General features: G+C 36.1%; 1 protein-coding gene across 1 annotated transcript; it reads left to right on the top strand.

The window, feature by feature from the left end:
• The first annotated feature begins 19,435 nt into the window (after positions 1-19,435).
• On the top strand, positions 19,436-51,382 carry LOC131027987 (vesicle-fusing ATPase). Its single transcript, XM_059220094.1, has 21 exons — positions 19,436-19,875; positions 23,221-23,314; positions 23,492-23,576; positions 23,660-23,710; positions 24,628-24,798; positions 24,961-25,115; positions 25,253-25,361; positions 30,105-30,204; positions 30,464-30,519; positions 31,369-31,434; positions 31,598-31,680; positions 31,797-31,930; positions 33,034-33,244; positions 33,471-33,602; positions 49,566-49,626; positions 49,720-49,779; positions 49,895-49,953; positions 50,159-50,246; positions 50,419-50,541; positions 50,784-50,849; positions 51,027-51,382. Exons 1-21 carry the CDS (start codon positions 19,674-19,676, stop codon positions 51,180-51,182), a joined length of 2,262 nt encoding a protein of 753 aa, XP_059076077.1. The 5' UTR covers positions 19,436-19,673; the 3' UTR covers positions 51,183-51,382.
• Positions 51,383-72,089: the final 20,707 nt, after the last annotated feature.

Raw genomic sequence — 72,089 nt, 5'->3', positions numbered from 1 at the left:
AATTTTGATCTATGTGGCCTAATAAATAATTGGTGGTTGATCCACCTCCTAGCTCTAAATATTGGTTATTGATGCCCATGGTGCGAAATTGGTGTTGGGTACACCACTTGTTAAATACTGAGTTATCATAATAACACTCAACTTAAAATATCTCCTACCATGACCTTTACATACTCTCAAGCTAAATCTAACTTCTATATTAGTGGAGAACTATCTTTAAAAAATTCATGTGATATCCTTTGGGTGCAAATTATTAAAATTCCAGTGTCACTCTAGTAGTGTTATATGCTTGTGTCATTAACTAATGTGATTAGTGTTTCATATTAGAACTAATGATCTTCTAGCTTCCAAAACAATAATTTGTAAACCTATATATGCCCATTATTATAAATTTAAGATACCCTAATCTCCATACCTCTAATATCGATAAATACATTGAAATCATCATGTAAGTGAACTATATGCAATAACTTAAAGTAGGTAATATTTGACGCTTCTTGATCCTAATAGCAATATAAAGTAACCCATAGTAGACGGTCAAACCCTTGTCATTTGGTAAGGTCAAAATCCCAATAATGAAAAGCAACCACTCATGTCTACAATACACCTCACTAACCACAATACTTATGTATGGGACATTGTCCCTTCCACAGACTATGCAATTGATACATTTTACATTGTTGTTTCAAATTTTTTTTATCTTTTTATTTTTTACATTTGATTGGGGTATAGATTAAACCTAATTTGTGTTTCATTAGTTTATATTGATTAGGGTTTGAGGTTTCATTATTTCTTATCTCTTTGATCCCTACAAACCCACCCCTTGATTATATGCTCTTGCTAGATCATTTATCATTGACTATTATGAGCCTTTATCTTGAGATTATCTACAAACATATATTGAGAATTATAAAGTTTTTCACACTTCGTTGATTATTATCATTTTATCCTTAATGATATTGATTGAAATAAAAATATATATATAATATTTAGAAGGTGATATTTTGGGATTGATTTAGATGGGGTGAAATTAGAGGAATATGATAATGGAGAAAAAGGTTAGTTGAGAGAATTAGATTTGGATTTGGAAGAGGAATGGAGATTATTATGATGGATTAGAAATATGGGAATTAAGATTGAAGATGGGGCATGGAATTTAATTTATGATTGAAAGTGAAAGAATAGGATGATGGATGAGAGATTGGTTGAGATAATTGGATTTTGATTTTGGAGGAGGGATGGAGATTAAGATTTTAAATTAGAAGTAGATTGAGGATTAGAATAATTGAATTTGAGGATGAATATAAAGGTTGGAATTGGATGTGGATTTGGTTATAGCTTTGATTTTGGGATGAAAGATTGGTTAGAATATATGTAAAGAGGTTTGGATGGATGCATAATTGAATTGGAATGATGAATAAGGTATTTGGACAAAAGATTGGATGATTGGTTGATGGTTTGTTTTCTTGAATTATAGGTGGACTTGACAATGCACAAAACAAATAAATTTGATTGAGGGAGATTTGGATTGATAGGTAGCACTAGGTTTGAACAAGAAGATACACCAAGCACTTGTACAAGTCTAGAATTATTGAAGTAGGAGTGTTATTCCTTGTAGACTCGCAAGGCTGACATTTGTCCCCTCTCAAAGTAAAAGTTTGCATTCATCCCCCTAATGCCATATTACCAAATAAATGGATAGATAGGGAATATAAGGTCATGTACCACATTATACCCTTTACCTTGGAGGACTAGCCTTATCTGAAGTATGCTCTGTCTCATCATACAGAGACATAATGTGAGCACTTTTCCTCCTTAGCAGTGTTGCACCACAAGGAATAATAGCCAAAAGGTCTTAAACTAAGATGAACAAGTTCTTCTAGGGGATTCATCTAAATACATAAGGTAAACAAGGCCCAAATTCATAGATGAAAGAAAATAATGCCAAATAATTAGGAGGAGAGGGTAATGCACTCTTCATCTTCACTTCCCCAAGGTATATAGTTATTGGGGGCTTAGCCAAGATTGACAAAATTTTACTTCCAATTGGGGTGTCTTTTGATTCAACTCCCACTTTTTATACTCCGTCAGAACATGGGAGTTGAGGTCGTCCCTTGGGGTGATGAAATTCCCAAGAAGACCTCCTACTAAATTTTTTTAAAAAAGAATGTTGATATTTCTCTCGCACCCAAGTTCATGCTAACACGTGAGGGAAGAGGATATGCCCCCAAAACACATGGGATATAATCTAAAATAAAAAGTTAAAGTTTTAAAAGGTTTTTGATTACCCAAGTTTGCACTAACACACAAGGGGAGAGTATACACCAATTTCAAAGCTTCCAAAAATGGAAAATAATGATTAATTCCCCTTGAAAATGAAGTGGAAAAAAGAAATTCCTAGACAGTCAAATTTGCAAGAAGGATGTTAGTAGTTTCAAGATTTTATTTGTAACAAGTGATTTTGAGCTGCACAAGAGGGGTTAGATGCCAAAATGATCAAAGAAAGTGTTTTTTTAGCTTCCAGATAAGCATTCATAAAAAATGGAACCTTTTTCATGATGAGGGTTGGAACACTTAGCCCAATGATTGGGAGGGTTCACAACATTTTATTGACTAGCAGAAACATTAAAAGATAGAGCACATGCACTAAACCATGTAGGTACTAAAGTAACCTGTACAATCACTGAACTAAACTATGCATGCACTAAACCAACCCATGCAAGTGCTAAACTACACAAATGAAGAAAAACACAAAAAAAGAAATAGTAAAAAAAATAAAAATATACTTGCCTAATGAAAGTAGTGAAAATTAGGTTGCTAACATTGAAACAAGATTTCTACAATACTAGTGTTAGTTTTTGTGTGAGTAAAAATGTGAGGGAAAACAAAGAGATTTAAATAACAAGCTAACAACCTAAGAAAACACAAATTATTCAAACACTCAAGATTAGGATGCTAAAAAGGAAATTAAAGAAGCATAATTAACAAAACAATAAAGATGAAAACTCCATTTTATTCCTTTGATTTGTTTGTCCTTCAGTTTGATGTGTGCTCGATTTTGTGCTTCCAATAATGCTAGATGTGCTTCATGACGATGAATGTTCAAATTAGGCTAATATGGATGCAAATGATGGATTGATGGGGTTGCAAAAGAAAATGATGTGTAATCAAAATGACATTATGATGATGGTTGCATGAAAGTGGATGATTTGCAAAGAAAATGGAGCGGTTAAATAGGCAAGCATGGGAGATGAAGAGGCTTGAAAAGAAGATACTTGTGGCAATCCTCAAAATTCCATGTGGAAGGAGATTCCTAAACTTGTCCTCAAAGAGGACAAGTGGCTAGACAAGGGTGACAAGTGTCCTTGAGAAGGACAAGTGTCGAGGAGAGGAATGACATGTGTCGTTGAGGACACATATCTATTTGGGAGATAAACACCCAAATAAAAGATCATTTTCCAAATATTAAAGATATTATGAATGTGCACACACATGTGAGGGGGGGTTAGAAAGGATAGGGTTTATTTGAAGGGGTAGGGTTGGTTAGAACCCAAGGGTTAGGTTAGAAAAATGGTTTAGGTTAGGAGACATGTGGGGAAATAGGATTAATTAATTTAATTAATTAATTTTATAATGGAAGAGTAGGAAAAGGATGAAAGTGAATTAAATAATCAAACGATGCATTTGATTTAGGATGAAAGTGAATTAGTTTGCAACCACTGAGGTACATGAATTGATGTAGCTCATGGTACAAATGTGAAAGTACGCATGGCTCCCAAGCAAATCAAGTCTTCTCTGTCAGGAGCATCTCTAATGATCTCCCCCATCCTATAGACAATCTGCAAGTAGCCTTGTCATGACACAAGAACTCGTTGATCACTCCTCCAATTACTATAGCCAATACATGTTTGTTGGTGTACATAAAATCCAAATTCAGATGACCTCCCCTAAGCTCCAACTCCAAGTCTCCAAAGACTCATTGCAATGCATCCACGTCTCCCTCCTGGTCATATATCACTAGCTCCCTAGTGATAGGAATCCTTAGTATCCTATAAACATCCTCTAAAGTGACAGATATCTCACCCATCGACAAATGAAACAAGCATGTATCTAAGTACCATATCTTCGAAAGATCAACCAACAATCTTGTGTTCACCCAAATCTCAGGCATGAACATGATATGTCTCAAACCCATGGCCTCTATTGTCGCATGATCCTCAATAGTCAAGTTCGGTCATAGCCATTAAGTCATAGGAAATCTCTCTTGTGACTCTATCTAAATAAGATACTCCTACAATAAACCAAACCAATCGTGTCAATCTTAGTAGTACTCATGTCTATCACATAGTGCTACTTCTCCTATCCTATCCTAGTGGTACCTATGTCTATCACACGGTGCTACTCATTAGGCTTTATCCCAGTGCTTATGTCTATCACATGGCACTCATCTATCCTAGTGCTTATGTTTATCACATGGCACTGCATCCTATCAGTGTACATGTTTATCGTATTACACTTGATCATATTTTACTAGAGCACTCATCGGATTTTATCAATTCAATGGCTCATTAGCTATCAACTTAGCATCCTACCTGCCTAGGGGCACCTGTTTGAGTGTATCCTCTTAGCAGTTTATCCAATTGGTGATGCATGTTTATGACATGGTTGTTGATTCTAGCCCTAATCCTATCTTGTCCTAGCTAGGGCACCTAGTTGAGTGTATCCTCTCGACAATTAATGCAATTGATAGTCTATGTCTATCACATAACTGTCAATTTTAGCCTTTTTTAATAGACGCGATTTTATTTATCATAAGTGCGTCCTTTCTACACAAATGCAGCTTTATCTTACATAGACACAACGCTATTATGTGCAAACATGACATTATAACCTAGACGCTACAGGAAATCACATACGTGCCTATAATTGATGCAGACATGATTACATTTGCAGATGCAGTTTTCCTAGACCTAGATGTGTTTGCACATTACATACATGCCCTAAATCTACACAGATGCATTTAGAACCCTATCTATCACTTTCGCATTTGTGTTAAACCTATCCATCTAGCCTAATAAATGTGTCATAAATGCAAAATTACTTAGTAAGTTTGAGATACTTACCAACTCACCCATGTCTGCAAGCCACTCGATCCGTCAGACATGATCAAACTGATGCAATCTAACTGCCATTGTCTCCTGACTGTTGATTGTTCCTCTAAGATCTCTGAGTTCTCTCTGCTCTAGTCTATCAAATGTTGAGGATGAAAATGAGGATGTTTTCCCCTGTGGACTCTATATAGAGGTTTTGGAACCCTAATTGGTCATTATCAGCTCCCGTTGTTGTTTTCCTAACTGTTCATCCCATTTGAATCCAATTTTCACCTATGTACCTTGTCATCCTATCCTTATCCGTTTTAGAATTTCTTTCCTTTTGAGAGATTGTTTGCAATTTTTTTGAATTTTTCATCCAATCTCTTGAGGGGGCATATCTCTCTCATCCTGGGGCAAACTTTGTATCAGTTTATCTTATCTTCTTTGAGCCAACATGACAAGCTGCATTGTCTCAAACAGGAGCAAAATATAGACATCTAAAATTGTCCTAGCCTAATTAAATTATTTATTTATTTATTTATTTTATCCTAAGCCTTCTATTAATTAAATAGATTTTTATTTATTTAATTAATTCTCTAAGCCTTTTCTAGCCTTTCCTTATTTAAATAAATATATTTTTTATTTAAATTATCCTTTCCCTAAATTAAATAAATATTTTATTTATTTAATTGGTCCCACTTCCTCTATTAATTAAATAAATTTTTATTTATTTAATTAATTCATTAGCTTTTTCCCTCCATGACACTTGTCATTTATCTCTTAATTTGCCTCCAACTACCCCTTTCATATTTTATTATTTCTTCTACCTACCCTTTAATCCTAGCTGGCCATTTATCCTTTCACCTCTTAATCCTATCCCTTTATTTTCTAAGGTGTTCTCTATATAAGATGACTCTTTCATTCTTATCAATCCTAATCCAACATTCTAAGACTTTTATGCAATCAAGCCTTTAAGCAATCAAGGGACTTCACAACCACAATCCTTTCTTTGTTGAGCTCTTGTGCACACATAAAATATGAGAGCAATCATATCAAACAAGATCAATGGAGATAAGAAAGAATTGAGATCAAACCCTAAGAAGCATGTGAATGGTATAATCTTTCTATTTTGTTATGATTTGTGTGTTTTAGGTTCTTCATTGATGTATGGTGGATTCTTGATTGTAGAACTAGGGTTTATGTGGTTGGATCTTTGTTGGTTTTACAATAGTTTAACATTACATTTTCATCATATACATTTTGGCATGCCCAGTGGGACTCTTGTCTCTTGTTTTTAACATCATCTTTGCATTTTTAGTTCTTTTTGTCAAGTTGTAGGTTGGATCAACGATAATTACAGGCAAAAGCTCATCTATGAATCTTTTTGTTGAGTCAGTGTTTTTGTCTGAATTTTTGTTTTTGCATGTTTATTAGAATCACATTTGTGCATCTTATTTCCACGTATGTGCATTGTCTTATTGTGTTTGTGTATCCTTTTATTGTGTTTCTATCTCTGATCTAATAGTATTTTATTAAATGTAATTTTGTTATCACGTCTACATCTTTAATTATCACATCTATGTGGCATCATATCAAGTTTTTGTTTAGTTTTATAACATTTCTGACATTCATAATCACGTTTATGTTTTGTTTTGTCGTGTTTGTGTTTTTGTGATCTTACAGGTTCTAGGATTTCATATTTTATCTTTTTGCATATGTGAGTCATAAGTGTGCGTCTACACTTAATCTTTTTGCAGCTGCGGCTATCAGAAAAGCATTTGTGCATCATTATATTGCATTTATGCATAATATTTTGACATTTGTGTTAGGTATATCAACATCTGCGTTTCTGCATTTACATTTTTCAATTTTCAATTTTTCCATCTAGGGTTTCATTTTCAGATTTGGTTTTCTTGTGCTAACCCCTTTTTGAGCTAACAAAGTGGTGCAATTGTCTAAATCGTATTGTCGAAGGCCCCCTTCTTCACATTTCAATTTCAATTTTCTATAATTAACCTAACACATGTGTTTGAGGTGGGGGTGATTATTGAGACTACTAATCATTTTGTTGTAGGGGTAATTTAGGTGCGTGTCTTCATTTTTTTAGTTTATTTAGGGTCACATAATTTTCATTAGGGGTAAATTAACTTGTTTGAGTTTCTTGTCCTTTAGGCACGTTTTTGTTTAATCCCTAAGGTGATAACAAAAGTATCCTCTCCCCTCGCCTTCCATTGGACCTTGGGTGTAAGAGAAATTGTTATTATCTTATTTGTTTAGGTAGAAGGGTCTGCCTCCTGAGTAGCCCATAAGGCCAAGTGAGAGGGAATGATCCAAGCATTACTTCTTCAGCTCACTATATAAATTAAAAACTTAGGCGAAAGTCACAACTACTTAGAGAAGTTGGGCTATCTGACATGTTCCCTCAATATCCACACTTGTGTGAGATGCGTAAATATCCTCTTATGAGGACCAGGATAAGCTCTTAAGTGAGTCACCACTGCATGATAGACACCGCGTTTCGTTTAATTTCCCCCACTAAATACCTTTGTTGTAGTGGTCAAAAATCCCTTTTGCTTGTTGGTGCAGGAGGTCAGACCTTTAAAGTCATTCCATGTTCTCGCAGTTCCTAGTAGAGATAACAAATTTCTTGAGATCCTTGGATCTTTGGGAATTCGAAGCTTGGTATGCCCAAGAAGTGAGTGTCGTGGAGGGGAGCCAGTTCTATCAAGATTCTAGGTTATCCGCTTTGAATAAGTGCGACTCAGATTAAATTCCACAGTGGGAACTCAACAAGTAGTATCGTCTTTCTAGCCTAGGTTGTGCTTGCTTACAAGTGTCTTCGATGTGTGCTATACTAGTGGAAATATTTTTAACATACACAATTGCACTCAAATTTGGACAATACACCTTCAGACATTGCGTCTTCTTGTTTGTTGTGTCTTCTTACCATAAAACAATCAACATTAAGATATGTTCACTTTCAACAACTTGCAAAAAAACTTGGACAAAATTTTGAAAACTTGCCAAAAACGCATCTATGTTTGAGAGAGAGAGAATAAAAGAAAAGAGAGACTATTTTTTGATCAATTATTTTGCGATAAGAATCAAAAGATGACACATCTCCATGGGAATTTGTCTCTCTATCGAACTCACTCTATATTTATATATCTCTCCCCCTAATGTTAATTTGTTTGCTAACATTTGCAATTACAATATCGAACATGTCATTCACTTATTAATGAGCACTTCCACCAATTTTAAATGTAAATTTATGATCAAGATAGATAACAAAATATAAAATTATAAGATTACATATTTTATCATCTATAATTTTTTTTTGTTATAAAACTTGGTTATAATCACCACGATTCGAAACAAAACATAAAAGAGGCCACAATTGGTAAGTTAGATAGCATGCTACCACCTGGATACAAAAAAAATAACAAAACTATCACATAATAGAATTGACAACTACATATGAACAATAAACATCCAGAGCCACCCATGACAACAACCCATGAGGAATGATCAAACCATAGCTAAAGAACAATTGTTGCCCAACAAGAAGAGACCATTAGGGTAAGCTCACTGCCTGCTTGGCATCATCAAAAACCCTCTTAGTGGTGATAATGACATCCAGAACCACCGCAAGCCACCAATTCATAAGTTCCTTACCTTGTATTGCCTCAATAAAAAGCTTGGAGTCACCCTCAGCCCATAGCCTTTTCCACCCTTTCCTTATGTCTAGAAATAGTCCCCTCAATAATTCCAATGTCTTTGCCATGCTATTGGTCTCAAAAGCACAAAATACCAACTGGTTGACCCCTCAAGCCCTTGAAAACACCCCCACTTCTTGCCTCCATAGTATTACCTTTAGTTGCACCATCAAACTTAAGTTTGATCCACCCCATTCTCAGAGCCATCCAACTCGCCCTATCCTCCACCTTCCTCCCTATGTGTCTACCATCCCCCAACCATATAAACTTGGGCCACACATCAACATGTTTCACCCTGTCCTCTACCAGATTCTAGAGTTTATCACACAATGTATCCCCTAATTCAGACAAACTGGTTTTAATCATGACTCTCTCCACCACCTTCTCCTCCTCAAAGATCCTTTTTTTATGTTCGAGATAGATATTCTATACAGTAATAGTCGAGGAAACCAACCAAATGAATTTCAAGCCAAAGCTCTTATCTTTAGATATTGGCTATCCAAAAGACAAGGAATACTCTTAAGAATGACCCACAAGACCCCCCACTTGAGCAAAAAGAAAGACCACAACTATCTAGAAAAGGGGCAAAGTAATAAAAATGATCATTACTTTCTTCTTCACACATACAGAAGGAACATCTAGAGGGGCCAACTCTTCCTAATTGCTACAATCTATCCCAACTAAGGGCTCTACATCTCTAAACAATCCACAAAAAGATGTTAGCTTTTGGAAGTCCAAATTTATACAAGATGTGTTTGATTTCCTTAGACTTAGTCTCCTCAATAAAAGAGGAATTGAAAGCATTATTTACAAATAAAAAGTCACTACCTTTAAAGTCCCGCACCATACTATCCTCCTTGTCCACATTTTAAATAGGCTACCTATCTAGTTTACACTGAAGAGAACCATGAGCATCATTAAGCTCATTGATGGGAGCCACAAGAGTCTTCCATCACCATAGACGACCATTGTTTTCCTTAATATAATTAATCACCACACCCTTACCACATCTTCAAAATGACTAACAAGAGGACACAAGAAATGATGTATGTTGATAGAATTATCTTCAATCCAACAATCATTCCAAAATTTGATTTTCTAACCATTACCAAGTCTCCATCTGATATATGGGGATACAATGGTGAAACATTATCTTAATAAATCAAAAACACTAGATCCCTGAGGGAGCTAAATCTTAAACAAAAAGCCCTTACCATTGCCTAAGTATTTGGCTTGCAAAATTCCACTCCACTGCCTATGTCCTTTCACATAGATATGCTAAGGAATATTGGGCCCTTAAGCCTTGTTCACACTAACACATCTTCTAAGACCTATCCCACCTTTCCCAAATGGATTACAAACCTTAGACCACTTAACTAAGTTGTACTTGAAAACATTTTCATCGCCTCTCCAATGGAAGGTACACTGAGTCAAATTGAGAAAATTAGCCACTTTTCTTAGTATCTAGAACACTAACATAGTGTAGGCAAGGATGATAGCCAAAGATGATTTGATGAGTAAAATTCGACTAGCTAGAGAAATGTAGTGCCCCTTCCATGAATAAAGCTTGCCTTAAACTCTTTCTACAACTGTGCTCCAATCAACAACCATAACTTATGGTCAATAAGAGGCATACCAAGAAACCTACTTAGGAAAAAATCAATATCAAAACCAAGGATACTCTGAATTACCAATTTATCCAAAAAATTCTCTTTTAGGAAGAAAACTCTAGATTTAGAACAATTCGCTACCTAACCAATTACCTCATAAATAACCAAGATCTTTTTTTATCCTCCTAGCTTCCCTAGTTATGGTTTCTCCAAAAAGGAGAGTATCATCTATGAACTGAAGATGAGTGATATTATCTACACTGCTAGAAACTTGCAAAGCTTTAAGGAGCCCATTATTGGCTTCCTACTTGAAAGCTCTACCTAAAGCTTCTACAAGAATGATAAATAAAAAGGGAGACAATGAATCACCTTGTCTTAGACCACTTTTAGCTTCAAAAGTCCTGAAAGAAACACCATTAACAAGAACAACAAAAGAAGCCATGGAGATACAACTAAAGACCTAATCGCACTAGTCGTTATTGAAACCAAACTTACTCAACACCTAAATCAGAAATTCCCATGACACTATATCATAAGCCTTATTCATGTCTAGTTTATCATTGTACCTTCCTTTCTCCTAGACTTAACTAAATGGATCATCTCATGAGAAATGATAATCCCATCTAAAAAAATTGTACCTTTTAAGAGTCTGCTTTGCTCTAAATGAATATAATTTTATCCAAAAATACCTTGAGCTGGGTGGCCATAGATTTGGTGATGATTTTATAGATTGTGTTGCATATAGGGTGATTGGCCTATAGTCATCAAAATACTAATGAGACAAATTTTTTGGCACAAGCACAATGAATGTAAGATTCCACACCTTCATTGATTTTCTACTTTTGCATTCTCTAGCTTCCCTCGAAACATCTTCCCCAACAATCTCCCAAAATCTATAGAAAAAATCAGCTTATAACCCATATAGACATAAAGATTTCCCAGCCCGCAAGGAAAAGGTAGCATTTTTTATTTCTTTGTGAGAAAATGGAGCCATAAACACATCATTCTCATAATTGGATATTAGATTAGGAATTTTTCCCAACAAGGCCTCTTGTGCATCACAATCAATCTCAAAAGGAGAGCCCAACAAAAAATGATAGAAATTCCTCCCTTCCTCCTGGATAAAAGCCACATCCTTAATAGTAGCACCAACAAGAGTCAAGATAGAGACAATATCAATATATTGTCTTCTTATCTTAGTCGATAAATGAAAGAAGCTGGTGTTGCAGCCACCCTCCTTGAGCCACTTAATTTTGGACTTTTGCTACCATATAATCTCCTCCATTCTTAGCACTCTTTCCTACTATGCTAGTAAATCCATCTCCTTCTCCTTAAGTCCCAAGAGAAGTCAAACCCAACAATGATTTTTTTATACATCTTTCAATTCCTCACCTATCTTGATCTTCTCCTTGAACATGTTACTAGCAACCTTTTTGTTCCATGGCTTAACCTACCTCCTAAATTCAAAAATCTCTTGTAAGACAATGTAGCACTTATTGCCCTTAAACTCCTTATTCCATCAAGCTTGGTGGACACTTTTAAAATATAGATGCTCACATTATAATGATTCTACCTTAAAGGGGAGCCCTTTAGGTTTTAGATTCTTGCTAAGCTCAAGAGAATTAGGCCATTGATCTAATCCACCAAACTCAAGCATCAAAGAAAGGAAACAATCCAAATCCATCAACCACTTAGAGTTTACAAAGAACCTGTCTAGGTGACATAAGATATTGTCGCAACCAACCTTCCTATTGTTCTTGGTAAACCAACCCATCATAGGCTTAATATTAGCTAAACCCAAGTCCTTGCTGAAAATTTGAAATTAGAAGACTCATTATTTGATATGATCCTACCACCGTTTTTCTCTACCGGGCTAAGTACAACATTGAAATCACCCCCTAAAATCTACTCTTTATCCTCATGAAGTCTTCTTAAACCTCAAATATGATCCCAGGTCCTGATCTTATCTTATTCAATGTTTGACCCATAGAAATTTGAGGCCAAGAAATAATGACCATCCTTGAGATTTTTTGAACCTCACATAGATATATGAAGAGAACTCAGCTATGACCTTCCCCTCCAAACTCAAGATATTCCATAACACCACAAGGCTACCAATTGTCCCTCAATTGCAACTACAACAACATCGCCATATTTCAAAACTCTTGGCAAAAATACCTTAAATATGTTGAGATCAACTTTTGTTTCTTGAATGAAGATTATGTTTGGGGCTTCTAAAGTAATAAGCTGCTTCAACAAGTGGCATTTCTCTGGGTCATTAAGGCCCCATATATTCCAACTTATCACTTTCATCAATTCCTTCCTGGTGGGGGGTGCTTCTCTCTTGACTTGACAAAATTATTCCTTAATTTTTGGGACTCATTTTTAATATTTTTCAATACTTGCAAAATAGCCTTAGTCTCTTTTGACTTCCTAACCATAGAGTTAGATCCCTCAAAATCCATAACTACTGTGTTTTTGTTACCTATTTTCTTCGCTCTTCTAGTCACCATGTTCAATAAATTCTCTTTATCTTTTTTATTTTGCCACACTGCCATCCTTACCACTACCAGGCAATGAAGGAAGCGTCAAAGACAAAATGATATGGTCATCTACCATATTTCCCACACCTTCATTTGAAATACCCTTCAAGACCCCTTGCTTCACAAGTCCATACTTAGCACACTTTACCATACTGCTTGGCTCTCTTTGTAGGTCTAAATTCAAGCTTACCTCTTTATCAATCTCTATGATTTATAATGAATGACTCTTCATATATTTGTCATTTTCATCAGAGAGTGCCCAATTAGGAAAAAAAGGCTTCAACACACCTGCATCACTCTTGTATTTTGCCTTGTAGTGCCTAGAAACATGCCCAATTCCTCCATATTTAAAAGATCTAATTAGACAACATTCATAGCCTACTTCCACTATTGAATCCCCCAAAATAGAGTTCAACTTAACAAATGATTGACTCAATGGTTTGCTTAGATCAACCCTAACACAAATTTGTGCAGGGAACACCATCTGACCTCCTCCAAGAGTGTAAGAACTATGAATGTATTTCCCCAATGAATCACCAATAATGTGCATGATGTCCTCCATCCACAATTCCATAGGAAACTTGTTTAGTCTTTTTAATATTGGTGGCATCCTAGATCACCTCGTTATGAGGGTCAAAACTTAAGGACCATGCATGCAAATACAACCTAGCATTCCCCATAAACTAAGTTCAAAATGTTATTTTCCAATAGTTGAGTTAAAAATAATCTGCAAAAACCTAACGCTAAAAAACTAACTTTAGGGTTACATCCATGTCACTTGTGTCCAATCCAAGTTTTAATTCTCTCCAATGAAAGCTTTTCTCCACCTCCAAATTAACTAGGTGATTTGGAATATTGATGCAGGGGACTTCATCTAAAACTTGGACACTGACATTTCCAATTGCAAGCTTGATTGTAGCCCCCCATTAGGCCTCTAAGACTCTCTACCCAATAGATTCTCCAAAATAGAGAGAGCGCAAAGGGCTCCAATCTCTATCGTAGCTGAGTTTGAAATAGTTAAATCACCTTCCTTCTCTCTTGCCCTAGACTCGCCCTCCTTCATTGTTTCACACTCACTACACATTTTTGCATCTATAAGATTTGAATAGTTTTCCTTCATCTATATTATATTATATTTAATATTTAATATTTAATTATGTATCTATTTTATATATTAAATCCATACTATAATAAAAAAATATCATTATTTTTTATATAAATAAATTTCATATACATTTAAAAAACTATTAAATTGATTTTATTATTTTTGTTCATTAAAATTGACTCTAAAATTTATTTATTTTTGTTCATTATAATTATATATCAAATAATTAAAAAACCATCTATAATTTTATTTTCCACATCAACTAAAAGATTAAAAAAAATATATATATAATAAAATAGTAAGATAAAGACATTAAAGTGTTCTCGTTAGAAAATAAGAAAGGATAGTGATTTTATTTTATTTTATTTTTTTGATTGGTAATTGGCCGAAGCCTGAATAGATTTTGACTAGAGCTATGAACCAGTGGGGACACTGTAGGGGGCCCCATCCCCATTACATATCTTTGAATTATTATTATTATTATGTTTGATTAGATTGACCCCAAGACCTTCCCATCCTACGGAAGACCAAGAGTCACAACTTAGAGTTCCATTAGATTGACCCCAAGACCTTCCCCATCCTATGGAAGGCCAAGAGTCACAACTTAGAATTCCACTTTAGATGTCCCTATTGGGAATTGAACTTGGGTCTCCACAGTGAGAACCCAGTGTTTTAGCCAGTTAAGCTCAACCCTTTGGACATAAAGGATAGTGATTTTAAAGTTAAAAGAAAATAGTTATTATGTCGAAGGCGTCTCCTTATATGAGATTGAAAGTTTGATTGGAACGATCAATTGTTGAAAATGTTTCTTAGCCTTGCAAGATGATTGAAGACTTTTGATCTGTTTATTATTTTCTCTCATTTTCCGTAGAAAAAAATATTTTTTGCCATTGTCGTTTTTTGTGTGTCGTTACATCGTCCACTATTACCTCCCCTGCATGGTCCATTTCACAAATTCGTGCAATATTATTCCACAAACTAATACTCAATTTATTGTAAAAAACTAAGTACTTACAAGTACAACTATTTATATCTGTTCACATAGAAGAAGAAGAAGAAGAAGAAGAAGAAGAAGAAGAAGAAGAAACTTTAACGTCCATGAGGTTAAAAATAACCTATGGGACCAACCACAAGATCAAACCGACTTTTGTAGTTCTATCCTCTTTTTATGAAAAGTGATGATGAGTGCCCCCAACTTCTCAACAAATCCCTCATTCAATACATTATACCAAGAGCCAGCTATCAAAGTATCCGCGTAACTATCCCTGCTGTCCTTGAAGGCATCACAGTCTAGAATGAAATGCTTTTCAATTTCCATGTGTCTGAAATAACAAAAAATACATATTCTTTCTTCCCACACTTCTTTAGGTTTTTTCCATCGCTTGGCCTCACAACGAAGTTGATGAGAGTTAGTTCTTAGTTGAGCAATGAGAATTTTGGCTCTCCACAGAATATTAGCCTCTATGTATGCTTTTTGGTGATGATCAACAGTGGGATTGAACTCATTAATATAATATTTCTTCTTTCTCCCAAGCCCTTTACTCCATGCATGCATGTGGAATTTTTCCATTGCAAAAGTCTTTATCTCCTTACTATTCGTAGGGCACATGTTAAAAAATATATTTCATTTACTCATCCATATTTTGTTTTGTTGTATCCAAGTCTTCTTTCTATTGCACAATGTGTCCCTAAAAATAATATTGGGCCATCTACTTTCTTTCATTTGCTCAATTCTTTTTAGATAACATAAAGAGACACACCATAACAATAGCTTCAATAGGGGCAACCCCAATTTCAGCTAGCATGATATCATAAGGTATTGTGCTTTTAATTTTGAACTTGCTTGTGATCAATTGAATTTTCTCAATTTGCTTCCATTGCAAAACTGAGGTGTTGTTGGCCCATAGTTCACAACCATAGAGAACAACCAGAAGAACTAAAAGCCCAAATAGATTTTGGGTAGTTTTCCAATCCCACACCTTAGCCTCTCTACATTTGTTTTGAAGAGCATAAAATGCTTTCCACCCTCCCAAAGTTCTCTTCTTCCTACAACAATTCCAACTCAAGTTTTTGCTAAAATCAATCCGGAGATATTTGTAAATAAGAACTTCTTCAAGGATATTTCCTTTAAAGTATAAATTATGTTGGTTTTGTTTTCTTCTATTTGAGAAGACTATGAGTTTCTTTTTGCTGATATTGACTTGCATCCCCACCAATTTCCAAAATTGCTCAAGAACATGTAAGTGGTCTTGGAGACCAAGATCCAACCTAGCAATCAAAATGAGATCATTTGCATAAAGGAGAAGCTTAATTACAAACACACCCAAGCGAATGCCATCACCATCATACCAATTTAGCCACTCTTCAAGCTTGTCAATATACAAGCAAAAAAGAGTATGGGAAAGATGACACACTTGCTTATCCCTAGGAACCATGTCAAAAACCTTCTTGAAATCAACAAAGCAGCAAAAGACTTCTTCCTTTTTCTCCCAAACCTTCTCAATGATGTGCCTCAAAGTAATACCATGGTCAACTATGGAATGCTTGGGTCTGAAACCAACTTGCCCCTTTGCATGTTTGTCATTTTCTTCTACCCATTTGCTAATTCTATTTTCTATCATATTGCCATATAGTTTTGCAAAAAGAGGATTTATCATTATGGTCCTGTAATTGGATGGATTGTTGACATCTCCACTCTTGAAAAGAGGAATTGTGAGGCTAGTTGTCCAATCTTTTGGGAACCCATGCTGGATGATGCTATTGAATATAATCATAATGTGATGTGCGAGGATTTTCATACCCCACTTTAAATACTCAGCTTGAAACTCACACAAATCTTTTTCTTTACCACTGCCCAATTTTTTACTACCCATCTCTATCTCTTGCACCGTGAAAAGGTTTGCAACAATGTTGACTAGGGGTGGAGGAATAACCTCATGCTCTTGCTTGTACAACTGTCTTGCATAATCAAACCATTGAGTGACTGCAATATTATTTTCATTTAGTTTCCTTTTTGGTTGAAGTTCTTTCCAAAACATCTTTGGATTATTTTTGGCAAGGAAGATAAGCTCCTCCCTCCTTGTGACCATGAAATCAACTTTTTTCTTTCTTAAAATCTACTTGTATGCTTTAATGTATAGATCTATCTTTTTTGAGTCTTTCAAACTTTTCCTTGCGATCTTACATTCGTCATTAAACCAAGCATTGACCGGAAAACAATTTGTGTTAGATTTCTTATTTTTTGCTCTTTTGCACTTTGCAAGGGCCTTATGAATTAAGTTTGTTAACTTGTATACAAATGCTTTTTTGTCCTTCCTACATGGCTACGACATTGTTTTCCATGCATTCGTTCTCTTTTAACTTCACTTTTAACTCCGTCGAATTCCTCACCATCCATTTTACTTGAACCGATACTTCGAAATACGTGAATTTGTGTGATAATAATAAAATCTTAATAAACATCGCCTATTCCAAAGACAATCAAAATCATCCACAAATATTTTAATTTTTTTAATTTTTATTTTTTATTGCGCGATCGTATCAAATTAAATACCTAGGTAACAAAAATTTAATGGATCAAATTGTTTTGTTTTGGCTAAAGACAACCTATATGCAGGTCAACCTAGCATATTTAAGGATAATATAAGGCATAGATTCATTTCTCAAAATAAAGACCCATCAACTTATCAGTGTTGGTTTTTGTCCTTGCATGGGATAGGGGTATTTGATTTTTTAGTTGAAATGTTTTTTTATTATTTATTATTTCATAAACAGAGATTATGTTAGGAATTTTGAATTTGTAAAATTTATTTGTTAAATCAAAATAAAGGATTATCATTATAATTATAATTGCATTTATATATAATAATTATTAAAATTATATATATATATATATATATATATATATATATATATATATATAATCTTATATATGTGTTAAATTGTCATATTATTTTAGATTAATTTATACAAATTAGAAGAATTTATTTAGAAAAATTGATTAATAATTAAACTAAAGTTTAATTAATTATAATTTTAATAATAAAATAATATTTATATAATACAAATTACATATCCCTCTCTATAGCTCTCTATATATCACTTCCTATATCTTTATCTTTCTACCTCTCCATCTCCCTCTCTCTCATTGTCTCCCTCTTTATATCTCTATTTCACCCTCTCTCTCTCTTCCTTTATCATTGTCTCTCCCTATCTACCTATATTTATTTTTCTCCTTCTTCCTCTATTCTTCCATCTCACCCTTATTATGTAACCCACCCATCCTCTTTGCCTCCACCCCCCCGTCCCCCCTCTCTCTCTCTCTCTCTCTCTCTCTCTCTCTCTCTCTCTCTCTCTCTCTCTCTCTCTCTCTCTCTCTCTCTTCTAAGTTTTGTGTCTCTATCTCCCCCTCTCTTTCTCACTCTCTCCCTATCATTCCCCATTGAACTATATCTCTCTAATACTCTCTCTTCTCTCTATTTCTCTCCATTCCTCTCCCTCCCCCTCTCTCTATTTAAGTATATCTATCTATATCTGTATCTTTCTATCTTTTTATCTTTTCCTCATATACACACAATCCTTGTTGATATCCCCCCTCTCTATACCCATCTCTATTAGTTGTCTCCATTACCTTCTTCCTCTCACTCTTGCCCCCTCTATCTCTATCTCCATATCGCCCCCTCCCCCTCCCCCTCGCCCTCCACACTTTCTCTCATTCAATCTGTCTCTCCTGCTCTATATCTCTATTTCTCTCTCCTCTCTCTATCTCTTTCTATCCATATCTCTCTCCCTTTCTCTATATCCCTCTCCTCCATTTCCATCTCTATCTCTCTCTATCTTTTTCTCCTTACCCCCTTCTCTCTCGCTCTTCTTTACTCTATCTCCCCCTCTTTCTATCACTCTCTCTCCCTCTCTCCCTATTGAAAACATAACCCTAAATGTCTTCCTAATTCAGAGGTTTTGTTTTAGTCATGTTTGGATCCTTGTAAGTGGATGCACAATTGATTTGATATTGTCCACTTCTCATTAAGACCTTTATTGCACACACAACATCATTTGTTAAATGACCTGCCAAAATAGACCAAAATGTATTTAAAAAATAGACCAAAATTTTAACTAATTAACCTTTCACACCTTTTCTAGGTACCCATTGCACACCAAGTGCAATTGCTAGTTGTTAATAAAAATTGACACGTTTTCCCAATCGAAGTTAAAGAAAATACTCAAGTAAACATCATGTATCTTTGTTATTGTTATCGTTGTTAAAACCTTGTCGTCGATGTTGGGGAATAAAAATAGGCGGAGTTTATTTACTTTCATAAAGTTCTAGATATTTATGAAAAATAAATACTATATATATGACGCGCAAGATGGTGAAACCTTTCCTTACGCCTCTAATTTGCTGTAAATGTTTTGGAGTTTGAATAATTCCCTGTGTTCTGCTTTCTTAGCCAGGAAGCAAGCGGGGCAAACAAGTTCTATCTACTGATCCACACCGATACAAATCGACCTCGTGCAACAACGCATTCAACATTCCAAACCCTAAGATAGTATTTAAGCAGTGCATTACTATCTTGAAATTAATTTGCAGAGCAGTTAGAGGAGCCATGGCTGGATATGGCAGATCGGGGTTCAATGCCAAGGAATCGGCAGGCGAAATTTTAATGATAGTGACGAACACTCCTGCAAATGATTTGGCTTTCACTAATTGTGCGTATTGCTCATTAACTGATTACAAAAGATTTTATGTTCAGCCTCTCCGCCAGGCCTTGGCATCTGTGGGGAACTCCGTGGTTCTCACCTTGCAATATCCTTTAAATTTCGGTACAATCTTACGATTGCTGTTTTTAATTTAAAAGGATTGCTTTGGTAAATTCAGTTTTTGAATTTCATTTGTACAATAATTTTTATGATATATATGACTACTCGTATGATCCATAATGGCTAATCACAAGGAGTGGTTTTTGTTGTCAACTTTGAAGCTGTTAAGGATCTTTAAATTCAATGTTTGGATGAATTCTCGTATAAAGTTTTATTTTCAGAATAATATTTTACTACAAATGATTTTAGCAGATGGAAAATCTATGTTCATGGAGATAAAAGGTGCTTTTCGTTCAATTTTGTAGCTCTCGATCGGAAGATTTGGATCGTAAAAATATGTTTTTCTTGCAAATGTGATCTGCATCAGGAGGGAAATTATAATAATTATTTTTTTCAAGCTTAATAAGGTAAGTTCTTGCTGGCTTGGATGCCATTCTTAAGATCTATAAATACGGGTTACTGAAAAATATACACCAGAATCCTTAAATCGTCAAGCTATTGACTGACTGTGATTTGAACCTCGGTCATACTCTAAAGAGTGTGCCTCATATCATTATAGAAACCCCTGATACTTGGATTTAATTAATATTTTTAAACATAACATAATATCATACTTTGAAGTTAAATTACAATATGCCTGATCCTAAAAGTATGTTCTACCTTTAAAATATGATTCTGTGTCTTCATTAACCCGGAAGATACGGAACACTTCTTAACAGTTGGATGTGGTGTTGGCTCTAAATGTTTGATCCTGTCTGGGTTATGATCCAATAAGATTCCAAATGAAATCAGATTTTATAGAATCATATTTATATAGTTGAGGATATGCTTTTTAGGGACGAGGGCGACATTAATCAAGTTAAAGACAAAATTTGCCTCATTAGTGGTTATAGGGATTTTGACCTTGGTCCAAACTACTAATTGTTTAAATTAGAAAACCCTATTAACTTGGGGCATTGGTCTTTATGCGGTTTTATCATGCAATGTTTAATCCATAAAGTTGCTTCCAATATTCTTAATTAGTGGTATTTTTGCATCAATGCTCATATTAGCTCTGGCTGTGCTTGAGCTTGAAGGATTGAATGCTAGTTCACTAGAAGAGGGGTCTGCCATCTTAATTCTTATAAGCTTGGTGGTTGTTATTTTCTTTAATTTACATTTCAAAGTAAAATTCAACCTGCATCAATGTTGGCTGACTGTTGCTCCCTTCTCTTATTTTCACAGTCTTTGGGCTGGCTTTTCCCTCCAAGTTCCCTATTATTGCTTTCACTCTTTCACATTGGTGTCATAAATGAAGTGGGCTTTGTTCTTTGAGGTTTTTACAAGGGGGTTTAGGGGTTAGTAAAAATTGGCTTGTTTTGGGCAGGCTAAGCTCATGAGAAAAAAAATGTACAAGGAAGCTTAAAATGAACAACTCATGCTTGGAAATGTTCGATGATATAAATGATCACTAATTTCTAGGGCTTTTCTTATAACAGCTTTGTTTTTCCCACTAATGATGACCTGTGTGAGATTTTCTCTTCACATTGCTTGTTTTATTTATTTGAAGTTGTCCTCGAGGCCTCGAGAACCTTTTCCAAATGTCATTGACCATAATGGTCTTCCTTAATATTTTAGTTTATACAACATGTAAACAAGGTTATATGCTACAACAGTACAACCAATAGTTAGTGACCATTTTATAGTGGAACTTGCTATGCTTTCATAGTCTCTTTTCTTAGATTAAATCTAAATTGTAGCCTAACATAAAGTTTGAAGGGTTCACTTCTCAAGTTTGCATATCTTTCTGCGAGAATGGTTCATCTCCTGATTTCATGGGAATGAAAGTAGTTAAGCCATAACAATATGTATTCTGGAGCTGTTGGTGGGCATTGGCAAATTAAATACTAGTCATTTGAAGGAATTTCAGGGGTTCTTTCTGGAATTTTATAATCTTGGAACAAAATAGGTTCATGTTGTTGCATGGGGACATCTGAATTGTAATCTAGTATGTCTTAGGCTTCTTGGCACCCTAACTCTCTCTTTGATGTTCATGCCTCTATCGAATCTCATCGTCAGGGAGCCTCTCTGATTTCTCTTCCATGGTGCCAAATCTCAGAGGTAGGTTCAAATTGATAGTTATTTTCCCACTTCTTGCAGTTCTTCGGCCTCAAACATTTTGGGGATTCTATGTGACATGGACTACCTCCTAGGATTGTCCAACTTCGCCCCCTTAGATCTAGACTCTCCTTGGAAAGCATTCTTAGATTCTGCATTGGTACTCCCATTGTAATTGTTGCCTTTTTTGTTGGCTTCTCCAATGTGTCTTGGAAGATTGAAACTTGAGGATTTTGGTTCCACACTTGGATGGTCTTATTCTGTTTATTACCTTTTGGGGTTTCCCCTCTTTCTTTTTAATATTGTACTTGCTTGGGGCTATGCTCCTTGTTAGGTTAGCACCCACATGTATGTTTTATGTCTACTGCCTCCTTTTTTGCCCTAGTACTGTGCTATTATACCTGCTGTTGTTCCAGTCCAATTGATCTATTTTTGGTCTTTGTTGGATATTAATTTATTTTCTTTCTTTCTTTCTTTGTTATCATTTTATTATTCTGCTATCTAAGTGAGAGCCTAGGGTGTTATGTAAACATGTAAAAAGAGCTCCAGTCTCAAATATGAGATCAGATTCCATACAATCCAGTCCCTAAGGGGTTAAGCCAACCTCAAAAATATAGTGGTGCACAAGTATCAATTTTGTAAAGATTTTGGTCTGTTGTTGACATTTGACACACTTGGATTCATCTTTTGACTTATCTTTAATGATTGCATATATTCGCAACTGGCATGCACTGTTTAGTTTCCATAGATATTTGATTGAATGGAATTTCTCTTTTTTCTTAACATCGTTTTATTTTGTTTCAAACCATTTTTTATTGTATACCATCTTACATGTTCTAATAACATTGATATATTGTCATAGACTGTTATGTTACAACGGGTACTTTTGCAGATTCTGTTAAACAGTACCTTGCATCTCATGGATATTCTGCCAAATTAGATTCAAGTCAGAACTGTATCAACACAGTAATAACAGACACTCTTTCTATACAAAGTTTTCCACAATTTAATTACCTATAACTATGAAGGCCATGAAAGACATATCGAGATCCATTGAGTTTCTATATTGTTACAATTTCTTAAAGGCCCTTTATATATGATATTTATTTTCAGAATTAGTTTTCTCTGTAACCTTTTTATTATTTTGAAAGGAGTGAACTGCTTGCACTTTTGGGTTCTCTTGAAGATTTTCCAATAATGGTCTTAAGATTGTTATAACTTAACAAAGTGACACATCTCATGAAAGTATCAAGGATGGGGAAATTGCACTAAATGCTATTCAGCGGCGGCATGCAAGAGTTTCTACTCGCGACACTATCTCAGTGTGTAGGTATGCATTTCCTGATCATCCTTTTTTCTTTTAAGTTTTGACATCTCATTTTACCGGCCTTAATTTTGTGGCCTTGGGGTTTATTTTGATTGAATGTTAGTAATTACTAGTTTTATACAAGAATATGGATCATCGATATGATGCATGCATGAATCTAAGCTTTAAAGCTATATTCAGGTTTGTTCCACCAGAAAAAAATTTCAAGCTGGTCTTGTTAACGGTTGAACTGGAGTTTGTCAAGGCCAGGGGCAAAAGTGAACAGGTAAGAAGTTTACTTCTTATGCTAGAAGGCTTTGTTGTGCAATATTTGATTCATAATGATACAGATTTCTTGTGGCTTCGCAGCTTGATGCCATTATTCTTGGTGAGCAGCTTCACAAAAGATTTCGGAGTCAGGTATCTTCCACTTGTGTCTCATAGTAAGAGGTTCTCATTTTTAGAGCATGTTGTTATTGTCATGTTGATTTTGGTTGCACATATTGTTGTGTTAACATTTTTCTATGAAAACCAAAATGTTCGCTATTCTTGAAATTGAAATGATTGTAAGATTTCAATGAAATTGAGTTATCGTTTAAGATGGTCATTGTGCAAAGTTGCTGATATCACTGTGGTAAGATGGTCATTGTGCAAAGTTGCTGATATCACTGTGGTAGCTATTACTCTTTTTTGGCTCTGGCTCTGGACAATTATGCATTTTAAAAACCTCCGGTATGGAAAAATCCATTCCTTGTTTTCCTTCGAGAGAGTGGAGAGGAGAGGAAGTACTGATACAGAACAATATTGCACCATAATTCCATTACCTGTAATTCTTAAAAGCATTAGTGCCTTTTAAATTAATGTTTTTACTTCTAAAATAATCAATAATGGAGATGGCCTGCTCAATACTTTAATTTGGTTCGGTTGACCTCTGCCTTTCTATGCCATATCTACATTTCCCATTCTCGCCTACTGAATTTCAATTCTATCTTATTTATGTAGTCTTCTACTTCTAGCCTAAGCTTGCAATTCCATGTAAATCTTTTCCCACCTCACCAAGTAAATTTTGCAGATTACCTATTCGATAAGCATTGTTCTCCTATAGTAATTCTTATAGACCTTTGAGTAAGCTTTTTTCTTTTCAACATATGGCCTTATTCTTTAAGTATTCTTTGCATTTTGAATCATTTTTTCTTGATGGCCTGGTATTTACTTTATCTTAAATCAATTTCTCACTTCTCTTTACTACAAATACAGAGGTTTAGTTTTGCAGGAGGGTTTCCTTTATCTTTATTTCCTTTATTGAATGGGCTCATTTATGACACTCAAAACTGCAGGTTTTCACTGTGGGTCAGAGGGCTTCATTTGAGTATTGTGGAACAAATTACATTTTTACTGTGAATAACGTTGCGGTGGAAGGCCTGGACGATTCTGAAAATGTAGAAAGGGGGATTTTATCAGAAGAAACATATTTTGTATTTGAAGCACCTCCAAATTCTGGGATAAAGGTACTGAGATTTTTCCATAAATATTTTCTCTGTACTATGGGTTTTGCCACCTACTTATGACTTCTGGTTGTTTCTTATTTAAGGTTTTATATTGGTGGTAGTTAAGTTACTTCAACATTTATTTTATTTTTATAAATGGACTGGAAAATTGAAAATTTGCAGATAATTAATCAACGTGAAGCTGCGAGCAGCAACCTTTTCAGACACAAGGATTTTGACCTTCAAAAATTGGGGATTGGTGGCCTTAGTGATCAATTTACAGACATATTTCGAAGAGCATTTGCCTCTAGGGTGTTCCCTCCACATGTTACAAACAAGTATGATCTTAAGTGTCTCTTAACTGTTGTCATGTGAAGTCCTTTTTTTTTTCCCAAAAGTCTCATGTTAAAATGGAGACCACTATGAAACATGGCTAAATATCTTGATAAGACCATAAAATAATTTCATTTTGTAGGTTGGGTATAAAACATGTGAAAGGGATGCTGCTTTTTGGACCTCCTGGAACAGGAAAAACTCTTATTGCTCGCCAAATAGGAAAGATGCTTAACGGTCGTGAACCAAAGGTTTGACATTATTACCTTGTCCTTACAAGGAAACTGTATCATATGTTTTAGCTGTCTGTTGGTGAAAATATATAATCCTACTGTTGTTAATGGAAAACAAACACTATTTTCAGTCTTCTGGAATCTCTTATCAGATTGGTGAATGGTCTAAGACTCTAAATCATTGAGTTCCATCTGTCTTGTCTCTTAATGGTTAGAAATAAGATTATTTTCTATTCCAATTGCTTATTTGCTGAGAGGCACAATCTATTTCTCACATCAGCTTGGACTTTTGGATTGTGTTGGTGCATGGATTTGTGGGGATCCTTTATGGCTGCTTTGTTTTTAGACATATAATTTCTAATATTAATAAAATATTAAAAAAACAGATAAATATAAGTTATAAGTTATAACACATGCAGCCCACTTTTATAAAAAATTATCAAGAAGGTAGGACCACTGAAACGTTTTTGGATCTGAGATGTACTGAGAGGTATCCAAATATTCAAGGGACCATTCCCATCACAATTTAAGTGTGAAAACATAGGTAGTGGCTCCTTGAGTTATTTTGATACCTTTTGACATTTGTCAAATCCACATTAAGATGGATCTGTGCTAGTTATATTTACATGGAATGTAAAAATCTGTGCAGCTGATATTCATGTCAAATCCTTTGTCAAACAATAATTATATACATGAGAATCCAACTATTTCGAAATCTTTTCTCCTTGAACCAAAGTTAGCAGCATTTCTGGGGCCTGAAATTCTTTTGGTACGACTTGCATAAAAAATGTGACAAGCTAGTTATGATGTGGTTATTAAATTAATGATAAACACTATAAGTGGATACTGTTTACTTTTACAACATTCACCCTTCTCTGGAGTTTTAATTTGATAGAATCATGATCGTAAAATACTGATTGAGTCATGCATGCGAATTATAAAGGACGAACTACGAAGTACAGAAGAGCGATGTAAATGATAAAAAAATGTGAATTTGAAAAGGCCAAGTCTCTAAATGTTAGTAGTAATTTGGGTCTGTCTTTTTCCATTGTCAAAGAACTAGCAATGTATATGCACGTATTTCATTTCAAATTATTTTGGTTGACAGACAGTTCCATTCCTTTATATTTCCTCATCCAACTTGTAGGCTATCCTTTCCTTTCTCATCTGACAATATGCGAGAGTAATGAGGTAGACAGATCAGCCTGTTAGCTAACAACATATCAACTTTAGTTGTCAGGGTTGAAGCAGCAGTTAAGCGGCACACATTATATAACAGGATGGAACACAATACAGGAGATAATGCAAAGTAAAATCTATGCAATAAAGATCATGTAACTGTCATGTTAATAGATTCAAATTTTAATATTTTACCAACATAGTTCTGCATATTTTCAGAATCTTTTTGTTCTTCCAAATGTTAGAGAAAGCAAAATATTCTTGGAAAGTTACCTTTCAAAGGAATGGTTGATGTTGCAGTATATGCTTCTACAGGATACTAGAGTAAGCCTTCAAATATACTTCTGTATGAGGGGGGATTGATTAAAATTTCTAATGGTCCTGTTAATCCATCTTTCCTTTTCAATAAGTACTGATCTGATTGGGTTTGTGTGTGTCGAAATTGACCTGATATCGAATCAAATAATGTGTTGGATTGTCCAATTCTCCGAAGAGTATGATTGGGTTTAATCATATTTTGACATTTTGTTCTTACGAATATCTTTTGAGGGGAATGTGATCATTTTCTGCTTGTTTGCTCCTTCCTTTCCTCCTGTTTCCCATTTACACAACCTTTTATTTTTCATTTATACATCTTAATTTTTTTTATGGTTTATCTATATTTTTCTCCATTTAGCATCTGGTAGAAATAAAACTTCACTAGGCATTCCAGTATGCTAGGATTTCAGCATCAGATATCTGAGTACTTATTTCACCAATTTTATGTATGGGAGATTCATGTTTACTTGTATACTAAGTTGGTGATCACGGCTTTGAATTCAGGAAACAATTAAAACCTCTTTTTGGAGTACACACTATCGGATGAAACTCATTTACTGATTGTGTTTCTAACTTTCTAGTCAATTGAAAATTACTGCTTTGAGGACTATGCTCAGTAACAACCTCATGAATAGCTGTTTTCCGTGAACTTTTTTATAGAATGGCTTTTTTTCTTATTTTAAAAAATTATGGCTTTGAAAAACAAGCGATCTCAGATATACTAAGGCTCTTTACCATGAAAAGTCTAACAAATATATTTTACTATAATTTAATGATCTCAGTAAAGCCTTTCCTCATTCTCTTATTTTGTCTGGATATCCTCTGTTAAATTTTTTAAAACATATTCATAGTTAAATTTATCAAAGCTAATGGCAAAACAGATCAAATTGTTCTTATTATTACGCCACACCAGGAAAATGCTAAGTATTTCAAAGCTCAAGCAGTTAATCAAATTTTGTGGAATTGATAGAGGCAATAGTAACAGAACTAGGGTTGAATCAACTTGGTATGATGTAAAGTGACCAAATTGGGAACTTTATTAGGGATGGGAGTGAATTGATGCATTGTTGCTTGTTGAAGGATAAGTCTAGGGCAATTTCGGGACGAGGGGACCAAGGGCCTAAGTTTGGGGATCATGGGGGGGTGGCAGTGGGTGGGTGGCACATATACATATAGTACTTGAAAAATTTGTTATAAAAGGATGTGTAAGGAATAAGCGTAAGAATTGTAAACGCAAATTTGTCACACTATGTAAAGTTTACTATGATAAACATTAAAAAATGAGAATGATTGCATTGGAATTTGAACATTAACGATGGTGGGCAGAGTTCTGGAACTTTGGGAGCAAACCAAGAATAGTTATAAGTATTGCAAATGAAACTTTGGTATACTAACTGAAGTTTAGACTAATAAACATAAGATGGCAATGATTGCATTAACAATTAGAATGGTGGGTGGAGGTTTGGGGTCAAGTGGCAGTGTTCCATGCGGGGGTTTGGGGGCAGAGCTCCCAACGGGATCAAGGAGTTTGGGGCAGTCTTGTAACTTTAGGATCAAACCAAGAATAACTGTAAGAATTACAAATGAAACTTTGGCATACTAAGTGAAGCTTAAATTGATAGAAGTAAAAAACATGGCGATGATTGCATTAAGAATATGAATGGTGGGTGGAGGTTTGGGGTCAAGGGGCAGTGCCCCTTGTGGGGGTCTGGAGGTTGAGCCCTATTGGGGTTGAGAAGCAGTGCCCCTCGCAGGGTCCGGGGGTAGTGGGGTTGAGGGGTGGAACTCCCGCTAGCAAACACAAATAAGGCCTCCAAAACCTCACAAACCTTCATGACAAATGTCATTTTCACAAAATTTTCACCATTTTTTTGTTTAGGTTGGAGTTTCTAATTTGGGGCAACGGGAGACTCTTGGGAGTCCCTGGGATGGTTAGGGGACTCCTGGGAGTCCCTGGGATGTGGTGTCATCCCCTATGTCCCCAATGTCTTGGCGATGTCCCAGTGGTGGTGGCAGTGCGGTGGATAGATGTTTCCCCCAAGTCCCTGTGCCCTGGAAACATTGGGATGCATCCCCGTGGTTCAATTATACAAGGTCCCACCAGATTTTTGGGATGAGCTGTTTGTAATAAGAAAATATGTTGGGAAAATGTATAAAACTGCCCTAATGTGCTTCAATATTAAACATTATTGGTTGTCAAATATATATTTGGAGCCAAATTATGTTTTGAATTTTTCGAGTATATGATGCTATGGTGTAAGTTTTACATGACAAGATGTGGAGTTTGTGGTGATTATTATCAGCAGTGTGTCCCTTTTCCCAAGTCACTAGTTCACTCAGATTTGCCCTGGATCTGGATCTGGTTCAGGTATGCGGCCAAGTATGCTGTTGATTTGCACAGGGCTCTACAGAGCCCAACTGGGTTTGTCCGGGTATGTTCTGTAGCATGCCTGGGCGAACCTGGATGGTCTCTGCCATGCCCAGCCCATGCCAGCTGCAAATCATGTGGCCTTTAAGGAAAAATAAGATAAAACCCTCCTGTACAAAAACGATTTCTCTGTTAATGCTGGACAAGAGGAATTTGGTAACAAGGCCATTGTTCCCTTACCATTAAGCTTCTCCTCCTACTTTCATCTCCATCCGATGATAACCAATGAGTATATATATAAACATGACTGTTTTGGAGGTGTTGTTATTACAGTTTGTGCTGCTGCTGTTTTAGATTTGTTTGCTGCCCAGTTTTTTAAGTTTTGGAGAATTGTCCTTTTACGCTAAGTCCTGGGTTCTTGAGTATTACCTGCTGTATTTCTCTTAGAAAGCAATAATTACTGGCTTCATGTTATTAAAAACAACGCATGCTTTACTTTTTATGGCCTTTTAAAATGTCCAATGCATTAGTGTCGTGGGTTTTATTTTTAATTTTTGTGGTCTTGGTGGGGTCCACGCAAGGGGGTTAAGCTTTTAATATTATTTTATTAATTACATATGATCTTATAAAATGATTATTCTTATTTTATTTATTAAATGTATGTTATGTGGCTATCCCTGTTTTTAGGCTAAAATATGTATACATTTATGATTTTATATATATTTTCATTTTGTAAGGATGTACCCAAAAGGTATCCAACCCCAAAATTTTTATTGCTGTATCCGCATACCCAAACCTGAACTTGTAATGTAGCTTTTTTGTTAAACATAATCCAGCATTCTAGATGCTCTGTTTTTAACAGATTTTGATTTTCTTCATTACTAATTCATTATCAGATTGTGAATGGACCTGAAGTCTTAAGCAAGTATGTGGGAGAAACTGAAAAAAATGTTCGTGATCTCTTTGCTGATGCAGAGAATGACCAGAGGACTCGTGGTATGTTTTTAAGTGCAGACATACTGCACTTGTTTGAATTTTTTCCATTGTGTATCATTATCAATAGTTTCTTATCACTCTTATTGAATGTAATACTTCAATTCTCTCTTTGTCCATCCTGTTGTGCTTCTACTTATTTGGCAGACCTGTTTCTGTTACTTTGCATGTGCTAGATTTCATATGTTTATGTGCTTTTAAAATTTGAGGCAGTCTTTATCTATAGTTTTTTTTCTAATTCAGATCTAATCATATTTTACAGGTGACCAAAGTGACTTGCATGTTATAATTTTTGATGAAATTGATGCTATTTGCAAGGTAATTGATTTTTTCCTATCTTTATTCATTGAAGATGGTAAACTTCATTTGTTTTTCTTCGGCTGCAAAAGGATGTGTTTCATTAAGTATAGATTGTTATATATTTATATGGCAAAAATGGGCATGCCAGTGACACTCTAACATGTATTTGCAAATGCAAATACTAATAGCTAAGTGGCCAGAGTGAGGTAGTTGAACAGTAGACATCATGGTGTAGTAATTGTAAGATTAAGTAATGTGAATTTATCTGGCATCTCAATTTAAATAATGATGACATTTTCCCTATTTTGCAAATTTTTTGAGGAAATATGCATATAGGTAAATGTTAATGAATGGTTTAATGGTTATGGTCGGTAGTGAAATGCACTTCAAGATGGACCAATGGACTAAGAATGTTTTTAATTTTTATGGTAATTATGCCGTGCTGTGGTTTATTATGAAGTTGGACAAGTCTTTTCAATTTTGTAATAAATTTTCTTGTTTTTCAAGGTTATTCCTCATAGAATGTGACCATGCAAATTTTACAAACAATTTACAGCCTCTCTTCCTTTTCAATCTCTAACAATTCTGTAATTATGGCATAATTAAGGATAATTGTGATTGGTATGTATGATGTGAGATACCATATTTCCAATTCCATGATTATGTATTATTGTGCACCAGACATTACAATATGTGGTTTTGAATAGAATATCTGGATTCAGCTGTGTTTTATTGTGGTTCTATTTCCTAATTGTCCAGATTGTGAGTCTTGTACTATGGCCACAATCTGCTAATATTTCATAGAGATGCTGTTTGTCTGTAATAATTGACTTTATCGGACATTTGCTGACATTTTTCTTGTGACAGACTAGAGGATCAACAAGGGATGGAACTGGAGTGCATGATGGGATTGTGAATCAACTATTAACAAAGGTGACTTTTTTCTCATAAATTTATACCTAGCTATTATTAGACTATTGGTGTGGCTTCTAATTGAATAATTTTCATCATAGTTCCTTTCTCTAGTTGCATCTGCCTGCATTTCTCATTGACTAACTCATTCCCTACTTTTTTGGGACATCTTATTTGGTTTCAGATAGATGGTGTTGAGGCTTTGAACAATGTACTACTCATAGGAATGACCAACAGGAAGGACCTCATTGATGAGGCTCTTCTCAGGTGAAACCTATTTTTTATGCTATATAGATCGGGTGGATGCAAACTGATCAAAATTAAGATTTAATTAAAACTATTTTGGAATTTGGTTTGGAAGTCCAATAACTGATTTATTGTAGGCCTGGACGTCTGGAAATACAAATTGAGATTGGCCTTCCTGATGAAAATGGCCGTCTACAAATTTTTCAAATACACACTAACAAAATGAAAGAAAATTCTTTTCTTTCTGCTGATGTGAATCTTGAAGAGCTTGGTGAGTAGAAGGTTGTTTTTGCACTTACATTCTAGCTTAAGCTTTCAAGTTCTTATGCATTGGAAATTCAAGAATAATCTCATCCATCCTAATTAGGAAAGTTTTTCTACTTGTTTTTTTATGTTTATAACATTTGTTGCCATGCCCTTATATAAAATATTGGAAATGGATACACTATTTTCACATAATCATTTCTAATATGGCAAATTATACCTTTTTCTTTTTTGCCTCTGTGAAATATGCTATGGGGAGAGGTGGTTGGGTTTTAGGGATGGGGTGATTTTGAACAAAGAATTGTGGGTGGACGATAAGTTTGGATTTTGGCAAATAAAGGTAAAAGAGGAAGACAAATATAAGACCATCAGCTTTGAATTAATCAATGAATGGTTGCTGCAGACGATCATCAGCTTTGAATTAGTGCTACTCTTTTAGGATGTATCAGTTTAAGCTAGGAACCTTTATGTGTATCACAGCTATCCATATTGGTTGACATGCATTTTCAATCTTTGCTCATTCATCTCAGCCTCTCATGGTTTAAAAATTAATACTGGAGCTTATTCTTTTTCCTGTTAGCTACAAATTTAAACAACACTGATATTCCATATAATTTTTTGAATATGGTAAAAATGACGTAACTTTAGTAATGTTTGAGATTTCTTTAGATTAATCTAGTTTCTAGATCACATAACTTAAAAGTTAAATCCAATGTTTCTCTTAGTGAAAAGAAAGTTAATATGATGACACATCAATAATAAATGTTAATGGCAAACTGATAAACCTGTAGACCTGGAGGACCACAAGGGCAAAGGAGGTAAATGCATTGCCAATACAGATATTATGCCAAACTATATGCCTCTGATTTAGATTTACTGCATGGAGCTTATTCCTTCTGTGCAGCACCTACTTTATTTTCTTTATATGCTCAGTGGACCACGTTTAATCCAGAAGATGTTATTTTACATCATTTCTTTGGTCATGGGAATTATATTATTAGTTTTTTCTATTTTGTCGTTGTAATAATTTTTGAATTCCTTTTGAACATGCCAACTTTTAGAAAAGCGAGTGCACTTGTTGATGCCTTAAAATATTGTGCATATATGCAGCTGCACGGACAAAGAATTTCAGTGGAGCTGAAATTGAAGGTGTTGTCAAAAGCGCAGTGTCTTTTGCCTTGAATAGGCAAATTAGCCTTGATGATCTTACCAAACCATTGGATGAAGAGAGCATAAAGGTATCTATGGACGATTTCTTAAATGCACTGCAAGACATAAAGCCAGCATTTGGAGCAGCTACAGATAATCTTGAGCGGTGTAGGTGAGTCCATTCTAGATTAAGTATTAACAGAAATGGATAATACTATCAGTTATATAATTATATTTGCAAAAGATATATACTTTCCAATCATCATGGTTAGAGAAAACAAACAAGAATGAACACTTTCCTTTTTTTTGTGTACTCGGTTCTTATAATCTTGCCTATCAATTTGCCAAAGATAACTTTATATCTTGTCTCACTACTAGCAACTATTTTGAGCATGTAGATTGAATGGAATGGTTGAATGTGGTGAAAGACACAAACGCATATATGAAAGGGTGATGTTATTAGTGGAACAAGTTAAGTGGAGCAAAGGAAGTCCTCTGACAACTTGTCTACTTGAAGGGCCATCGGGCAGGTATTTTATGACTACTGATTTGCCCGACATTATGGAAAAGTGAGATTTTGCACATTATACTCATTATGAAACTACAAGAAAATTTCATGTTGTTAATCTTAGATAAATTTGCATTTTTCTCAACATCTATTTTGTGAAATTTTTTATGGCCCACCTATGCTGTACACTGCCTATTTAGCATATGATAAATATATTTACAAGGACAAGGATCAGAGTTGGCTTGATAAGACCAAGCACATGAAACTTACCTTAAACTGAAATGCAAAATATACCTCATTTTAACTTACATAACTGAGCCAAGCATATTATGTTGGTATTTACATGGTTGTAGATAATTACAAGGATATCTTCACACAAGTGATTCTCACCATGTCATCCCTATTTAGAGGAAATTGTTCTCAATTTCAACAAATGATTCATAACTATCTCATAACTGGCAAGATGAGCTAAGTGAAGATGGAACCTGATGGAGTATGGAATGCATACAGGCCACAAACTATGATGTGTAAATTTTGATTACAAGGATTTGGAATGTCAAAGAATGAAATGTCTTGGCGATGGAACTGTACTGACATATTTGTAAGAACAAGAAGACAAATTATCATGACCTCTGTTCACTGGCCATGCCCAGGCATCCCTCTAAAGTTCTAAACAATTTTATTTGATCCCTAAACCCTTTAGCATGGCTTCCTTCCAGGCCTTGTCATCATCCAGTCCAAACCAAAATTTCAAATGGCACTGACCAAATTCATAAGGAACTATTTTTTTAACATCCTAAAGCAAAAATGGATGCTAATTGCTATCTCAAGGTCAAGACCCCTCCATAGATCTCTTTCATGGTGGAAGAAATGGAGCAACAGCTATGCTCCTTGAAAGAAAAGGTTTAAATGTGCCGGTTCACCAGTTCAAGAAAATTTGGGAACCACCAAGTGGACCATTGGTGATGCCCAGATGTATTTCATGTCAGTCTTTTCTTAACAAGAATATGATCAAAATTTCCAAGGAGCCATGGTTGAAGAGGAGATTAGGGCTTTTCATGAAGCATTGGACTTTGGCTTTCAAACCAATCGAAGATCTACTTGCAATATTTTCTAGTTCGGATCATTTTCCCTTGCCTCCTAGTTAGTACTAGAGTGAAAATCCTCTCTAGAAGATTGGAAATGCTAGTGGGGAATGCATTGTAATTTCAGACTTCACAAGGAACCCAATAGTGCCAACTGTGCAATTAAATATGTCCATTTGGACCTGAACAAACTGCAGCTTGATTGTCTTTTCTGCAATATGCAAGACATTCAACGGGAACAACCCATTGACTATGAGAAGATACCCTTCAGATTTATCATGAAAGTGGGCACTTGTCTGGCATTAGTCCCTCTAGGAATTTTTAAAGAACTGAGAGTATGCTCTATGTAATGTCCCCTTTTTGTAAATGCTCTAGTTTTTCCCTAAAATCATAATTTCAATTGAAATAAGAAATGCAATATAGTTATCAACATAAATCCTGGTTTAGGTCCTGAAAACACGTTAGGTAATCACTGAAACATAATCCATAAAATAGATCTTTCCTACTAGAAACATTATCTTAAACAGAAGCATAGGTCTTTCCTACTAGGGTTAGGAACATTAACTTAATCATAAGATATATCTAATTCATTAATGGAGTTCAACCATAAAGGGTTAGGACATGGAGACATGATAGGGTGCCCAAAGTGATCCTCTACCCTAGGCCCAGGAGCAGATATACCGTCCCTCATGGCCCCATGTGGCCTTCCGCCATCTCATATGAGGTGGTGTACCTAGTGAGGCGTCCTACAGCCATCCCCCCTCATCATACCACCCTTATTTACCTTCCTATGATTGGTACTCCTTAACCCAATAATCAACCATGGTGAAAGCTTGTGGGGAAATTACAATAGGGTGTCTGGAACATCCTTCCTGTCTAAGCCCAAGGGCGGGGCACTCCTTGCACCCCTTTGGCCTCATGGGACTTTCAGTCACCACCATGAGGTGGCGTGCTTAGAGGACATCATAACTGTTTCCCCTCCTTGTATTCCCTCACTATCACAGTATCACTATCATGGTTATTTGCAGCATTTAAGCATACAGATGAGGAATTACACATTATTGTTTATATTCCTTATATAAGAGATCAAATACGTCATCATACATAGTCATACATATTACTGCCTATACTAACATGTGAAGGTTCTGCATAAAAACATTATCTGGTTTCATATATTAAGTAACAATGCCACTGCCTGCAATATTAAGGATTTCTGGTCTGTTTTAGATGCCTGATTGCAGCTATATTAAGAGATGAACTGCTCCTGTTTATACAGATCTTGTTTTTATTCTTTTCCTTCATTCCATGGCCAAATGAATTACAATAACCTTCCTTTTATACCCTTCAAGAGTGCCCTTTCACCAAAAGATGCAACCCTTCTAATCAGGTCGGCCAAGACAGCAACAATAGAACCAAGGGGGGTCAGCTAGAAATATACTATTTACTTATCTATTTATTTCTCTAGTCGGCCCTAAACATGGTTTTAATCTAGGTTGGCCCTCCAAAAGAAATATTATTAATTTTTTTCCTTGTTTTTGATTTGGACATCTGGGTATATATATAATGCTGCAATCTGTTTAAACCCCAGGCAGGACATGACACTCTAGCGTCATAACAACCTACATAAGATCACAAGGAAATTTAGAAAAAATCACAACAAAACAAAAACAAAGCTTTACATTAGAAGAACCAATCTCATCTTCTATGGAAACCTTAGAATATCTAGGAGAGTAAACTTTTTTAAAGCCAAACCTTTCTTTGAGTCCTAAGGGTGTCAAAGCCAAAGCAACAAACCTCCAAGTTATGATCAGGTATGGCAACAATGGACCAGTTATTGAGACTTGAGAATGGGTAATCTCTCCTTTACTTTGGGCTCAGCTAGACCCAGGGAGTTTCCAAGAGATATCCTCAACAAGATAAATACAAGCAAAGATATATAGATTGAAAGAGCTGCAGTAGTACCCGGGGTGCACTTGCACACGAAGGTTGTCACTAGACCAAAGACTAACCTACTACACATATGACCTCTAATTAAGATGATATGGGCATCATTGCACAACTGTCAGATGTGGAACATGACTCTCTAAGATGAGAACTCTTCAGTCTCACTATAGATACTTACTTGGTTAATTGCTGAATCATGAAATGCATACAAACTACTTTCCTACTAAGCAATCGATGCAAGATGTTTTCATTTTAAGCATATGGTGGATCATTACTTCTAGGACCAGTGCTTATTCTATTGGGTTACAGAGTCACAATATACCATGAGATATGAGCTATGCATATACATACACCACAGATAATACTATCAAATAAGTGAACATTCTTAGTTATCCATCCCAGCCTACAAAAGTTCACATTTAATGGAGAAGTGACTGTTACAAAGCTTGTAATGATTTAGAACGCTCTCATTCGTCAAATACTGTTACATTTAATAGGAAGAAATGTGGAGATTCAAAGCTGAATAGGATGTGAGAATAGGACATGTAAGGTTTTGGGTCAGGACTGGAGGTTGGACTTGGAACTTAATAGGGGATTGGAAGTCCTGAAGTCCAGAGAAACTGAACAAAAGGGCTGAATTGAGAAAATGAATCAAATGGAGGAAGTTTGGGGAAATTGTGCTGGATTGGACATGGGAACGAGATATCTAGGCCACAAAATAGGATGTTCAATAGTTGGATTGAACTTTGTACAAGAGGAAATGAATGGAAAAAGGCTAAGGAAACCTTTGCAGGATTTCAATGGGAAGTGGACATGGGAATTGGACATTGGAAGTCCATAAATCCACCTAAAGTCTGCATGAAAAGGATAGAAGGGGATGCAGGAAAAATGTGCAGGAGTGGATAGGGGAAGTGGATGAAATGGAAGAGGAAAATATCCAGATTCACTTTGAAAGTCCACAAAGGGATATAAAGGGGAGAGGAACAAGAGTTTGAGGGAAATACAGGGAGATCCAGATATAATATGAAGAAGGGGAGATTTGGACCACCATCAGGGTTCCACAATAAGAGGAAGTGCGGTGAATGGAAGGGAGGAGAGGCCTGACAAACATTGTGGGGATTCCATGTGGTAATAGAGGTTAGAACTGGATACAAGATTGTTAGGAAATGATTGATAGTCTAGGGAAGGTCCACAACTTCACAGTTACAACCGAAAACACCCAAGAATTAGAATTTCTATGTATTTTGACAACCTTTAACAACTGATATGGATATAATGAGGTCAAAAGCACAAAGGGGCCTAGACGAAGCAAATTTAGGCACTATGAAGTTGGGCACCAATAGAACATATGCAAGAATAGGAAAAGCTTTCCACACAAATAGGAGTTGAAGAGATGAGTATGGGAATAGAATTCTTTGGTTAATAGTAAGGAAAAAAAAGGAAACCTTATATTGAGTGAGTACAAAGGAGGATAACATTGCTGCCATTGATCAGGGAGAATTGGAATTAGCCCAAATAGTAGATATTATTCCTTAATGTAGATTCTATCATGGAATATTAGAGGGACTTGTGCATACCCAACACATCCCAATTTCTTACAACAAATTCAAAACAGAAGGATTGTCATGGTCCAACTTCATCAAACCTGCACATATGGTTCATTTAAAGAAGCCAAATCTTCAGGAGCTTGAGAAGCCGAGAACACTCTCAACAACAATTGAACCTGCACAATGATCAGTATGATCCTTACAAGCGTAGTTTTCAAAATCAGAGAGAACTCATTGGACTTGTTGGCCGGTTTGGATCAGCAAGTAACTTGCTAGAAGCCCAATAGGTAATTTCTTTGGGAAAATTTGTGGATTTTTGCAAAGAAAAAGTTGCAAGTACTCTCAAGTCCATGCTAAAAACTCACCGGCCAATATAATCTCCCTGCCCCCCAATTTCTCCCCCATTGCCTCCCACTTCTATGGATATGAAGGTTTTTTCAATAATTTTCCTTGCTGTAATTTTTCTCATTCTTTCTAAATTCATTTCTTCTATAGCAGTATTCTTCATGCTATTTAAATTTATTTCTTATTTTTTTATTTTTCAATTTTCAAATCTTTTGTCAAGCCGGATATTTAAAAATATGTTGTCTATGTGCTACACACATCTCAACAATTTTTCAATGGTAGATTGTCAACAAATACATGTTACCAATATGAAACCCTTAAATAACCATGTTAGAACAGCTTATAACATGAGTTTCTAGTTTCAGTATTCAATGCCTTGTTTTATTGGGTAATATTTATATATGGTAAAATCCCCACATGAAAAGGAGTTTGTAAGGAAGACCTGGTTTTAATCACACAATTGTTTAAGTTCTCTCAAATCTAGCTTTAAATATTATAATGGTGTATTTTGGTTTTCTATGAGGTACCACTAATGGTGTAGTAGGAGGGGTTTCATAGTATTGGAATAAACATAAAAGTTTAAAACAGATTAATGGTTTCCTAGCAGTGGTTAATGTTGTGAAAACAAAATAGAGAGCAAAATTATTAGTCTATTAGGTTTGATAACAATTACATTGATGAACATCTCCTTATATAGACTTCAGAGTGAAGTTAAAAACAATTCATGAAAATAATCTAAAAATAGCAAACTAATAATAGAAATAGATAACCTAAATTAAGTCACTATAGTGACTTCATTACAAAAGTAAGTCTTAATAATCTCAAATACCCCCTCTTAAGACTTACTGCACCAAAACAAACCAAACTAATACAAGCAAACTAAAAACAATTTGGAATATGAATGTTTTGGAAGCTTTTCTTTGAAAACGATTCTTCAACCAATTAGACCTTCATCAAGCTACCTCAAGCTCTCGTGAAGGTGTAGCGCTCAAGCCGAATTCCCAAATATCTAGATTACCACCTCAAACTCCTAAATGACTGATGTCCCAAACTATTGGACAACAATCCATGCTGAGCTACATTCACAGAGCTCCAACAAGTTGTCTCATGACCCTTATAAGGGTATGATAGCCAAAATCAACAAACTTCCAAGCTAATTGGGCAACCATCTATTTTGAGATTTGTCTGTACTGGCTTCCTATATGTCTTTAAAGAACTACTTTAAAAATTAAAATGTATAAAAAGCAGTTTCACCACTATCAACATCTAGAGTGCCATGTCCCTCCTAATTAGGTTGGTTCCTGACCCGCTGATTGAATAATGGTGTTTTTTAAACACCACACCAATACATTATTTAATTAACATTTAAATATGAAATATAACTAATAAAATAATAAATATAAAATATGAAATTTTAATATGAAATATAACTAATAAAATAATAAATATAAAATATGAAATATAAATATTAAAATTAAAATTTCAATATTCAAATAAAAAAATAAAGCTGATATTTAGGTCAGCACCAAAGGGAATTCGGCTTCAAATAAGGTTGGCCTTTCCTGGGTTGATTTCAAATAGGTATAAATGGGGGTGCTCAAGGCTCATTTGGGGCATGCGACTTTTACCAGTTCAGTTACACTTTCAGTATGAAAACCCATTTTAGTGTGAGGAGGTTGGATGAAATCCTTTCTTGCCTTCATTTACCATTTCCATTTCGCAATACCGTTGTTTAATCTGCTCATATTTTCACAGGGCTTAAGCAAGCACGCTATTAAAAGGGATGCCCTAGGACTGAATAATTGGCAAGCATACTTTGCAGATCTGAGCACCCTATTGGGAAATAAACTTAGACTGAGCAATCCATCACCCAGCATTGGAATTCTTGCCCTTAGATCACCGGTTTGAGAAGCCATTTTCAGTCATAGGAGGGTTGGCAAGTCAGCATTAATGATTAGGTCCAGAGGTTGTGACTGGAAGAAGTGCGGATCAGATCCATTAAGGAGACAAGAAACCCTAGGCGCTGGTCCAATTTCCAACCCAGTCTCCAAGTGAAGGGCAATCTAAGTTTTAAGAGCAACCAAGACCAATAACAATCTACACACCTAGATTTGGGCCTATTTGTCCTAACTACAGCGAATTTTTTTTTATCAGATCAGCAACAAACTCCAAATTAGAAGGATTTTAGTCCTGGGCACGAAACCCTCAAGTCCCAACACCAAAAAGAATTAAGGAAAAGATCTCAATTAGGATTCCTAAGCAGAGTGGCAAAGATTTGACAAATTTTGTGCTGCCATTCTAATTACCATTCAAGGAATATGTAACAGCAAAATTTGTAAGGGCCTCTTGGTTTCAAAATATATTTTTATAGCAGCAAATGCAAACTCTAATTGATGATTGCAAATATTCTATGAACTACGCATCACATATGATTGTTATTTCTTTGCTTAAACAATTGTTGTTTCAATAATAGTTCAGTGATTTGGAAATTCTTTAAATAGTCCACTAAACCCTACTTGCAGTAATAGCATTTTGTACCCCTTTTGTCCTTATCAGATTTTCTACAATTTGAATACAATGCTGTTAATTTAAACCCTAGGTATGATAATCAGTTTTATCTTATTCAATTATGCCCTGGTTTGTATTAGATTTGCAGTAGTTTAGTGATAATCAACATGCATTAAATTGTGCCCTAGATTGTAATCAGATTTGCAGAACTTAGTAAGACAACATAAATCAGAAATATGACAGAAGACAAACAAGCATACCCTGGGAAAACCTCCAAGGAGGAAAAACCCAGCATGAAAGACCCACAGGTCAGATTGTATATTCTCCTCTAAATAACAGTACAATACCTAGCTCGAATCTGATCTTGACATATCAGATCTGTCCTTGTATGCTTCAATGACTTGCCTCAAGATATGCTATGTCCCCTTGGATAATATTACACCAAACTGAATAATTCGCCCTCTTCCTTAGGTTCGCACAGCAGAGCTAATTTGCATTCTGATTTTAATTGAACTTGATGATATTGTCTTGCAAAGTGATCTTTATTTATATGTCTCTCTTCTTTATTAAGGTCGGCCCTTTCTTGAAGTCGGCCTCCTTATATTTTTTGGCGCTAATGTTGTTTGGTGCTAATATTTAATTGTTATTTGTTAGCGTGGATTTAGGATAGGGCCACGTTTAGGGTAGGACCCGGTCCTAAAGGAGTTCGGATGTTGCCTTAAGGCAATCCGAACCCCTATACCCTAGTTACAAACAACACTCCCTCTTAACTAGGGAGGAGGAGAATACATAATCTGAACCTTTTATGTTCCATCTAGCACACAAGCATAGAATGGATCTAGCACATAAGCATAGAATTCAATCTTCCACCTAGCACACAAGCATAGGATGGTTCTAGCACACAAGCATAGAAAGTGTAATACATCAGTGGGTCTTTACATTATTACAACTATCCATCTAGCACACAAGCATAGATTGGATGAAATTCATTCTTGCACACAAGCAAAGAATGATTCAAAGTGCTACCAATAGTCACTGAGATTGAAGCTCCCTCTCAATTAGGGTTCCGTTTTCCATGACACCGAGTCTATCTCTGAAGTACTCGAACTTCACTCTGGATAAGGGTTTGGTGAGGATGTCAGCAATCTGTTCATCTGTGCTAATGTACTTTAGGTGAATGGCGCCTCTCTGCACCATATCCCGAATGTAATGATAGTGGGTTTCCACATGTTTGGACGGATCATGAAATACAGGATTTACTGACATCTTTATACAGCTTTGATTATCACAATGAATGGTGGTAGGGTCATTGACTTGACCAAATAATCCAACAAGAAGCTTACGGAGCCACACTGCTTCTCTGGATGCAACAGATGCAGCAATGTACTCAGCTTCTGCAGTGCTTAATGCTACCGAAGATTGCTTCCTGCATGCCCAAGAGATTACTGCGGAGCCCAAGTTGAAGCAGATGCCTGAAGTGCTTTTCTTGTCCTTGACACTTACTGCCCAATTTGAATCTGAGTAGCCTTTCAGGAGGATTGGGGTATTAAGTGTATACTTCAGCCCATAACCAACCGTGCCACGTAGATATCTTAGAATGTGCTTGGCAGCAACCAGGTGAACATGTTTCGGTGAGCTCATGAATTGACTGAGAGCATTCACAGCATAGCAGATATCTGGCCTAGTATTGACTAGGTACATCAGGGAGGCAATCAACTGTCTGTACTCAGAAGGATCTGCAAAATCTGAGTTAGATGTAGAAACACTTAACTTCTTTAAGTTAGATTCCATTGGAGTACGCATAGGTTTACAATCTATCATTCTAAATCTTTTCAAAATATCAATAGTGTATTTTCCCTGACTTAGAAAGATTTCGTTAGCTCTTTGCCGTACTTCTAACCCTAGGAAGTACTGCATTAGACCTAAATCTTTCATTTCAAATTCTGAGGCTAATTCCTTTTTACATCTTATGATTAATTTATTTTCATCCGTGAGAAATAAATCATCTACATACAAAACAAAAATAAGCATCTCATTATTATAAATTTTCAAGTAAATGTTAGCATTAGCATCATTCTTGGAAAACCATAAACTTAGTAAGTACTTATCAATTCTTTCATACCAAGCGTGAGGAGCCTGTTTGAGCCCATATAAGGCTTTCTTCAACCTGCAAACATGAGAATCTCTTTTATGGATTACATAACCTTTTGGTTGCTCAATATAGACTTCCTCCTCAATGACTCCATTGAGGAAAGCTGTGTTAACGTCCATTTGATGCAGCTCCCAATCTTTGGCTGCAGCAATAGCTATTATAGACCTAATAGAGGTATATCTAGCAACAGGGGCAAAGGTTTCTTCATAATCTATTCCTTCCTTTTGAGAAAAACCACGAGCTACAAACCTAGCTTTATATTTTTCAATACTACCATCAGCATTATGTTTAATTTTAAACAACCATTTAGAGGAAACGATAGACTTACCTTTGGGTCTGGGTACAATGTCCCAGACATCATTCTTGATGATAGACCCATACTCTTCATCCATGGCTAATTTCCAAGCATGATGGGACATAGCTTCACCGATATTGTGGGGTTCAGACTCAATTATATTGCACATCACAAAAATGTAGTTGGCGTGATTTTGGACACTCTTGCTGTTTCTGAAGGTTCCTCTGGGAGCAGCAAACCCTTCCGCATCTTGAATTGTATTTCTAACCCAGAGTGGTCTCTTCTTGCAGACCACAATATCCTGAGGTATATCGGTAGATTGCATGGGTTCTGATGAGTCATTCTGAACTTCCTGATCTGGGAGATCAGTAGACTCCTCCTGTAACTCAGGGTTAGCATCAACAATTGAATCTTGTTTTTCCATCATCATATCATCATTGTTGATTAATGAACCTTTAGATCTTTTGAAAGCAATATCTTCTTCAAAGGTTACATCTCTACTTACCTCAACATACCTTTGACCTGAAATGTAGATCCTGAAAGCTTTGGAAGATTCGCTATATCCTACTAGGATGCCTTTCTTTCGAGATGGATCCAACTTGGTTCGTTTTTCCTTAGGCACATGAACATACACAGGGCTTCCAAATATCCTTAGGTGGCTGATGTCAGGTTTGATTCCTGAAAATGCTTCTTCAGGTGTTACATTCTTTAGGACTTGATGAGGACATCTATTCTGAATATAAACTGCGGTTTTGGATGCTTCTGCCCATAGAAAAGGTTGCAAGTCTTCATCATGAATCATGGCTCTTGCAGCTTCAACAATGGTCCTGTTCTTTCTTTCAGCAACTCCATTTTGTTGAGGGTTGTAGGGAACACAAAACTCCCTCTTAATTCCTGCTTTAACACAAAAGTCATAGAAGCTACCTGAGGTGTATTCACCTCCATTGTCAGACCTCAAACATTTAATTCGATTCCCTGTAGTATTTTCAACTAAGGCTTTGAATTCTTTAAATCTGTTTAGGACTTCTTCAGACTCTTTAGATTTAAGAAAATAGATCCATATTTTCCTAGAGAAATCATCTATGAAGATAACATAATATAAGAACCCGCTAGGAGATGCTACTGACATGGGACCACATAAATCTGAATGAATAAGCTCTAACCTTTCTTTAGCCCTACTATTGCTTTTATGAAAGGGATTCTTTACATTCTTACCCATTGCACAACCTTTACAAGCATCATCATGAGATAAACTGAGATTAGACATACCTTTGACCATTTTACCGAGAGTGGGAAGAGCTTGAAAGTGAAGATGACCCAATCTTCTATGCCATAGCTCGCATGATTCAGGGGTCTCATGAATGAGAGCTTGAATTGGATTGGCTGCAAGCTTATATAAACTATCACATCTATGTCCAATAATACGAGCAGATTTGAAGTTAGATTTCTTAGACCAAGCAAGTACTTTCCCTTCAAAAAAAGCTATTTGCAAACCCTTATCTTCTAAAGCCGAAATAGAAATAAGATTTCTTTTAATGCCAGGTACAAATAGAATATCACAAAGTTGTAAGGAAATACCAGAATCTAGTTTTAGAGAGGTAGTACCAGAACCTTTTATCGAGTATCGAGCATCATCACCGATTACAACATGAAGATTGGTGTCTTTTTCAATCAGATCTGAGAGATGCTCACGAAATCCTGAGATATGTCTGGAGGCACCACTGTCAAGTATCCACGAATTGCTATCCGTAGGAACATTGCTGGAAAGAGCAGAGATAAGAAGGTAGTCTTCACTTTGTTCGGCAACCTCATTTAAGTTAGCTTCCCTTTCCTTTGGGTCATTTTGACAATCTCTGGCATAGTGACCATACTTATCACATCTGAAGCAACGAATGTGAGAGGAATCTCTTGACTTTTTCCTTGGATCATAGGAGGAGGATCTAAAATCTTTGCTTCTCTTTTCTTTCTTCCAATGACCACCTTTCCTAGATTTAGATAAGAGAACATGATTATCTTTGAGAGAGTTTTTGAGTTTTCCTCTTACCTCAATTCGAGATTCCTCTTCGATGCAATTAGATTGAAGACGCTCAAAGTTGGGACGATCAGCTCTTCCACCAATGCTACGAATGAATGGTTCCCATTCATCTGGTAGACCATTTAATGCAATCATAACAAGGTCTTTATCTGAGATTTGGCAATCAAGAGTGCTTAGCTTGTCCTTTAGTTCATTGATCTTCATGGAGTAGGCTATGATTGAATCTTCTTCTTTCATTTTTATGTGTAGAAGTTGCTGTCTTAGGGCAAGAGCTCTGCTGAGATTGTTGACTTCATAGATCCCTTCCAGGTGTTTGATCATTTCTCTGGCAGATGTAAACTTTGATATGACAGTGACAAGATGATTCTTGACGGACTCAATTATGATCCTTCTAGCCTTGAGGGAATCTTTCTTGAACAGTTTCAGCTCTTCTGCATCTTCTGGAGGAGACAGCCTTTCTTCTTCTACAAATTTTAGTAGGTCATTTTCTTCAAGGATCAACAGAATACGAACTTTCCAAGTAGCAAAGTCAATGGCTCCCTCAAGCCTATCTTCAGCCTTCAAACCTGACATCTTTAATCTGAACACAAACAATAGCTATATGCAACAATTGATCTGCTAAAATCAGAAGTTAGTAACACCTAGAGCTCTGATACCATGTTAATTTAAACCCTAGGTATGATAATCAGATTTATCTTATTCAATTATGCCCTGGTTTGTATTAGATTTGCAGTAGTTTAGTGATAATCAACATGCATTAAATTGTGCCCTAGATTGTAATCAGATTTGCAGAACTTAGTAAGACAACATAAATCAGAAATATGATAGAAGACAAACAAGCATACCCTGGGAAAACCTCCAAGGAGGAAAAACCCAGCATGAAAGACCCACAGGTCAGATTGTATATTCTCCTCTAAATAACAGTACAATACTTAGCTCGAATCTGATCTTGACATATCAGATCTGTCCTTGTATGCTTCAATGACTTGCCTCAAGATATGCTATGTCCCCTTGGACAATATTACACCAAACTGAATAATTCGTCCTCTTCCTTAGGTTCACACAGCAGAGCTAATTTGCATTCTGATTTTAATTGAACTTGATGATATTGTCTTGCAAAGTGATCTTTATATGCCTCTTTTCTTTATTAAGGTCGGCCCTTTCTTGAAGTCGGCCTCCTTATATTTTTTGGCGCTAATGTTGTTTGGTGCTAATATTTAATTGTTATGTGTTAGCGTGGATTTAGGATAGGGAGTTCGGATGTTGCCTTAAGGCAATCCGAACCCCTATACCCTAGTTACAAACAACAAATGCTAGTTCAGTTTGAGAATCATCTTTTGTATCCTTTGCAATTCTGTTTTTTTCAACTAGGAGTGTTGAAATCATATCTTCTAGACTTTTAGAAGAAAGTTGACTAAGAATAAAGATGACATCGCTGAATTTTGAAGATAAGCTGTTTGATAAAATGGCTTTAGAATCCTCATCATCCACTGGAGCATTGACTTCTACTTGTTGAAGAAGAGATCTTAGGTTGTTCACGTGGTTTGACATAGTGACTGTGTTTGTCATCTTGAACTTAAAAAGCTGAAGCTTTAAAGAAAATTTAGCATTTACTGTGTTTGCTCCAAAAAATGTGTTCAAATTTTGCCAAATTTCCTTAGATGGTTTTGTGAGATCTATATGATGTAACTTATAATTTAAAAGGGCAAGACCAATAATAGCTTTGGCTTTATTATCTCTGCTCTATTATTCCAGTATTTACGAGCATTTGTAGGAAGTCTCTCATTTCCTTTTACAATTCCCCACAAGTTTTTGTGCATTAGTTGCATTTGAATATTTCTTTCCAAGTGTAAAAATTGAAGCTAGAATATTTATCTAACAGATTTTCCATTTTCAGAAAATATAGAAGCCCAAATAATGAAATTAAAAAAATTTCAAACCTTAATATCTCTTTGCTGAAATTTTGACAAACTTTAGGACGCTGGTTTGTATAAAATCATGGTAGAAATTCCTTACGTTGGGTATATTGGTGAACTGCAAACCCTAGTTGTTGTGTGTTTAAAAAAAATCTTTGGGCGCTGATTTGACAACCCTAGTTGGCACTGCAGAAATAAAAAACTCGGCCAAAACCCTAGCTGCTGAACTTGTGCCAGGTGTGCGAAAAATTAAAAAACTGGGAGAATTTTTCTTGTAAAACTGCCATGAATTTTGAAGGAAAATCAGCCACGTTTTTTTAACAAAAAAAGAACTCAATTTTTTAATAAACCTTCACACAATTTGCTGAAGAACCAATTGTGGTTCTTCACCAAAAAAACTGTGATTTGTAGAGAGTTAAAAAAACCCTTGTGAATTTCACAAAATACAGGTGTTTTTCTAGCAGGTAAACTGGTGACTTGTAGGAAAAAATCTGCCGGTGATTTTTAGTGAAAACCTCATGTGCTTCCTTTTAAACCTTCGTGAAGTTTTATTCACAGATGGTTTCAATTTTCAGTTTGTAAACCTTCTTAGGCTGCAAGCCTATTCATTTGACTCGCTCTGTTATTCCAAGTATATGCACCATTTGTTGGTTTCAAATCATAAAAATTACAATCTTGAATCAAATCATTAAAATCTAAAGAGGATTTTGTCTTATGGTATGCTCCTCCATGTTTATCCTCTGAAGCTAGAATAGTATTAAGTACCATCCTAGAAAAAATCATGCTCTTTAATAACATGAATTTGACTCTTAACCTCATGCCATACTCTAAATTTTCTTATATGTGAGTTCTGGCCATAAACATTGAAAAATAATTCGGTTTTAATTTGCTTAAGGAATAGTATGATAAGTAATCCATTGCAATTTTAGCTGAATTTTTTATTATATATATTTTTTTATATGGTAAAATGTTTATTATTGTGTCATCTATCTTGTTAACTAGCAGATTGATAATAGACAAATCTTGATGATTATCTTACTTCTAAGAATGTGCTCTAAAGGGTACTACTAGAAAATAAGGTAGGAAGGCGATGATTGTATTAAACTTTATGGGCAGCAGTTTATGGTGACCTTGTTGCATTTGAGGCCACATTCAATTCCACCCACCTTGTTTTGTTGCAAGTGTTGTATTAACTTTTGATTTTATTCTAGAGCCTATTGGTCTCGAGTCTTGCTGAAATAGAGGATTGTTGGAACAAGGTCACTTCAGGCATCACTTTGATTTTTCAGTTTTCACCAAAGACGTTTTGGGTTTATGAAAACTTTTGAATTAGCAATAAGATCTTAGTATGAATCAGCAATAAATCCAGATGGCTTTTCCTGCCTCTTAGGACTTTGTTAGACAGGAATCTTTTAGTTAACTTTAGCAATAAAATCTTAGTATGAATCAGCAATAAATCCAGATGGCTTTTCCTGCCTCTTAGGCCTTTGTTAGACAGGAATCTTCTAGTTAACTGCCTCATATTTTAACACCTTTGAAAACAATATTCACTGACTTCTTTATGAAGTTGGAAGAACCGCAGTCAGAGAAACTAATAGAATCATTTTTCTTAGAATGTTCTAGGTCACGACCTCTAGGGAAAATGCCAAGTTTATCAAATGTGGGCCTTGTATAGTTTTTCTATAGTGATCATAATTTTTCTTCTATATCTGGTTTTGTGCTAGTCCTTAGTTACACAGACTTTCACATCTAATGCTGACAGGAGAACCTGGGTCTTTCAACACTTGCTGCTGATAATGTAATGGACTTTTTATTTATAAAAAAATATAGCTCTTTGTGTCTTGCAATCAAAGATCCCTTAGATTATTGTTTTGTGGTCGCACTATTTGGTTAGGCATGTTTTAAGGTGAAATGCATTTTGCATTACATTTTTTATCTGTATATTTCTATTTATGGCCCCTCTAGCCGGTGACAAACATTTTAAGGTAACTATGTTTTGCATTACCTGGTATGGTTTTTCTGTATCTGCCTAATTTTTCTTAAGTAGCTTTTTGTGATAGAGCCATTGAGCTACATAATGTGTTTTTGGCTTCAATAAGCAAATTGGACGAGCAACACTTCCTTGTAGAAAACTAATTTAAGAATTTTCTTTGTGCAGTGGTAAAACAGCCATGGCAGCGACTGTTGGCATTGACAGTGACTTTCCTTTTGTGAAAGTAGTAAGTGCCATGCAGTTTAATTGTTTCAAGGATTTTATTCATCCATAGGGTTGTAGACATTTATGGGTTTTGACTGTTTTTCTGCATGGACAGGTATCGGCAGAAACAATGATTGGACTCAGTGAGAGCAGTAAATGTGCAGTTATAGTAAAGGTTAGAATAGTTTGAAAATAAATGTGCTAGTTGTGAAGAAACTGTTTAAACATTTCGTTTGATTCATCTGAAGCTGCAATAGCTCACATTTGAGCTTTTCTATGAAACATAATAGGTTTTTGAGGACGCTTACAAGTCTCCATTAAGTATTGTTATCCTTGATGATATTGAACGGTATGCTTTGTACTACTTTCTGGAATCAAATATCTATTTAAGAATTTGTTGGACATATCAAAATCACCTTCATTTTAGTCAGATTTCCAAACTTTATTATATGCTTCAGGTTTTGCATTCTGAAATTGATACTTGCTAGACAGTTTACTTATGAAATACAATTTTTCTATTCTGATAAGTGCTCTACATTTATTCTTCTTTCCAGATTACTGGAGTTTGTTGTAATTGGACCTCGATTTTCAAATTTGATCTCCCAGACATTGTTGGTGCTCCTGAAAAAAATACCTCCTAAGGTACTCTATTCCAAACTTCTTAATATGTTTTGAACTCCAACTCCAGTAGTCTCTAGGATTCTTACCATGCATGTTACAAGGTGATGTTAAGCAGATGTTTAACATGCTCTTGGGTTCTGTGGAATAGTTATAGGTGACTTATTTTTTCTTCTGTTAATTTTAAATTTTACAGGGAAGGAATCTCTTGGTTATAGGGACTACAAGTGAAGTACAAGTCCTCGAGTCTCTGGGGCTTCGCAAGGCTTTTGGTGTCACTTTTCATGTGCCAACATTAAGGCGTGAAGATACACGGAAGGTAATTATTGTACACTAAGGATAAAGTTTTAGTCAGATTTGTCTGTTATGAATATAAATTTTATGGGAGCTATTGGGAAGCTGTAACTTCTTATCACCTAGGATCATGTTATGCTAGGATTAAGCTTTGTGTCAAAAACAATTTTAGCTTGGGTTTTGGGTCAAAATTTGAGGTACACAGTTACACCACTTGTTAATTTCATGTATCATTTTGACTATATTTTCTGGGATTCTTGTCTACAGATCCTACAACAGTTATCTATGTTTTCAGAAGATGATCTCGGTGCAGCAGTTGATGCTATTGATGAGGTATGTTCATAACAGGAAGGAATTCTTATGTCTAGGAGCACTATAAGCCATCACCATCAGATTCATTTTCTCAAATTTATTATTTAAACTAACCACGGTGTTGTGTTATTTGAATCAACTATGTACATCTGAAACTCTCTCGCTTCAATACCTGACACACAGCAATTTCTTTTGCAGATACCAATCAAGAAACTGTTTATGTTAATAGAGATGGCTGCACAAGGCAAGGCGGGGAACAGTGCTGAAGCTATCTACTCTGGAAAGGAGAAAATAAACATTTATCATTTCTTTGACTGCCTTGGTTATCTTACTGGGAGTGATGATTTAGATTAGTTCAGAATGCATCCAGATTTGTTATTGTTTTACCTCCCCAGATATGTATCAGTAGATTTTGAAAGATGCTTGTTGGTTTCCATATCCGATGTTTCACAGAATTCCACTTAGCACTTGAAGAGCACTGTTTTACCTGTACTTGATCTGTGGGAAGCTGTTTTTTCAGTGTTAATTTTCATCAATCATTTTGGCGGTTTGCAGTTGTGGGGCATCGGTTATTTGATATATTGCTTTTCAGCAAGAAATTTATGAATTGATTGAGTCATTTTGTTGATAGAATACAAGTGATAGGATATGTAAAACATGATAAAAATCATTTAAGAATTACGAATTATCTCAAGTCAACATTTCCTCAAGAAAGAATTGTAAATACCTGGTATTTTTGATGAAGATAAAGTGCAAATACACTGTTGGATACGCATTCAACATATTCTACTGGATTGTTAAGAGTTAATTAAATTGAGTTACGCTGCCAATGTATATACCTATTGCAGGTTTCAGGGCACTTACACTTAATCAAAAAGCATTTGATGGATATGATTACATCTTTCAGATAAAATATTTGAATGCATATCCAACATCAAATTGTAATATACATTCATTGCTCTTAATGGCACCAAGGGTAATGAAACATATTAGGTGCAGGTACTGTTAATGAGAAATATCAGTTGCAGGTCTATTGAATATAACACAGGCACAAGGTTTATGATGCCCGCAGACATGCTATTTTGCTCATGTTCTTCTTAGCGACTAATATTATAATGGCCGATATAGATTTTTGAAATACTTTGAAATTCTCAATGATTCCTGTCAACAGTTTCCTTAAACCATTAAATATTATTATTTAACATTGATCCCATTGTTGAGGAAATCACCTTGATGTTTGTGGAAAAGGAAATTGATGAGGCGCTAGAAGCAATGGTTTGTGGAAAAGTGAGGTCACTGAAAGAAGACTATTCCAGTGATATTGCGAGTTGGCAAACTAGTACTGATGTCAATAAAAGTTTGTAAAAGCTCAATTTCATCAAAAAATAACGTGGAATAAGCATTATATAGTTTGTGAAAATTTCAATCTATCAATAAAGAAGAACGTGAAAGACAAGACTTGGATGACAAATGCCTTTCAAGATGATGGTGATCAAAATTCGTAGTAAGGCATTTCAGTTTGGCGAGCAGTTGAAATAATAGGCCGTTCAACTTCTCCAACTGCTATGTAAATTGGCCGCTCAATATTCTTTCTGAAAGAGTTCAGGGAGGATGTCATTGCTCAGAAGCAGGAAATAGCCTTTCATCAATTTTGTGGAGGGGCAATTGGACGATTGGGAGGAGATGCATTGCTGGCCTCAGGAGTTCATTGCCGACCAAGAAGCGATCTTGGTAGTTTTAGAAGCAGAAAAGAGGGAAATGATTTCAGGGTAAATAGCAAGAATTAGAAAGAGAATGTGAGGGGGAAGACTAACAAAAAATTGGCAGAGATTAGAGGAATGAGCACTGGTGGAAGAATGATACAAAACTAAGAGATTAGAGGAATGAGCACTGGTGGAAGAATGATACAAAACTAAGGAAGGAATGATTGATGGAGAATGTGTAAATTTTACTACTGATAATGTTATAATCTATGTAAGTTTGTAAATTAAATAAAGTTTAGATTGTTATTCATTGTTCTATAAACTTAGTGTTGTTGGTTGTGTGACTACTGCTTTGATAAGAATCCCTATTACAAGTGGATCAAATGGTATCATAGTAAGGTTGATTATGAGTAATTTGATTGTTAGGAATAAAGGTTGTCTCGACCTTTGCAATTTGTAGTGTTGATTTATTTAATTATATTTATTAATTTGCCAATAATGTAATTTTGTATGCATATACTAATTTGTCGTCTCACGGTAGATGCCATGGTGAATTGTCCATTTATTAAAAAGGTGGCATGGATGTTTTTGTTCTCACATGAGGAAGTAGGTGTCCCATTTGAGGTGACGGATCCACTTTATTTTTCATGTTTAATATTCATCATTTATTCATTATTAATATTATCATTAATATTATTCTTCTTTTATCATTTATCCATCATTAATATTATATCTTATATATATCATCAATATCAATATTATTATTTATCCATTAAATAATGTTAATATTCTATCATTTACCATTCATTAATATTATTATCATTTTTCATCTATTATTTTATTTAATATATCCATCTTCATAAACATATGCATAAGCATCTACATGACTCATTTATGCTTCCTCCTTTACCCATTTGCATCCACCTTATGCATGTGGGATTAAAACTTTTAAGTCTTATTGTTTATCCCATATTCCTCCCACGTGGACTCACCTGGAGAACATCTAAAAAAACTCAACCCCCTCTCTCATTTGAACCATCTAGCAATCTAGCAAATCTCGCAATCTAGCACTTAAGTTTACTGTGCATTCCATCTTGCACTTTGCTTGCTCTTGCGTTTTGCATTCATTTCAAATCTCCATTTTCTCATAGCTTTTCATAGAAGTGCGTATGAGAGTATAACTTTAAACATGAAATCTTGAGAAATAGGAGGGCAATGGAGTAGATTTTGAAGCATGTATGTGTGTTTTAGTTTGAATATTTGGTTTGCATGTGTGTTCTTTGCAGGTACTTCATTGTTGGGTGATTTATCTATTTGAAATCTTCTCTCATAAGATCTCAGATCAGATTTTATCCACCTACAATGACAAATGACAGATTTTATGATATTAAGAGCCATAATTAAAAAGGAATGTTATGACACATATGACAAGTATCATGAATCATCTTTTTATGGCGATTTTGGGCGTCCAAGTTGGGTTATAACAAGTTGTAACAGAAACAATTAATCTAGTCAGTTATAATAGATAATCTTATAGCTATAAGTGTTGTAAGTTATGACATTTTATGATAACCGTACAATGTGTAAGAACATTTTTTTTAAGTCAATTTTAGGCATCCAAACTTGAAAGGTAAAATTTAAATGTAATGACAAGAGTAAGGGGTGTAAGGGAATATTGCACAAGTTTCTTTTTGCATGTAAAAGCTGCAGTAAAGTGTGAAATGTGAATGTGGACACCCATGTCTTGTTCCTTCCTCTAGAAGCTTCCAAATAGTTTGTCAAATCTCTATAAATAAGGTGCTCGAGGAGAGGTCTACATAAGTTGATTTGCATGTACTGTTATGCTACTGAAATTGCTCTAAACTTGTTGAGTGGCGAACTCCTAAAAGAATGTAACTCTGGGAGTCTTTTGTAACCTTCATTGTTTATAGATTAATACATTAGGTTGTGCTTTGGAGTGGGCTTTTTCTTCCAACATGATTTTCCCCACATATATTGATGTTGTGGTATAATCTCTTTATGTTTTCTGTTGTGTATCTTCTCACTATAGCTGTTAAAAAAATAAAAAAATATTATACACTCCTTTCTTTAGAGTGGTGTAGGAAGTGTTTTTGTATAGCTTGCTTCCTTTCATTGATAAGATTCCCTAGTCACGACTGCATAAAATGGTGTCGAGGTTGATTAGTGGAGTTGAGGCATGTGAAGTTGTAGAAGGTCCAAAACATAATTGATCTTGAAGAGTATACATCCAAGAATATTAGAGCAAATTTGCTTGCTGAAATGTGTTGAAGTTGAGATCATGGAGAAATTTGTTAGTATGAAGAAGAGTTAACATCTAGAGAAAAGGCTCATTGAAGAAAGAAAGATGTTATAGAAAGAAGGAAGAATTAGGATAAGGAGAAGCTCACTTGAAAAGATGAGATCATTTTAATGACTTGCTTTCTAGGTCAAAGATGAAGTTGAAAATAACTTGAAGAGATTGTATAACCTTGGAAGCTAGAAGGTGTTTTAGAACGAGAAAAATTTGTAATTGCAGAGGAGTTGATCTCTAGAAAAAAAATTTATAGGGAGAAGAGGCCTATAACTAAAAAGGGGCTTTGAGTTCTAGGGAAGCTTGTAGTAAAGAGAAGAGGCCTATAATTAGAGGGGGTAGAGGAGGCATGATAATATGAAAAAAGGTATTTTTTTTTAATTGGAATTGTGAGAGATTTGTTATAGGTAAAATAATTGCATAAGGTTAATACTCTAGAGGTTGGAGATCATTGCAAGTGGTGTTTTGTGATTAAAAAGTGGAATTCTAAGTTTCTAGAGTATTTGCAAACAATTGATGAAGTGAAGGAAGATGTTTTCAAGGAGGAGGACGAGAAAGGTCCAAACAAAGCCCATGAGGATCTTATTTTTGGAAGAATGCGAAGAAAGAAGGTATGAAGGATTAATTATTAAAGAATTGAAGAAAACCCAGGCTAGAATAGATACATTGGAGATTGAGAAGAACAAGAAAGTTGAAGTGGATAAGAGAAAATGTGTACAAAGGTTATGTGAAGGTGGCATGATGGTAAATAAAGGAATGGATATTGAATGACATGAAAGAAAGGTAGATTGCTATCCTATAAAGGGGGGAAATTGGGTATCTTTCATGAAATATAGAGGTTTGGAAAGAAGAAAATTCTCTTCAAAGAGAATAGTGAAAGGAGAAATGAAGAAAAGAATTGTTGCAACCGTTTGATAGAAATTGCATGGAAAGAGAAACATGTGGGAGCAACCCATAGATTTGTAGGTGAAGGGAGAGAGAGAGAGAGAGAGAGAGAGAGAGAGAGAGAGAGAGAGAGAGAGAGAGAGAGAGAGAGAGAGAGAGAGAGAGAGAGAGAGAGAGAGAGATATGATAAATTAAATACATTGCCAGATAACCAATATTATCAAACATAACAATAAGCATTTTATGCCAACTACATCATCCCCTCCAAAAGAAAAAGTTGTCTTCCACACGACAAGGAAACGTCAAGTAATATCCAGGAAGAATAATAATAAGTGTGTAGACAATGACTTAGACTAGACAACCAACCTTGTAGTGTGCCTGCCAAATCAAATGGGGGTTTGGGGGCAATGCCCCTTGTGGGGGTCAAGGGGTAGTGCCTGTTGCAGGGTTGAGGGGAAAAGTCTCCACCGCCAACACCAATTAAGACCTTTAGGATCGCACGAGACTCCCTGGTGCACATCATTTGTTTGATTTTTTAAGATGCCAAGAATAATGTTGAAGAAGCTAGAAATTCGAGATTTCATGTCAAAATTATGATGTAGAAGTTGTGGAAGCCCTATAGGACTAGAGTTATGATGGCATAAATACCACGCCCAATGGCCTGAGCACCCTATAATCCTGTCAAGGTGCCACCATGTTGCCAAGTGACTCACACAATTTACCATACCCCTTACCCGTACGGATCACTTGATGTCGAGTTGCCAAACACTGTAATAAAAAAACTAAAACTGTTCTTTGTACACCATACAACAAAATTGATGGGCGTGCTATCAAGGGCTTTTGTATGTCGTATGACAGAGTTGAAGAGTACCATATGAGGGATCTATTATGTACGTCATACGAAAAAGTTGAAGAATATATAGTACAGGTAGTCTATGTCGTACATTGTACGACAAGGATGATACTGAAGTCCATCCATTGGTTGGGAGAGTCTGTACACCGTACAACAAAAATAAATTCCATTGTGCAATTCGTACACCATATGGTGAAGACAAATTTTGTCGTGCAATCCATTTCCCATACATTGAAGATGAGTTCCAATGCACAATTGGATATTTTTGTACGTCGTACGACCAACCAAGAGGTTGTTGTGAAAAGAGTCGTACATCATATGAAAAAAGTATAGATGTGCGCTCAAGCTATTGTACATGGGGCCAAGAGATGAAGTGTCCATATGATAGAAGCATAGGCTGATGTGTGTGCTCAAGTGACCGTACGTGGGACCAAGAGATGAAATGTCGTACACAATAGGGGTGATAAAGGTACATTCCATATGGTAAGAGCAAAGGCTGTCCAAGTTGGTTGCGATCTCTGCCATATGCCAAGAACCTTAGGTCATATAGGGTGCAATAATTCTTTTGCCACCATTGTTTCCTACAGGTTGGTGAAAGAATGCCTTTGTTTTGAAAACAACTTCAGAGGGTTTGAAGTAAGTGTTGTACAATTGTCAAGGATTTCTTCCACTGCTTTTGCCAAAAAAAGTGTGAATTAAACAATGACCTCTTCATAGTCTTCATTATTTTTTGCTTTCCATTTTCCATCCCTCCTGATTCCCTCTTTCTTTCCTTTGAATTTCGGTGAAGTGGATTTGCCTTCATAATCTCTTAGATTCTTCATATTACGTATTTTACTTTTCGTATTGTCAGATATATAGTCCATAACTTTACATGTTTTCATCAGTCGCTCTTTAGAGTTGTGGCTTCAAGAAAATTACACGTTGGCAAAAATACCTCATAGTCCTCCATTTGCCAATGGAATAGGAGTAGTCCATTTAGGAAACTCGTCTCATCTTCAAAGAAATCTTCCATTTCGAGTACCCCTTCATTATTAGGTTCTATCATTTTCCTTCCTCCATCTCAAAATCTCCACCCTCGGACTCTGAGTTGGAGGATGCAAATTCTTCACTCACCACTTGGTTCTTCAAGTCAATGACATGCTTCCTCTTGTCACTCTTGATCAAGAGTGTGTTCTTCTTCCAATTATGATTTGAATTGGTAGTAATCAACCATCCCCTCTTGAGAAGTGCATCGTACACCTTCTTTTGCAATGGTATGACTACGAAGTCCAAGAAAAATTGTTGTGTCCCAATCATTACTTTTTGTGCCATCAATGTTCCCAATGACTCAATGCCATGTTGGTCGACACCTACCAAGTGGAAGGTCAACGACCAAAGTGTTGGTTGCAGCATATTTACTCTTGAACCTCCATCGACGATGGTGTTTCTCAACTTCTTCCCCATTATTTTCATCTTGACGACTGTCGGCTTCCTCTAGCTACTCAGCGTCAACAACATTGGATCACTAGCCTCATTCCCTTTACATGGTGTTTTCCCTATTGGTTCCTCTTGTGGTTTACATTGTCTTTGGCTATTTGTGTCATCACTGACCATGTTGGTAATTGCCACTCTCATTTGTGGCATACTTTGAAGAAAGTCTTGTTGGCAATTGACACTCATCCGGTGACTTTCGATGCCTAATTTATGGTCTAGGGTTGTTATTGATGGCAAATCTTCTTGGTGATTCGTAACGACGGTCGTGATTCATCTTATCTGGAAGCTAGAGTTAACCAGTAGGCATTACCTGATATAACAGGGTATTTTGGTAATGTTTTGGTCTGGAATGATTTCCGATGAGTGTGGTATTTTTGGTGATTGTTTTTGTGATCTCGGTGATTGGGAAGACCCTTAGGAAGCATGTGATTATAATCTTTTGGTCCGGTGCTATGTTTTGTTCAATATTGAAGCCGACTTGGAGCTACACGTTACACTTCTTGAAGCCAACTTGAAGGAGATTGCTTTTGTGTTAAGACTAGATATATAAGATTGATTTGGCGATTGATTTTCAGTGTGTTAGTGGTGTGGTGATCCGTTTTGGTGCGATTGAGCGCAGTTTCATGTGGGCACTTTGCTTTTAGACCAACCAGTAGTTGACTGAGACAGAAACATAGTATTCAACAGAGCAAAGACAGTCAGAGATTCAGTGCTTACCGAAACTCATTCTTGCATAGTCAGATGCTAATTGAGAGTTCTTTTAATTGTATTTTATCATTGTAATCAAATTGTAAGTCAGTGAGACTTCCCTGAAGGTTGTAGCCTTCCAGACAACTATATTTGAGCAGTGAGCTCTAGGTAGTGAGCCTGAATGCAAGTGCATTCCCCATCTATGTAATATTTATGTACTCCTGGCCATAGTATATGAATATTGTGGGTTCCAACCCCACCATTTTTTTCCCCTTTCTGGGTTTCCACGTAAAAAAATTGGTGTTGTGGATTTGTGTATTATTTGTTGCATGTTTATGTTCTTTTTTGTTATGCATTTCTAACCGGTGGATAAAGAATAAGTTTGAGGATTTGATTTCCAGTAGATCATTGATTCACCTCCCCCCTCTCAGTGATCTTTGATTCTAACAATTGGTATCAGAGCCTAGTTCCTCTAAGGAAGCTTAACCTCTTGAGGAAGATCTGGGAGATTGATTCTATGGATTCCGGTTTTCAAAGACAACTCAATGTGGCACTTGAGGATCTTGATGCAGCAAGAAGTGAGGTTTGTACCTTGAAGAAGAACTTGAATGTTGTTGATGAATTCATTAGTGAGCTAAAGGATCAAGCAAGTGTCTCTAGAGAAAAGAGGAAGGAATTAATGTACAAGTTGAAGGAGAAAGAAGTTTAGATCATGGAATACCAGGACAAAGCTAATGAGGTTAACAAGCTTGAGAGAGACAATGTTGCTTTGAAGAATGGGATGCAATCCATTTTGATGAGACTGACTAAGGAAATTGAGGACCGAAAGAAGAATGAAGAGAATCTGGCACAATCATTGAAGGAAAGAGCCGATGAATGCTTCAGGCTTACCTATGAGAATGATCAGTTGAAGCTTGAGTTGACACAATCAAGGAATAATGGTCAAGAACTTGAAAGACAGACTGCTACCTTGAGGGATGAACTTGCTACTGCCAATGAATACAAAGACAAATTCAAATCTAGTTCAACAAAGCTTGATGAGATATTGGAAAGTCAGAGACATGGAAAGGATATGCGAGGTCTAGGATTTGAGAAAGGTGAATCCTTCGGATCTTGACAAGGCAATGCTAAACCTGATCAAAAGAAGAGAAAGAATCCTCCAGTAAGACAACCTAATGCTCATAAATTTAATGGTAGATGTTTTACTTGCAATAAATTTGGTCATATGGCGAGTCAATGCAGAAGTAGGATGAATAATGGAATGATGAATAATAACAATATGAATAATGTTCCTACCTTTACCAGTTAATGTTTCATATGCAATAACTTTGGACACAAGTCAAATGTGTGTAGAGCAGTAGTGAATAACCTTCAAAGCAAGAGATGCTATGCTTATGGAATGTTTGGACACATCTCTAATCAGTGTTGGACAAGACCAAATCTGATGAACTTTAGACCTATGCAGAATAATGTTGTTTTTCGAGCATGCAACAAAACCGGTCACATTGCAAAGTACTGCTAAAGCAAGAACAATTCTCCGGTAGACAAGAACAATCAGATGATGAAGTAAAAGAGAAAGTAGAAGAGATCAAGGAGAAGCATGAGAAGATGTGGGTGAGAAAGGATGAATCCAGAGCTAACAATAGGTCTGCACCTGAATCCGGTGCAAGATTTTCAACCGGTAACTAGGGTTTTATGCCTTAGGGGGAGCTTTTCATGCATATTCTAAGAACCCCCTCTTCAGTGGTCTACAATCGATTCCAGAAGATTACAGAAGGACAATCATATGTGCAGATGATATCGAGAAGTTTTTGAAGGACCTTGTGCTCTGGTAAGAAATTTCATGAAGATATCAGGGCCTACATTCACTGTGACCTTGAAGAGCTTGGGAATGCAAACATGTTGGACCTATACAACAAGCATTTGGCTAACGGTTTGGGAAATATCAAACCCAAATACAAGGTGCTGCAGAATAAGGGTTTCTCACAGTTTGTGCATTTTTCGTTGTTTGATGAGGCAGAATGGATCCACTACATCCTTAGCTGCGTGCATGATGAGTTTATATGGCTTGATAGGCCTCACAAAATCACCAAGCAAGCAATCCATGCTGTAACTGGTTTAGCTGAAACCGGTGATGTGCCCAATTTAAGAAAAGTGTCAAATGACACCATCATAGCTACCACTGGATCCAAATTTGACAATAGAGCCATGACTGTGAATGACATTTTGGAGAATGATGTGAAGTTTGGTTCAATGGTAGTCGGATACAAGGTTTACCAGTCCAGCCGGTACAACTCTGTGTACCAAATGCTCAAGGAAGATAAGAGGTATGATTTGTGCACTGCACTTTTGAATGAATTATTGAGCAATCTAAAGAAAATTAAGTAGGATTAAAAACATACTTTTAAATATGGTACACTCCTTATTTTCCTGGCACTGTACTTCCTGAATGGGATACCTGGTATCAACTGTAAGGTCCAATGGGCCTATGATAGACTTGTGGCCATGCAGATCAAGGAAGGTCTATGGGGAGTTGGTGATGCAACCATGAGGATATTCTCCCTCTGGGGATATTTTAAAACCTTCCAAGCCGCAATGAAGATCAGGGAGAGGATTTTGAAGGAGGTAGTTGAGAAATATGAACAAACCATTTGCTTCATGGTCGATAAGGACCAGTGTCTGATGGAAGCAATGGAGCCTCAAATAGTTTGGATCATTGCCATGGGGTATGAAGTTGACTCTTGTACACTTGAGGCATATGCACAACACCCTCTGAGGAAGGGATATTTGGCACATTTAAGGAAAAGGACCTTAGTTTACATATGCAATTCATTGCTCCTGCTCAGAATAGAAAAGTCACTAAGATGGCAGAAGAAGTAGCTACTCAAATTAGCTTCACCAAGGAGGAGGTGAAGAAAGCAAGAGAAAAATATGCTCAAAAGGAGGCCAATGAGGAAACCAAGAAACCCAAGGTTGATACGGTTCCCTCCAAGGAAAAACCTAAGGAAACTAAGTCTACTCTTGCTCCGATGGCACAACCTGCAAAACCTAGCCCATATAGAAAAGGTGTGTTGAAGTAGAAAGAAAAACCCAAAAGAACCTACGTTGCAGTATCTCCGATGGCCTCTGAAACTAAATCTGAGGAAGAGGCAGGAAGAGATAAGAATAAGGGAGTGTTTGTCAGACTAGTGAGAAAGCCTCAATCTAGTGAAGCACATCAAAGCAAAAAGATAGTTAGATCCTGCTCCTACTGGAAGATCCCAAAGAGGTAAACAGGTCAAAAGTACACAATCATTCCTCCACTATCAGCAGATCAGTTGATAGATGAAATATTAGTGGATGGCAATTTGAAGAATCTTTAAGCAAATTTTGAGCATTTTGATGATGGTGACTAAAGGAAAGTTGAGGAAGCAATCGTATTATACTTATATAATTTTAGTAAGACATTAATTGAATTAGAAAAGTCCATTCCAAAGGACTTGTATAGTATAATAGATGCTAGAAGAATGAATGCAAGCAAAATTGACAGAGAAATGAAGGAGAGAGAGCTAGTAAATAGATGTACGTGTATTACTTAGTAAAGTTAATAGGTTAATTGAAGAAGCAAACAAAAAGGAATTAAGAAGTAAGAACATAATCAATAGATTAATGATTGGGAATGTAGAGGAGGTGAGGAAAGAGAGAAAGGAAATATGGAAAAAGATTATTCAGAATGACCCTTTGTACAAAGATGCATTTAGACCATCTCAGCCAGAAGATAAGCAAGGTGATTCCGGAAGTCAGAAGTTTGAGACTCAGTCTGAAGATCAACTAGAAGAACAAGGTAATACCACAATTGATGCTGAGACCAGTGACAATCCTCCAGTGATAGATAGCTCTGTAGCCCCTATGATTCAACAGACTGATATTCGGGACAAGGGAGAGAAGAATGATGTTGTGTTAGGAGAAGCTGAGGTAACTAAGGTGGACAAAGGTAAAGGCATAGCTGATCCGACAATTGCCATTCCTCCGGTTACAGGGATCCCGCCTAAGATTTTGATCAATCTTGATGGCTCAGTTGATCTTGGGAAGATGTCTCCTACCGAGAAGCTTATGCTTGTTGTTGCAGTGCAAGCACAAGCCAATCAAGATCTGGTGAAATCAGAGAATGAAGACAAAAAGCTAATTTTGATGTCTATAGATGTTTTGCAGAAGGTGGCTTCCAAGGTACAGTTAGATTAAAATAACAGCCCCTTCGGTAAATTATTACAATTGATTAACAGTGTAAATACCAATTTTGATTCTTTGGAGAAGATGGCTACTCAGAAAGTTTTGCACAGGTTTAAGGAAGTTAGAAAACAAATATTCCTGAAAATGATTGAAGATGATAGGGTAACACTGAATAAGAGATTGTAGACCATTTCTGACACATTGTCAGAAGCCAATAAATTGTATAAATCTTGTCTCATTTTGCCTAAGTTCACTATTGATATTGATAATCAGATAGGAGTCAGCAAGGGCAAGCTTGCTAGTATTTCTCAATCTTTTGACCCTAATGTAACATTAACTAGAAATATTGAAGGTCAGATTATAGCCTTAAATGATCAGATCTCAAACCTTCAAGCGGATAAGGAGAAAGTTTTGAGGAAAGTGGGTGAACTCCGGAACTTGATTGTCGTCCGGTTAGATACTATGCTAAGTGTAGACACATAAATCTATCCACTTAATTAAATGAATATTTAGTATTTATTTAATTTTTTAACCATCAGTCAATAATTAATTAAATTGACATTTAATTAATTCATCTTAAACCTCTTCTTCTATTAATTAAATAAATTATTCAATTTATTTAAATTAATTCATTAAACCATACTCTAAACAATTAATTAAACGAATAAAGCATATTTGTTTAAATTAACCCCTTTCCTCATTTAAATATTTATTTAAATCTCTAAAACCCTCCCACTTGCATTCTCCTACAAATGCAAGTTGCACCAATAAATAGATTTTATTTCTAAATAAAATCCTATTTTCTCTCACCCACCAAACCCACTTGCCATCATAAACCCCTTCTAGATTCTTCTAATCCATTCCAATTTAGCCTAATTCATCTCCTAATTATTGTCACATTCCTAAGCAAAGAGAAGTCACTTCTCAAAGCCTCCAAAGTCTTTGAAATGCATTAAAGGCTTTTTATTCTTCAATAAGTTAACCCCCAAAGTCTTCCAAACCATTTATGGCTCTTACATAACCATTAATGGTTAACTCAACTTACCCACATGGTTAGAGACTTTCCCTCTAACTCAAACCTCATTTAACTCATGGGTCTCTTCAAGCATTTATTGTTTTGACCATGGTTATCTCCATTAACTCTTGCACAAGAGTTTATCCATTGGATAAAGGCATTATTCATTGGATAAAAGCTTTATCTTCTAACTCAAGCCTAACCAATAACCTTCATGTCATCTCAAACATTTAACACTTCTTCCCTCTCCTCTCAAGCCATCTCATTTTGACATTTGTCATCATGGGATTGGGTTGAAAGCCATCACATGGATCACAAACCCATCAATCCTAACCCTTCATAAGTTTGCTCAATCTTGACCATCCATTGCCCTATTTTCCCTATAAATAGAGCTCTCCTCTCATTTCAAAATTAGAAGTCTTTTGTGCATCAAACTGTTGGCATTTGTGCTGAGTATGTTGACATGATGATATTATGTTGTCATTGATGTCAATATGTTGGAGAGTGAATCGGAAATATGCTAAAATGTGAACCGGTATATGTGCAAAGAAGTGAACAGGTATATTGAAGCTAAATAGTTGGCAAAGTGAACCGGTATAGTGGTATAAACCGGTATATTGAGCAATAGGTGAAGTGGTATGTTTGTCCAAGAGAACCGGTATGATGAAATATGAACCGACATATGGAATGTTCTCTATGAAGACTTAACATGATATGACTACCGGTTGGTAGTCTTAGCTTAAGGGTTTCCGGTTGAAGTATTCCAAGCCTGTGTGACTCAACCAATGACATTGTGTGATGAGTTAGCATTGTAATGAAGATCCGATCGTGTTGCTACGTCAGCTTGAGTGCGTGAAGGATCTTGCATGAAGGAGATTGATCCTATCTACATCGGGAATGTGCAAAGTCCTTGTAAACAGTGGAGAACGTGTGATGGGTTACAAGCCGCCATGAAAGCGGTGAAGAATGAATGATGGAGAATGTCTTGAGATATGTTCAAGACCGTTGTATTCAAATGCAAAGTGTTCAATGGCCAGGATTGAACCGCCTGAATTGCTTAACCTAAATGTTTAGGGTTTAGGGTTTATGCTACCAACCTATCTGTTTCCTATAAGGTCGATGTTGTGTTTCATGCTGAGGTTGTTGGCAAATGGTGTGTGTGTATCTAAGTGAAGAGATACGTGATTCTTGCCAGACTAGATGAGATAAGAGGTTTGATTCCTACATTGTGTGTGTGCAGAAGGAAAGAGCTTAAGCGGATCTGCATTAGGCATTGAGTGCTATTATCAGATCATTGTAATACCTGTTGATCTTTAACCACTTCAATAGTTGGGAAAATCCCTTAACCGAGTAGCTTTAATTAGTGTGTTGTAACTCCTTTAACAGGGTGACTGAAACTAATTGAGTTCTTGAAATCCTCTAACAAGGTAACCTCTAACAGGGTTTAACCCTTAACCGGGTATTTAGCCATCCCTTAACCGAGTGATCCCTAACAGGATCGGTTCCTAGCAGAACCTGTTGTAACCTTATTTAACCGGACTAGGCTCCTAACAGAGCGGACTTCTAAAGAGTTCAAAAGCAGCTTGTGGGTATTCATCCCCATTGTGGTTTTTCCCAGTTGGGTTTCCACGTGAAAAATCTGTGTGTCATGTGTAGTATTTTTCATGTGATGATTTAAGTGATTTGTGTCTAAAGGTAAATCATGCCGAGCTAGATGTTATTATATTTCTGATGATAGATTACCTATTCATGTATAAGGGTGAAATGGAAGTGTAGTATTAAGTTGAGTGGAAAGCTAAGTGATCAACCGGTTAATGCTTGTCACAATTATTCTTAGCTTTACTGGTTGCACTCTGTTTCAGACTGGTGTTACTGTTTGTCAGACATTTGCAGTGTTTGCGGTCAAACTGGTTCGGGAAGAGATGTTTATGACTGTACTGATTCACCCCCCCCTCTGAGTACCGGTTTGGTACTTATTGTTCATCATTGAGTTATCACAAACTTATAGTCATTTTAGAGAGCATTAAGAAGCATTTGCATTGTTATTTTCTAAGATTTACGTAGACTAATTAGGTGCTTTCTCATAGTAAATCATTTACACTTGCATAAGCATTTGTTTTCATTTTCACAACCATCTTGAATCTTCATATGACATCCATGGATAGTGAAAAAAGATGAGAGCTACACTCATGTGGTACTTGGAGAGGAGAGGAACAAGGGAGGAATATCTATGAGCATTTTGGGGAGCATCATGGGGGGTTTTCTTTCCCTTTTTCATTTATGTATGCTCTTTATTGTGTGCTTTATATCTCTCTTGATATGCATCTTAAGGTTTTTAGGTTTATTTGTGTTTCGTTTTGGTTGTGACTAATCTACTAACATTTGAACTTGTCTTTTGTGCCTTGTGCCCCTTTTGCATTGCATCATTTGGTGAACCCGATGTGAATCGAACACGCAACCTTCTGATCTATCTCATTCTAACTTTGTTTTTTGTGATTTTCTTGAATGTTCACACACAGGTTGTGCTTTAGCGCCTTTGTTCCGCGTTTTGGCACCCTTTTCAGAAGAGTTTTAGCTCTTTGGTTAGAGTTTTAGCGCTTTTGAACATTAATTAGCGCCTTTGTAATGATCTAGCATTTTTGCGCTCTCTTTCTGTCAGTTTTTAATTATGTCTAGCATTTTAATATAACGCTTTTGTCAATAGTTTGACGCTATTGTTAATAGTGTTGCGCTTTTGTGCGTACTTTGGCGCTGTTGTTAGAAATAGCGTTGTTGTGTTCTCACAGAGTAGCGCTTTTGTTCCACAGAGCTCAAAATTGTAACTGAAAAATTAAATTTGGGCTTGTAGAAGCCAACACAAAATCTTGGATTTTTACTAACTTCTTAATTTGCAGGTTTTTAACAATTTCTTGCAGGGTGGAGTTTAATTTAGGATTTTTGATTTTGTTTTTAACTTATTTTCTAAAAATTGGTTAAAAAGAATTCATATTTCCTCTTTTTCGGTAAAAAGAACCTCACATTTTAGTTTTTGGTGTTTTAAAACAAATCAAAACTTGTCTTTTGGGCTTAAAATGAACATCATTTGCAAAAGCTAAAATTTACAACAAACTTAACATTTCTTTTTGCAAACTCACACTTCAAATTTGGGTTATAAAAAAAAAAAAACTTGTCCATTTACTTACAAAAATGATTTACTTTTAAGCAGACGTGCTTTCATTTTGTTGACCAGGATTTCACTTTCCTAGTTAGAAAACAAATTGCTTTGTGGGATAAAAAAACACCATGTTTGTTGGAGCAACATCTCTAAGTAGAAAATAGATCACATTGCATATAAAGGTTCTAACACACACTATCCTCTCCCTTGGCTCTCGTGGTCCTAGGTGCAAGAGAAAAGTATTAGTAATGCTCTAAATTTTCTATTTTTAAGAGAGGCCTGCCAAGAGACACATCACTCTTGGGACAACCTTGTGCGGTAAATCCTTCAAGCCGCTATAGAAATCAGGTGAGAGCAAAATTTGTAGCCTTGGGTGTAGTTGTTCCTATAGTGTAACTTGCCAAAAGGACATATGGGCCCCACCGTGAGTCACAAGACTCTTAAGTGAGTCACTGCAGAATGAACTTACATCCAAAAACATCGAACATTACTAGACACCTCTTATTTTAGAAGCCCACCCGTTCTATTGATTGAGGATATTTGTGAAAAATGCAAGAGCATAGATGGTTTTGCTCCCAAGATACTCACCATACATATTTCCTTGAGTAGAAACAGGGCTTTTTGAAAGGCTACTTGTAGCTTGATGAAAGTGGTGACTCCCCCATCATAGGGATCATCTATTTGTTATGCTCACGCAAGACTTAGTATATCACATCCTTACCTACCACGATGAGATACATAAGGTATGTAGTACCAAAGTCAAAGAAATATCAAGATGTGGCCTGAAAATATCGCAACTGGCCATGACCTTAAGGATAAAAAGTGTTTGAGTTGTCTTTGTCTTGTTTCAGACCACTAAAAATTTGGGCCGACTTTAGGCCTTGGGAACATACATACATTTAAAAGGGTCAAAAAGTTCATGATTGGGTTGATTTAGACCCACACTTGTTGTGCCTTTATTGAAAAGGGGTAAGATTATGTGCTTGTGTGCTTGCTGTGTTTTCTTGTCAAAGGATTCAAAACAAATTGAAACAAAGTATCCATACAACAAATCTACATCAACATTGATAACAAATATACATCAAAATTGACAACAAATCTACATCAACATTGATAAACAAATCTACATCAAACATTGATAAACAAATCTACATCAAACAAGTGAAACAACGTATCAATTTGTATGACCATCACTCATACCTCAAGAAAAATAAATCTTCATCAAAAGACCAAATTGAAGAAGAGACAACTTGGTTCAAGGGCCCTTATCAAACGAAGGAGATTTTTGTATATCAATAGACAACTATTTCTCTCACATAGAGTATTCTTGCGTCATATGCGCTTATACCTTTAGGGAAAATCCAACAAATTTGACAAAGAGTCTTTTAGCAATAGAGATTTCACTCAATATAGAGCTTTGGATTATTACTAGAACAAAGGGGGCAAGATAAATCCTGCTTTTTTTCCTAAAATTTGTATCACATAAAATGAAGCTCGAGGGGAACCACCAACCCTTGTAAGAGAGGAAGAGGTAGAAACCCCCTTCACAACGGAAGAGTTTTATTGAGACACATATTCTATCCACTTTCACATCAAAACATCACAAATTCACTCAACACTCAACACAAAGAGGTCTTGTCCTTAGTCCTTTTGGATATTGCTTAAACAAACCAACAAATCATTTTTTAGGGTGTCTCTACATCTAGGATCAATCATCCTAAGAGGCATTTCTACACATCTAGATAGGTTAAAACTAGTTTATGAGTGCATCCTCTCATTACTAGGTAGCTTGGATTGTAACACATCTCATTGCTATACCTCATCGCATCAAATTGTTGAAAAACACAAAAGCAATTCACAAAGAACTCTGTTGACATCCAACCTTCAGTATTAGAGATCTATCTTCCACCAAAAATTTCACAAAAACTTGTCTTCCATCAAACATTTCATCACTACCTCATAGTCATTTTCGCAAACATCAATTTTTAAAACATGGCTCAAACAAGATCAATGAGAAATCGACAACCAGAAGTTGAAGAGGAGGAAGAAAACCTCAACGATTTTCATGAGGCCTTTGGAGGAGGCACTAATGAGGAAAATCCCAACACTTCAACTCCAAAAGATATAGAAAGAGCACAACATAATCCAAAATTCAAAACACTCTTTGATGAAATTCTTAGAAACAATGCCAATGCTCATTTCTTGAGACTCGCTCAAGAGGGTGCCAAGCTTCCCTCCAACTTTGATACAACACCATTACGACAAACATCCGAGCAACATAGCCATCACGATGGTGGGGGAGGTAGAGACTAATTCTGCTATGGCCCTAATCATCAAGGGAATCCTCCACCTCCTCCTCCTTCAGAAATGGACATGTTAAGGCAACAAGTAGAAAATCTTGCCCAACAATTGAATAGTGGTTTGAAGACCAATCGATTCTGACTTAAAGACATTTGCCCATATCCATTTGATAGGAACATGCTTATGCCACCTTTTCCACGAGGGTTCAAAACACCCAAATTTGAAAAATATAGAGGCAAAGGAGATCCTAGGGACCATGTATGAGAATTTCACCCCGCTTGCTTAGAGGTGTCCTATCAGGACACGTATCTGATGCACCTCTTTCCTCACAGTTTGGGAGGCACAACCACACAATGGTTTTCATGACTGCTAGGTGGTATTAGAACATTTGAAGAACTGGTCCAAAAATTTATCGCTCATTATGCACACAACATAGAATGTGATGTCACCATTGCAGATTTGTGCAACACAAAACAAAAGCCAGGGGAGTTGTTCTCAACTTTCCTACAACGGTGGAGACAACTGTCTAGTTGATGCTCTCTTCATCTACCTGAGCAAGAATTAGTGGAAATTCTCATTTCCAACTTAAATGATGAAATGGAATTTCATTTGGACATGAAGGGCATAAAATCCTTTGAAGAAATGATAACTCAAGGGCTCAAATGTGAAAGAGCCCTCATAAAAAAGGGACTTATCAAAATTTATAATGAACCCAAAGATGGTCCTCGTCCATATATTAATAGCGACAAACCAAAATTTTGGAACAAAAATAAGAACGTTGTCAATGACAGGATAGTGGACGCAAGAACAATAAAAATTGCACAACCTGTGGTCATGTTTGCAGGACAAAATCCCCCTCCTAACAACAACACCATCAATAATCAACAAAATCAAGGTCACAATACACAACAAGTGGAACCAAAACAAAATAAATAAAACTACAAGGAAAAACGCACATATACGCCCTTAGGGGAACCTATCTAAACAATCTTACGCCAATTAATATCCTCCAATATTGTGACCTTACCAAAAACATCCAATTATGAGCCTCAAGTCAAGCCTCCATGGTGGTGAGATCACAAACATTGTGAATTTCACCAAGGAAGAGGGCATAAAATAAGAAATTGCCATCGGCTAAAAGATCTTGTTCAGGATCTTATCGATAGAGGAGAGATTGAAATTGAAGGACATGACCCAAAAACATCCAATGATGATCACTTAATGTTCAAGAATCCACTTCCATCACATGATCAAAGGGGTCCTTCCACCTCAGGGAGAAACACAGATACCACAACCAATTACACACAAGCCGCATACAATTATACTGTAAATAACCTTTATGATGCGGATGAACAAGTTGTAACTCTTTTCATAAAAGATCAAAATCCTACATGCAATGTTGTTACACGTCGTAGCAAGATTACAATTCAAGCGATGCCACAAGGAACGACACCCCTCCCCAAACAATATAATCTTGTAAAGCAATTGGATAAGACGCCAGCCCTCATCTCCATATTAGAGCTTTTACACTTATCCCCCTCACATAAAACAATCTTGGATCAATCTCTCCAAGAAGTGTCTGTCCCCGCTAACCTTAACACAGATCAGTTTCAAGCCATGGTTGGTAGTCTAAATTCATCACCATGTCTCACTTTTACCGAAAGTGACAACACATCCTTCCAACAACCCCATAATGCCTCCCTCCATATTGAAGGATTCGTAAAACAACATAGAATCAAGCAAATCTTGATTGACAAGGGATTCGGCTTAAATATATGCACCTTGCAGTTAGTCACAACATTGGGTTATGCAACAGAATCAGTGGATGGCAGCAAGAAGATAACCATCAAAGCATATGATGATGCAAAACGTTCTTCCAGAGGAGTTGTTATATTACCCATCAGGGTTGGGTCAGTGGTGAAGCATATAGTTCACCAAGTTCTAGACCTTGGATACATGCCATGCAAGCAGTCCCATCCACCTATCACCAATGTATCAAGTTTCCACATAATGGGGTAGAAATTACAATCCTTGGTGATGCTAATCCATTTGCATGTTGTAATAATATTCACCATCAGCCAGAGATCACCGTACCTAACAATAGGGAAGCTATCCCTTCCTCATCATATGTTAATCCAACCTCTCTTTCCAACTTAACAACCCCTACACCAAAGCAAGAGAAATTAAAAATGAAAATGGCTGAGGAAGGTCCTGGTGAATATAATCTTAGCCAACTCTTTTGTGTTGGGCAGTTACTTACATCCCCTAAGACTCACGACAAACCCCAAGGTTTAATTCAATCACCACTGGCAAAAAGAACTTGCACTTTGGCACAATTCACCCCTGGTAAAAGTCAAGAGGAGGAAACCATGGATAAAGACTTGGCATAGTGGATTTACATAGACCCTCCCAACAAAGAAAGCCTGAAGGCTAAGCTCCCCACTGACAAATATGGCAAAGGATTCACTATAATGCAAAGAATGGGCTATGATGGCCATAGTGCTTTGGGACCTTGCAAGCAAGCACAACAAGAGCCCTTACAACCTAAGTTGAAACCAAGAGATAAAACTGGAGTAGGTTTTCAAAGAGAATCTCTTCCTAAGCTTCGATTCAAAGGAAAACCCAACAAATCTGTGTATCCACCAATTACCCCAAGAATGCAAT

Source organism: Cryptomeria japonica, chromosome 1, assembly GCF_030272615.1.
Source record: "Cryptomeria japonica chromosome 1, Sugi_1.0, whole genome shotgun sequence".
Lineage (NCBI taxonomy): Eukaryota > Viridiplantae > Streptophyta > Pinopsida > Cupressales > Cupressaceae > Cryptomeria > Cryptomeria japonica.
Note: the sequence above shows the minus strand (reverse complement) of the source record. Positions and strands in the feature narration are given on the sequence as shown.

Excerpts from the sequence above, each read along its gene's own strand:
- LOC131027987 (XM_059220094.1), top strand. The coding sequence starts at position 19,674 with ATGGCTGGATATGGCAGATCGGGGTTCAATGCCAAGGAATCGGCAGGC. Across the intron at positions 23,711-24,627 it reads ACAAAAGATTTCGGAGTCAG|GTTTTCACTGTGGGTCAGAG; the intron begins GTATCTTCCACT and ends TCAAAACTGCAG. Across the intron at positions 25,116-25,252 it reads CCTCCACATGTTACAAACAA|GTTGGGTATAAAACATGTGA; the intron begins GTATGATCTTAA and ends TTCATTTTGTAG.